The sequence below is a fragment of the Pipistrellus hanaki genome (assembly GCF_964339955.1).
Source record: "Pipistrellus hanaki genome assembly, chromosome: 1".
Taxonomy (NCBI): domain Eukaryota; kingdom Metazoa; phylum Chordata; class Mammalia; order Chiroptera; family Vespertilionidae; genus Pipistrellus; species Pipistrellus hanaki.
This window is the reverse complement of record NC_140503.1, coordinates 194346667-194418755: the sequence shown is the minus strand read 5'-3', so window position 1 is coordinate 194418755 and position 72089 is coordinate 194346667.

Genomic DNA, 72089 nt, shown 5'->3' with positions numbered 1-72089 from the left:
AAGCCTCTACTTCTGCATCTATGAAGTGGGCAGAGTATGATACCTAACCTAACATATTCAGAATAATGTGGAACACCTACAAATATTTTTAAATAGTTAATATTATTGTCATTATGAGAGTTGCAGACTTCTTACTTAGACTTTGAAATCCCCATATATCTTTGGTTTCTTTTTAAAATATATTTATATTGATTTCAAAAGGGAAGGGAAAGGGAGCCAGAGATAGAAACATCAGTAATGAGAGATAATCATCGATCCCCTCCCTCCTGCAGAGCCCACACTGGGGATAGATCCTGCAACCGGGGCATGTGCCCTGATCGGGATTGAACTGCGACCTTCTGGTTCATAGGTCAACACTAAACCACTGAGCCATCCCTGCCGAGCTCTCTTTGGTTTCGGATCTTTGATTTTATGAACTAACATTCTTTATCACAGCCCAGAAAATTTACTTAAGATTGCAAGTGTTGTACTCTTCCAAATTCTCAAAGAGGCAAACTAGGCAATAGGCAATGAGATGGGGGTTAGTAACTCAATCAGTCCTAGGTTTTACAATTATCTGGAGACAAATATTCCCTTAAAATTTCTTAAATCAATATGAGAATTTGTTGCCCTGTTTTCTTCTGTATACTAAAATTTCAACCTTTTTGAAAATGGTTCCCTCAGATAGTCTAGCAGTGGTTCATCCACATGTATATTTCTCTGCTTTTCTATAAGCAATGTTGAGCCTACTGAAAATAAGTACCATTTGTTTTTCTGAGTGTGCCTTCAGGGCAGTCTTTTCAGCATGAATCTCATATTCCAGTCTCCTGCTATTTTTAATCCATCTAGGATTAAGCAGAAGTTACCTTCTTACAATAAATGGACATGGCTATTGGGTGTTTGATCAAGGACCGTCCTCGGGCCTTGCAGTCTCTTTTATTTGTTGACATTTAATGTCACTTAACCTCTGGGAGTGGAGCACCAGCTTTCTTCTAGACCAAATTTCTCTCGTTTATAAAGGAAGCTTTTTTGAATGGAATGAAGCTACAAGGCTGGTTTTTATTTGTTTGGGCTCAAAATGTTTGAGTTTTTATATCACTTGCTTGCCCCAGGGACTCCACAGAATGGGGTGATTTTTATAGATCTAAAAGATAAATCAATTGATATGAGAATTTGTTGGTCTGTATTTGTTATTTGTATTATAATTTCTTTCCTCCTGGGACTTGTACCAACCCAGTTAATAAAAGGGAAGCCCTTGCAGTGTTTCAGTCATGCTTATACTATAGATAAATAAATACACATAACAACCTTACATCTGACTTATTTTAATATAACATGGGAGTGAACAGTGTTTGAAGACTAAACAGTGTTTGGAGCTAGTAATAAAGCCTGAATAGTCTTGTGTGTTCGTGTGTGTGTGCATGTGTGAGTTGTTATTAATGTTGTTTTAAAGTTTGTAATGGCAAACAGGTTTTCTCATTTTCTCATGTCTTTGTATTAATGAAGGAATCGGGAAGAATATATTTAAGGGGATATTATAGAATACGAAAAAGTGTAACAGAGGAGAAAGCATTAAGTATAATAAAAAAGGAATGATACTCTTCAAATAAGGAGTAGATGACTATAAAAATTCACTATACTATTTTCCCATCAAAAAAATAAAAAGAAAAATTTTACTTAAAAAATTCAGTTAAGTATAATATATAATACTGCTCTGTATTAATGCTTAAATATTTAATGTGAATAATTCAATACATTTTGTAATTTAAAATGGATATAGCATCTGGTAAAATTAAAAGGTTCTTTGATTTATAAATATGTAATACTAGAAGCCCAGCATGCAAAATTGTGTGGCCCTGCCCACCTGCACGTGCCTCACTGCGAACATAGTCCCACCCACCAGTACACACCTCACTGGGTACGCAACTTTCTGGTGACCCGTCTTTCATCATTACAGTATGACAACCACTGGATTTTTATTATATAGATTTAAAAATAAACATCAGATTTTATGAGATTAAGTTAAATAATATAGTGAACACACATAACACTGTCACTGGCACACAGTAGATACGAAATAATTAGAAAATAAATGTAGCAGGAATAAAAAATTGGCATATAAAAAAGAAAGTAATGTTCAATATGAATCAGGAGTCGAAAATGGTTTGGCTCAGTGGATAGAGCATCAGCCTGTGGACTGAAGGGTCCCAGGTTCGATTCCAGTCAATGGCAAGTACTTTGGTTGCAGGGACATCCCCAGTGGGGGATGTGCAAGAGGCAGCTGATCGATGATTCTCTCTCACCCATGTTTCTAACTCTCTATCCCTCTCTCTTCCTCTCTGTAAAAAATCAATAAAATATGTTTTAAAAAATATATGAATCAGGAAAGAAATTGTGATTCTGTTTTAGCATTTATAACACATATCATTTAATAGAAAGTATATACTTTTCTGGGACCAAGCTCCTTAATCGAAAAAAAGTTGACACAGTAGTAAGTTTGCCAAGTTATTGGTACATTTAATTTAGGGATTACTTTATGAATAGATGCATACCATTAACTAATTGCATCAAGTCATAATAACTTTGGTCTATCCAGGGGCTGACCAGTCTCTAGAAAGATAATCAGACCCTGCTTTCAAAAAGATGGGTGACGCTAATTGAGAATCAAACTTAAAAATGGACAATGACCAAAATAGAAAAAAATGGAACTCTGACCTGCAACCTTGCTGCAAACAGTTCTTTTTAAAAAAATTTATTTGGTTTTATGGGGAGAAGAAGGAATTAAGATATATGAAAATCAAGAAAACTATACTCTTTCTTTTTCATTTACTCTCTGCCCACAATCCCCTCTTTTTAAAAATATATTTTTATTAATTTCAGAGAGGAAGGGAGAGGGAGAGAGAGATAGAAACATCAATAATGAGAAATAATTATTGATCGGCTGCTTTCTGCATGTCCCACACTTGGGCTCCAGCCCACAATCTATGCATGTGCTCTAACCACCAGTAATCCAACCATGACCTTCAGGTCAACATTCAACTACTGAGCCCTGCTGGCTGGGCCCATAACTCCTTTAAAAGCAGAGTGATTCAAAGTTGGGCAGGATTTCCTGGGTGGGCATTAGTCTGTCCATAAAACCTTAAATGCGAATGCACAATTTTAAATATATTTTATTTATTTTTTTACAGAGAAGAAGGTAGAGGGATAGAGAGTTAGAAACATCAATGAGAGAGAAACATTGATCACCTGCCTCCTGCACACCCCCACTGTGAATGTGCCTACAACCAAGGTACATGTCCTCGCCCAGAATTGAACCTGGGGCCCTTCAGTCACAGGCCAATGCTCTATCCACTGAGCCAAACTGCCTTGGCTGAATACACAATTTTTAATCCATGCATGCAGGGGGCAGGCAGATTCTTAGCTTTTCAAAGATTACCCAAAAATTTTTGTGGCCAAAAGAGGGTTAGTAAAAAACATTATGTAATATTACTTTCACCTAACTTAAAAGAAACCTTATATCTGTTTTCCGTTATTGTTCTTGTAGTTTTAGCTACACGTGGAATATTGTCACTGATATTCATCCTGGTGTCTTTGCTGTGACCTCTCCAAATAAAGTTAATTATTCACTCTCTTTGGTTAACAGTTTATATAGACTTCTTTTTTTTTTTTTTACACTTCTATTCCTATTATTACACTGCTTTGAAATATAAACTTATCTTTTCAATTAAAATGTGAATAATGTAAACATATTCTAAAAACCTATCATTGTACATTTTTTAAAAGGTGAACCCTAAATTGGTGGTTGAAAGTTAAGTTGTAAATATGTGTTGTAAAGTATATTATTTATAATATATGTTTTATAATTATAAATACAATATTATGATACAATTGTATAGTATATAGGTTTTTGGCTATTATACTATTTGCTTGATGGCAAGTTGTCTGCATTTAATCTGATCCTATTTATTGAAGCTTATTAAGAATTGATCAAATTACCAGAGAGGTGATAGACACATCAATATGAGAAACAAGACTGAAGTATCTATGCATTTTCTTTATAGGTATGCCATCCTATATAATAAAAGCCTAATATTCTAAGTGTCCAGTTATCTATTCAACCAATCAAAGCATAATATGCTAATGATATGCTAAGGCTGCTCAACCACTCCTTATGATGTGCACTGACCACCCAGGGGCAGATGTTCTGACTAGTAGGTTAAATTGCTGCTGGGGTCCGATGAATTGGGACTGAGTGTGACTGCCAGACATGCCCTGGAGCCCTCCTGCGTTCTCTCCTCATCTGGCCAACCTCCCACATCTCTCCCCGGCCCCAATCATACACTAGTGGGGTCCCTAGGCCTGGCTTGTGTCCTCTCGCAATCTGGGAACACTTGGGGGATGTTGGAAAGCTGCTTTCGGCCCAATACCACAGGCTAGGATATGAGAACCCACTGGTACTTGAATTTGTGCACTGGGACTCTAGTTTAAAAGAAATGGATAAGGAAGGTGTCTATATACTCTTATGCTTCCTTTTTTGTCCATCAGTATACATTTGACAAAATAATTTCTTTGATGTGATGTATTCATATATCTAATTTCCAGCTTTCTAGCTGTTACTCCATTATTGTTCTTCTATTAAACACACACACACATACATATCAGGATGCAAATGAAAAAGTTTGAAGTTATTATTAAAATAAATCCATTTCTGATCTAACTTATATAGTTAACATTAAGTCACTAGAGAAATTTAGAAATTTAATTGTTAATGGTAACAAATTAATTACAACTCTTTAAAATTAATGGTGACACAACACAACACTATTTTTGGAAATTTCTATAGGGAGTACTTTCTGTTTAATACTGCCAGAAGGATAAGTATTATAAACACGAATTATAATTAGAGAAAAATGTCATTATCTCTAAAAAGGGTGAAAACATCTTTTTATATTCTTAAAGTGGTTTTATGGAATAAAAATTAATATATTAATATAATGTTTTTTAATGTTCCTGGTATCCATGAGAGATCAATAAATATTTATCCTATTATAATTAATTGTTATTAGGAACAATATCTTTTACTTTATAAAGTGCACTATTTCAACTGAGTGGGGTAGATGAGGAATGTTCATTTTTATCCTTGTTTTACTTATAAGGTAATGAAAGTTAGAAAAATATTATTTGCTGAAATTCTTTAGTGTAGAGACAGCATAGCACACTGATGAATTATAGGCTCATTCTACAGCTGGATTATCTGGGCATCCCAGCTTTGCCACTTTGGGCCTCTGGCTACTGTACTTAATCTCTTTATTCCTTCTGTTCCTTATTAAATGAGTTAATATAAATAAAGTATTTATGAGTGTTCCATGTGATAATTGGTCACTTATATGTAATTGTTAAATAAATAAAAAATAGTAGAAAAATTGGTAATTTCAGGCACTTTTATTAAGCAATCAAATTCACTTTTTGCCTGTTCCTATTTTTTAATTTTCTTTCTCCAAATTGTCAGAAAACATTCCGGCCTTATTTTAACAGCTAAAAGGATCTGCATTCTTTCACCTGAAACCACAGAGAACCTTTTTTTTGTTCCAAACTTAGAGGAGTATATTCAGCGAAGCACAAGTCAAAAACAGCTCAGCTTCTAAGAGAACCAATATAAACTTCCACATATTCCCAGGCAACTTGTCTGGTTTCTGAGTTTCCCTAAGAATCAAGGTGTTCTGTAATATATGCTCTCATTCCAGGGAACATACAACTGCCCCCTACCCCATATAGAATCAACTGGGTTCCACAAAAATGTTTCTTATATTCTGAAATCCTTCTTTGCATAGTGTCATTAAAATCCTCATCTGAATTTTTGAGTCCTGTTCTTTTCTTTTTTTCTGTTTATTAGTGTTTTAAGTTTTAAATTAAAATTGACACACAATGTAATATTAGTTTCAGGTATACAACCCATGATTGAACATTTATATAACTTACTAAGTGATCCCCTAATAAGTCTAGTATACATTTGACCCCATTTAGTTATCCTATCTAATAAAAAAGGAATATGCTAATTGACCCTCACACTATCACAAGGGTGGTGGCTTCCATAACCAATAAGGAGGGAATATGCTAATTGACTGCCAAACCCTTAAAGATGGCAGCACCCATAGCCATAAGATGGCGACACCCAGTTCCCTCAGCCCCATTGGAGCAGCAGGCACATTGCAAGCCTTGGAGACCACAGGCCTGCCTCCAGAGTCCCCCAGTCCCCTCAGCCTCCCAGCTGCCCAGGGCTGGCCCAAGGTGCAGGCAAGCCTCTGATGGTGGCTGCCAAGCCAACACCTGAGGCACAGGCAAGCCTCATATGTCAGCTGCTAAGCCACCAGGGCCACCTGAGGCTCAGGTAACCAGGGCTGGCTGAGGCTTGCACTGCCGGCAGGGGCAGCAGCAGAGTTGTGATGGGGCATCGCTTTCCCCTGATTGCTGGGTCACCTCCCTCCCCTGAGGGCTCCTGGACTGTGAGAAGGGGAAGGCAGGGCTAAGGGACTCCCCCTCCCATGCATTAATTTTTATGTACTGGCCTCTAGTTACAATATTATTGGCCACATTCCCAATGCTGTGTTTTATATCCCACCAACAAGCACACTTTTTTTTTAATCAAAATATGTTCTGACAAACTTGGACATTCAGAATAGAGTTGGGCCAGGAAGGAGGACATTGTGAACATATTTTTCGAGGATAAGAAGAAAGAAAAGTGATGAGGAAAGAATCAGAGTAGTGAGAACTTTACCACAGTAGGTCGTGGAATTTGATTATATTTTCCAACTCCATCAATTTCAATCATTTTGACTATTTTAAGAATAACAATAAATTCTTAAATGATTTTTATAGTTGTTTCAACAAAATCACATCTTAATTATCCAAGGAATAATCTGTATCCTGTAAATATTTATATTACCATAGTAATTAAATAAGAATATGATACTAATTAAGATCTATTTTTAATAAGAAGTACAGGATAAATCTGTCCTTTATTATTATTTTTTAATATATCTTCATTGTCAAAGTATTATAGATGTCCCCTTTTTCCCCTCTTTTCCCCCTCCAAACTACTCCTGACACCTCTCTGGGCCTTCAAGGCACTATTTTCTGTGACCATGGGTTATACATATCTATTAATATATATACCAGTGGCCCAATGCACAAATGAAGATTTGTGCAAGAATGGGCCTTTGTTCCCCTCGCTGCCAGCACCGGCTTCACTCTGGCTAGAGCAACCTTTCCACTTTGGCCTGGAGCCCCCTTTCTTCCTTCCTACGCTGCCCAGAGGCCTGGAGCCACTGGGGTGGTGCGGAACACCTACGTTGTCACCATGGCGACAATGCAGTGTCCCACCCTGTCCCTGATTGCTCCTCTTTCACCCGTGTATGCAAATTAACCCACCATCTTTGTTGGGTTAATTTGCATACTCACTCCTGATTGGCTAGTGGGCATCATGAAGGTACGGTCAATTAGCATGTTACTCTTTTATAGGTAGATAATAGAGAAATAAGCTAATTAATTGGGGTGCCATAACAGGTCGGCCTGACAGGAGGAGGTTGCCTGAGCAGCATTAGGGGCAGGGTGACAGGGGCCTGCACCCACCTGTGCTGGGGGAGGGCCTGATCAGCAGTGGCCGCAGCTGCTTCCATGGCTGGAGAGGGAGGCAGGGCAAGATTGGCAGTGGCCGCAGCTGCTATGGGGCCTGGGGAGCAAGGCAGGCCCGGACCAGTGACTCAAGAGTGGATGGCACCACTCGATTTCAAATCGCACTCTCGACTCCTGTATACATATAAGTTCTTTGGTTAATATCTTCCTGCCCACTCCCTTCCCTCTGAGATTTGTCAGTCTGTTGCATATGATTATAATACACTATTTCTAAGATTTAACTAAAAAAAAAAAAGAAAGAAATAAGAAATTTTGACTTCCCTATATAAACAAGTATTAATTCTTATGTTATGATGTTGCTATGAGATGAATTCAGTTTATCCCTGCACTGCAGAACTCCTTATACTATTCCAAGGACTTTCCAAGTGTTATAAAATAGTTTGTTATAGAAATTGTTAATTTACTTCCATTTTCTTAAGTGTTATAAAGTTATTCAGAACCATTAAGTAAAATAATGAAGGCAGGTAAATGTACTATTATGGCTCTAAAAGTGCTAATGTTGATATCTGTCCTTCACCAGAGTCAAATTGCATCATTTTTTAAAAATAGTCACAATTTGTATTGGGATTAGTGAAGTGAAACCCAATTTCGTGGATCAGATCCAGATTAGATCATCACATTATTTTTCCTTGTGTATCTATAGCAATTTTATTTGTACTAGTAAAGTATTATATCTTATATAGTTATTTTATTTGTGTTCTATTTTCTATGCACCTGGTAATCAAATTTAAGAAGACTCTGCTAACCTTTTGCTTACCTTAGTTTTCTTCTGTGTAGTCAGGGATTTATCTGGTCAAATTTGGGGGAGGTGGTTATATATTAATCATATTGTGCATATTTTTCTTATAGCCTCAAGTATTATGCACTAAAAGAGCAATTAAAAGGGCAAAGAAGTATTTTTTGGTGACCAAGGCAGTAATAAAACCTGCTCTCTGAGGAATATTTTTATCCAGCATGTACTTCTTAGCTATAGTGGACACAGGAAGGAATTTTATTAAATAAGAACTGATATTACAACTCAATTTAAATAATTCAAACTTTATAATTGGTTGTCAGTCATGTCATGCATTACACTAAAACTCCAAATCTGTCCATCGATCTATTTTTGTTATTTGCATAATGATAGCAAGAATGTACTCTGGACAGTGAATCTGGAGTCGTTACTGCCGTTCTGCTAAGAAATAGTGACCTTTTCTTGGGATTTCTGCCTCACAACTTCACCAGAGACAGGCTGTGATCACTTCGACCTCATCCCCTGCTGAGTCATATTGCTGCATAATGCATTGGAAGCAACAACGGAACAATCTGTGAGCTAAAGCTCAACTAACACTCATCACCTCCTTTTTCCCCTGGAACCACACTTGCCTCTGGGCCTAAAGGTTGAAAATTCTCATCTTACAAACTTACTTTGATTCATAATTTGTTTACTGCCAGAGTAGCAGAGCTTACGGTATCCTGCACCATTTGAAAATCATTTTGCTTTTCATAGAAGTGTTTATAAAACTTCAAACAAAAAATACAGAAAAAATGAAAGTATACCACTGACAGGGTTCCCTCTTCCGTTTGATTATGTGTAATACTCACTAGGAGACTCAAAAACGTCACTGTTAGAGGCAGAGACTAGAGCAAGGATTGCGCTTAAATCCTGCTACCAACTCTTTTAAAATGTGTTCTACTTTATTTGTTTTAGTACAGATAACTTGTAAGTTATCACTAACACTTTGATAAAATGATTATAATGAGTTCTGGAACTTTTAATAAAGAGGGAGACCACACCAGGGTTCTATGAGGGGAGTGAGATGAGTCAGTTCCCAATTTCTGTACCTTCTTTTGATGATCTGTTTCCTCCCTTAGGTATTACTGCCATCGTGGATTGTGGAAATAACCAGTTGGGTGTGTGTGGGGGCGGGGGGGATGGCTACAGAATAGAGCCATTTATTATTAACCTTAATATTTATTGACCTCATCACAACCTGAAATACGTATACATTTCCTCAAGTTTTGGTGGCATGTTGAAGCTGTTGGTGACACCAGAACCTAAACTGTATAAATAATTGCCTGAAAACCCTGTCCTTACTTCCTTCCACACACCACTTCCCATTTATCCTCTTGGTTTGTAATCAGAATTCTAAATTTTTTTCCAGAAATAGCCTCTCTCTTATTTATCCAGCTTGAAAAGTAAAAATAAATAAATAAATTATATATATATATATATATATATATATATATATATATATATATATAATTTTTAATGATGTTCACACTTGTCATTAATAATGCTTTCCTTATTGGTTTGTAAGCTCCTAAAGAAACTCTGTCTATCCTATTTGCATTGATTTTAGTATCTACCTGAGTGACTGGTACACGGTAGGTTATTAATATTAACCGAATGAAGGACAATGGGGGGAGGTAAGGGCAGAGGGCGGGGTAGGAACAGGGTGGAAGGGAGCTATGGAGGGAAAAAGGAGGAACAATTGTAATAAACTGAGCAATAAAGTTTATTAAATTAAAAAAATTAAAAAAATAATAAACTATGGTATATCTAAAAAAATTAACTGAATGAATGAATGGCTGTATAGAAAAAAAGGAATGCATGTTAATTATTTAATTCTACATCTTCCTCTTTCTAAGAATGTAAATTTAACTAAGTTTAAATAAATGGACTAACATTTGAGATGCAAATTAGTGGACCATGTTGAAATATCACAAAATAATATTATAGATCAGGTGTTGCTGACCATGTCCTGGAGTGAGCATGGGACTCTATTGTAACTTGCTAGAAGCCCACTAACCAGGTTCTTTATTTCCTTGTTTTCTAATTTCAGACACTTCTTGTTATTATGGTTATTTTACTTTTTCTAAGCTTATTGTTAAGTAACAGCAAATACTGTTGAATATTGACAGTTTTCAATCTACATTTTAAAATAAAAGTGACACCATGAACACATTTTTTTGCGATCTGACAGGTTGTAATTAAAATTAGTACCTACACACAGGGCTTTGTTGTTGTGGTGGTGGTTGTTTGGAGACCTTTTAGGAAGAAAATTTCCAGGCTGTATTGCTACATTTAAAAAAAAACAAAACAAAACAAAAAAAAAAACAAAAAACAACCTTTTCTTCTCTTTTCCCTCCTACTCCCATTTTCCAATTCTCTGATATCTTGACTTATTTGTTCTTCATTTTTTTCAGCAACTGTTTTTTTCTAAAGATTAAGTTTATGTATTTTCTTCTTGCAACATTTTTCAATTTTTATCTTCCAATAGATCCTCTTTATTGCCTACCTGCCTGACATACTGTTGACAGATTCTCACTCTTATTAAACCATCCATGTTCCTGAAGCCTCAGGAACCACAGCAATGGCCTCCTCCAAAAAAAAAAGTAGAAAATGAGATTTCAAACTTTTTCTTAAATATGACACAGAGAGAAAACTTTCTTTTCATTTGCAGTTCTCAGAATCATCTGGCGTTTCCCACAGATTTACAACAGAAAAGTACTCTGGAGCTTCCTCCAATGAGCTCCCCAGAGTGCCTCCTAGAAGCAGGCAAGAGCTTGGAAGGGGTGAGATCACTTCTCACATCTTTTCACTTCCCCCCTTTCCCCACTAGATTCATCATTCTTATCTAAGAAGAAGAGAATATTCGTATTTCCCAAGCTTTTACTCTACCGCAACGCCCTCATGGGAGTGATTTGTGACAATGTGGGCTCCAGAGTGCCTTTACATCTTCTAGCAAGTGCAATCAGCTCCCCACTGGAAGGCATAGCACATTCTGCTACATCAGAGGCTAGGCAGTTGGCATTATGCCATTTGCTTAACTCACTGGGCAACACAAGATAATTTATTTTATGTCATTTGTTATTCTTAGGTAATATGCTTCCACCATTTTGCCTTCATTTTAAAGACACTATTGTATTTAAATCTTGGATTCTTTACATTTGAACTTTATGAACTTTAGGCTGAATTTCTATTTCATTTAGGGACCAATTTCTAGTCTTGTGGTTTAATAAAAGTGATATGTCCATTGGCATTGTGTCAGTATAAAGGCATATACATATATGCACATTTAAGTATTATCAAATTTTTAAATCAGTATCACAGGTCAAGGGATGTACCAGGTTGAAGTTATGATTATACAATACCAGCAAATAACCTAAATCCCAAATTTATTTTTGGAAAAGTTACATCCTCAATGGCACATGTTTCTTTTAATGTTCTGTCATTTAATGGCGGTTGATTGTTTTTATAATTGTTACACATAGGATCATAGCATTTTCATATTCTATAATATACTACACTTATCATGTCCTTTCTTGATTCTAATTGATCTCTCTCTCTCTCTCTCTCTCTCTCACATACACATACACACACACACACACACACACACACACACACACACACACACACACATACGCTTACACAAAAATTTACTACCATCACTTCTTTGTCATTTATTTCGAGCTTGCATGTTTTACAATTTATCTGACATCAAAAACGTCTAGTGCTTAAAATCAATAGTAGAAGTTGATTTCATTGCCTCCTAACTTGATGACTATATTAAGGAATTTAATATATTTCATGCACTACAAAAATAAGGTGATATATGCAAGAGTCATATGATTTTTTTCAGTGACAAAATATTTAGTAAAGAAATAGGTCTGGAAAGATAAAAATATTTCCACAATTTTTAAAAAATATATTTTATTGATTTTTTTACAGAGAGGAAGAGAGAGGGATAGAGAGCTAGAAACATCAATGAGAGAAAAACATCCACCAGCTGCCTCCTGCACACCCCCTACTGGGGATGTGCCCGCAACCAATGCACATGCCAGTGACCAGAATAGAACCTGAGACCCTTCAGTCCCCAGACCAACACTCTATCTACTGAGCCAAACCGATTTTGGCAAAATATTCCCACAATTTTAAGTAACAGGCTGGTGTCTGATTTTAGACCAGACACTTGGGTTAACTCTGTTGCTAAAATTACATTTTCTGGTTCAGTAATTGTTAAGAGCTCCAAAGGAAGCTTTGTGTTGGTTGCTACAAATGTAAGTCTATACATGCAATGTGTATCACTAAAGAGTGAATAGGGAGCCTGGCTGGTGTGCCTCAGTGGTTGAGCGTTGGCTTAGGAACCAGTAGATCAGGGTTTGATTCTCAATCAGGGCACATGCCTGATTGTTGAGCTCCATCCCAGTATGGGGGCATGCAGGAGACAGCTGATCAATGATTCTCTCTTATTTGATCTCTCCCTCTCCTTCCTCTCTGAAATCAATAAAAATATATATATTTTTAAAAAGAGTGAATGGGGAGATGGTACAAACTTACAGAACTATGGTCATAGTTCTTACCATAATCAAACTTCTACTGGCTTGTCTAATACATGTATTTCAACATTTTCCTTTATGAACTAATATTAGCTCTGTAATATTTCTAAAATTGACTTGTGTTTTTAACTAAATGCTGAACTGACTCTTCCACTTTCAGTGATCTTTCTGCTTTCAGTAGAGGCAGTTTTATTTTAATTCAGACAGAAACTAGTCAGTGCTTTCTTTTTCCAACACAGAAATGTTACATGGCTAGTAATGTGTTTCTGCTGCAAAGGATTACTATCTATAGAGTCACAGAGGCACAATACTGGGGAAGGTCCCAATATGTACCTGTTCCTTCCTTCCCCTCCCCTTTTTTCCTCTTCCCTCTCCTCCCCTTCCCTCCCCTCTCCTCCACTTCCTTTCCTTCCCTCTCCTTCCTTTCCCTTCCCTTCCCTCTCCTTCCCTCCACTTTCCTTTCCTTTCCATTTCTTTGTACTTCCTCCTTTGTTTTCTTCTCCCTCTTTTCGTCTTCTTCCTTCTTCTCTCTCTCCTTCTCCTTTACTTTCTCTAAAGTCTTACACAGCAAATAGGGACTAGGAACACAGCAGGTTTCAAAAATGGATTTTGCCCTAAAATAGACTTTCCTGGGGATTTAAGTAAAAACTCTAAGATATAACCATGGAGGCAGTCAAGATCCAAAGGGGGAAAATATGTACAAAGGAAACTTATTCCAATGAAAGTGCCTGGAAGGAAGCATTTAAACACTGTTCTTTACCATTCAGAATCAAACACTTGCACTGAATTGGTTCCAGGTTTCTTATTATTGACTCCAGGTTTGCTTACTTCTTCTGTCTGCTCAATTTATGTTTTGGGCAGGATTATAGCAAAGAGAAGTTCCAAACCACCAAAGGACTGTCTTTCTGAGAGAGCAAGCATATCAGAAGACAACTTGCTGACTGTACTTGAGTGTTACACATTTACAATATATTCAGTGTCTTATCACCCTCACTTCTTACAGCAGTCTTTTGAAAAGATGAGTCAGTCTATTTTATTTGACCAATATCTCTAAGTAAATGTGAGTCTCGGAAGTGATTGATCTAACAGCAATAGTTCACTTGTGGTAACCCCAAGTATGGTAGCATTATACTTTGACAATAAGTGGAGCACCAATACTCACTAAACACAATGGGATCTGCTTTTGTTTCACTTTGCATGCTTAAGTCTCCCCTATTGTATTCGTCTTTATACTTTCCAATAGAAATATGAGGAGCTCCTTTGTATGCTGAAGTCCACATGGCAGACACATCTTCCAAACAAGGGTTTGTGCACTTCAGCAGCTTGGCAGGAAACAAGTTTTTCAATAGATATTATTCCTTAATTGTCTAGTTCATTAATGATTTTTATTACTTTCTGTACGTGTGCCAAATCCTTCATGGAACTCAATTATATTTCAAGAACAAAAAGCACAATCCATGAAAACAATGAAATCTTATAAGAGTCAAGCTTTTTTTTTTTTTCTAATGCCTTTTAGCCCTCCCACTGAGACACTTCAGAATATAGAACTATAATGTCTCCTGCTACATGCATCAGCACATGATGTAATGTAACATATAGAGTAATTGAGAGCAGGAGAAATGTGGTTGCTAGGTCCCAAAAAATGTTCTTCAAATGTAAAAAAAAAAAAAAATTGTATTTCATTCTCTGAAATTAACCCTTTATTTGTATATGAAATAAAGAATGGAGCTTTGTGAAATGATTTTTACTCCCTCTGGAGAGAACAGAGTTATTGGGTAATAGGTTATCCTTCAGCTAGCATCAGCACAACTATAAATCTACAATGTACAAAATCAACAGAATTCATTACTTGCCATTGAATATGAGGCGTGGAAATCTCTGTGGAGAAAAAAATATCAAACTATATGTGCCTGGTGTTACTCCATGCCTGTTTCCTGTGGCATTTTTCTCCTCATTTTATAAGCACTTTAGGTGCAGCAATTGTGTGTATTATTGGATTTTTCTTTCCAGGAATGGTATGGGATTGTAACAAATATTAAATAACAATAATCAGAAGAGCCCAGAATAATAATCTCACTTATATTTGAAAGCCCAGAAATCTAAAAAAAACAACATCACAAGCAATAGTTTTATTAGAAAACAATGTAGATTAACAAACATATTTAAATAATATATTTTTGTGAGTAGAATTAGCATGTTGCTTTGTTCTTTGTTCTCAGATAGTTCTTTCATTATATACAAAGAAAATATTTTCAAAATATAAAGTTTTTATATTCCAGTTTAAAAGCCATATTTACTTTATGAGATCACATAAATGATCCCTAACAGAAAGACTGTTTGATCTGTTTATAGTATTTGGATTTGCATGATAGCTGTGATTCAATTTAATATAGTGTTTAAAAAAAACACTATATTCAGTTTATCTAATTATTTCAGAATTCAGAATAAAGACAAGCTAACATGACAGTACTAATGAGACTACAGTCCATAAACCATGCTCAAATTATTATGGTTCAAAGAAAGTATTAGGATATTATATGAATGAAAATCTGTACACATCTGAGTGCTAATTATAAAATACACTAGAGGCCTGGTGCACAAATTTGTGGGGCCACAAGGGGAGTTAGGGGTGCTGGGATGCAATCGGGCCCTCCAGGCAGTTGGTGGGACACCCTTGCTGGCCCAGGATCCTTAACCATCCCATTGATATTTGTGCCAGTTGTTGAGAGCCACCTGGTGGCCACTTTCATATCCTTTCTTCCTAGTGAAGCGTGTGTGTGTGTGTGTGTGTGTGTGTGTGTGTGTGTGTGTGTGGCGGGGGGGGGGGGGGGGGGTGTGTGTCTAGGTGCCAAAGGCCAACTTCCAAGAGGCTGGTGGCACTGTAGGGATCATACTGGTAATACTGGTCTATCAGTGCCTGGCCCATTCTCTGGAGATTGGATATACAGGACTACTGAGGGAGGGAGTGGCTGCCACCAGGCTGGTGGGCACCAGAACGGGTGAGTCACCTGAGCAGCACTCCCGCTGTAGGAGTGCACTGGCCACCAGGTGGCAGTTCCTACAGTGAGCCTCTGCCCCTGGTTGTCAATGCTTGTCATAGTGACCAGTTGACCAGTCATTCCAGTTGTTCCAGTTGTTCAGTCGTAAGGGTTCCTTAGGCTTTTATATATAAATAAAATATTTTTACTTCAGTAAATCTTACCACTACATCTCATCCTCCTATGTGTGGGTTCCTGAAATGCTTTTCTCATGACTCTGTGGAGGAACCCTATTTCTACCAGCACGCAGCTGTACAACTCAGAAGTACTTCTCATTCACTGGGCAAATATTCCCTTTTATATCACTGAGTATTGTTATCATAACTGAGCAAAATCTCTTCCTGATCATTTTCTCATGTGTCAACCCAAGTTTGGTCTCCTTGAATCTCTTTTCTCTTGGAAAGTGTATCATTTTTTCCCTCATATTCATTTTTTTTTATCATTTACTAGACACTGTGATTATTATTTTGTGAAGACTAAATTCTATTTTTCTGTAGAGTGTTTTTTTTTTTAATTTACTTGCTAGTTTTAGCAGGCAATTAATATGGTTGGACTCACTCTAAGATAGCAGCTCAAATTTCAGGTATGTTTATTTATGTTTAACTCAGATGCATATAGTCTTCTTTAGTGCTTACATGGCAAAATCATCAGCCGGATTTGGGGCAGCATTTATGCAGAGTTTTAGGTTTCTGCTTTCTAGCTCTCTTCTCTTTGGAATTTCCCCTTAGTTGTGACCCTGACCTTTCATCCAGTTGCTCAAACAAAAAGACTGCAATCAGAATTTTATCTGGAAAACATGTCACCAATTGGCGCCAGCATCTTTCTTAATTTGCTTGATCTTTTTCCAATTTCCTGAGATCCCTTTCCTATGTGGAAAGATGTGTTTTCTTTTCTACTCATCATGTTGAGTCATTTCCCCATGAAAAATCTCAGATGCAGTCATGCTGGATTTTAATAAAAGTGTGTGGAACATCTATACTATACCACTGAGTAGAAACTATATTTTCTTTCCAGTCTTGTAAATTACAATCCACGAGAAAACAGTGAAGACATCCAACGTATTTATACATGAAGGAGTTACTTAAGAGAGCAAAGTTGGTTGGCATAACATGGAAGGTCTTTGATATTAAATTAGTGAGAAAAAAAATAATGCTGTTGCTGGAAAATAAAACTCTGCAATAACTTTACCTTAAGTCCCCTCATGAAAGAAAATAGCAGAACTCTGTGAGAAGACAGTATAAACAGTAAGTAAGAGTACCCTCTGAAAGTGTCCTGGCAGTGAGATAAGTTAGGAAGAGAAAACAATGGTAGGAGGGGCCTAAAAGAATGCCAAGTGTTAATTGAATCTGAATGGTGGCCATCATCTATGTTGAAAGAGCCAATTGACCATTGGCAGTCCTCATCATTTTTTTAAAATATGTTTTCATTGATTTTCAGAGAGAGAGGACAGGAGAGCAATAGAGAGATAGAAACAGTGATAAAAGAGAAACATCATGGATCAATTTCCTCCCGCATGGCCCCCACTGGGGATCAAGCCTGCAACCTGAGCATGTGTCTTGACTAGGAATAGAAACAGTGACCTCTTGGTTTCTGGGTTATCACTCAATCTCTGAGCCATACAGGCTGACACATAATTATATTTTTGTAAACTGATGAAAACATTTTGTATGAATCATATGAATTGCTGTTTCCCAATCATAGCATATTTACATTGCTCTTCTCTGGATCTGACAGGCCACTTGGTGTTACTACATGTCACTGGATAAAAGACATATACATCATTGAAAGTGCACATATCCACCTGGATTATTTCAGGCTGTGACTCTGTGGCAGGATACAAGAACTGTAATAAGGGCAGAGAAAAACAGTGTTACAGTATCGAATCTTTAATATCACTCTAAATTTGAGGTACTATAATTCTAACATTTAATTTGTCCATTAGTGGACAAGAGGGTCAATTTTGCTTTTTTATATCAGATTACAAAAAAAAAATTGGGAAGGGGTGTTGAATTAATTGATGGAAACATTTAAAAAAATATATATTATATTGATTTCAGAAAGGAAGGTAGAGGGAGAGAGAGAGATAGAAACGTTAAACATGAGAGAGAATCATTGATCCACTGCCTCCAGCACACCTCTCCCTCTCCCCACTGGGGATTGAGCCTGCAACCTGGGCATGTGCCCTGACAGAGAATCAAACCCTGACCTCCTGGTTCACAGGTCAACAGTCAACCATTGAGCCATGTCAGCTGGGCAATGATACAAACATTTTAATAGGAAATATTATACTGAGACATTCAGATGTATTTCCATCTGATTACAGAGTAGATTTTCAATGTTGAGCAGTTTAAGGGGTTTCTGTTGAACATTTCTTTATTTTCCATCCTAAGAAGTGTTTTGTGCCGTAACTGCTGACACCGGAGTCTATAGTCCACTCAGAACATAAAACCTAGTAATTCATCCTCAGACTTATTGTCACTATTGGAACACTGGCTCAATTACAAAGTTTTTTTCTCCCGGGACTAAAGCAATTTTCTCTGGCTCTGATAATGTCTTCCCCTCGAGAAGCTGCACTGGCTCAAAATGCACTGTTCCATGGTCTCAAGATGCCAAGGAGGAAATCCGATGCTCCCTCTCTCCCTATGGAAGGCTGAGGCTCACTGTTGAATGTAAATCATGTAAACTGTAATAATTGGAAACTGCAGGGGTCCAAGACAATTTGTTAAATCTGCATACCTTTGAAGCAGAAATGGCTGAATTGTGAAAGTCAGATCCCCAGAAAGGCTGGTCAAGTATATAATGTTGAAATTAAATTACAGGAATAAATAAAACGAGGCTAGAAAAAAAATAGCTGTTATAGAGAAACCTATATCTTTAAATAGCTAACAACTAAGACATTTCAAAGAAAAGAGGAATAATACAATATATTAAACCCTGTTTATAAAGCAACCACACACACACACACACACACACACACTATGCCATACCAACCAGGGCATCCTAATAGCTGCCAATTATAGAGTGGTCTCAGATTTATCTTTAAATATTAAATATTCTGTCTTTTACAGGTTACTTGAGTTCCATGTTCTACATTTTCATTATGCAATAAAAAATTAAATATAATTTATATATAAATGTTTTCATAAAAATCCTAGATAGATACATGGGAAGAATCCAAGAGGACTACAGAAGTTTAATTTGGAGAAATATGCTCCAGAGAACATTTGGACATAGGTGAATGAAGTTAGGGTTGAAGACTGGCCATAGGAAGCAGAGTATCTGAGAATTCCTACCAAAAGGAAGAGCTGAAGGAGGTATTTAGTTTTATGGAGTCCAGGCTACTCTGTAAGTGAGAAATAAATTTTGATTAAGGGAGAAAAAACAAAATAATCAGCAAACCCATTCAGAGAGAGAGGGAGAGAGAGAGAGAAGAGAGAGAGAGAGAGAAGACTTCAAGCTAGTGGACAGGCTACATGCCTTTGGATAGCTCTGGGGAATTCAAAGAGTAAAGAATCACCTGGAAGGTAAAGTCATAAACCATTGTCAGTGATGTAGGTTGGTTTTCCTGGCTTTTAATGCACTTGATATGCATTAAATATTCTGTCTTTCAGAGACTGCCAACTTCATTTGGATTTATGTTCCACTGAAAATAAAGGTGGATTTATTATTTAACAATCATAAACAACATCTTATGCAGTTTTGCTCTGCAGGATTTAAATTAGAGGGTGCAGTGGACATGACTAAACAATAGGAAGATATCTCTGGAATATCTCTAATTTTTTTTTCTAATTGTTTGCTTTGTGTGTGTTTTTAGATTCAACTATACTTCAATTTAAAAAAAAAGAAATTTATAATAGTCAATAGTTCAGTCTAGTGTTTATAATATAATAGATTTTTCTACCCTTAAAACTTCAATGGGGTTATAGTAAAATTATATTTACTAAAAGACTCACTGAAATAAAATAGCCATTAAGGAACCTTATATGGTAATTAATTCCCCATTCCAACATCACTACATATTTTCTCAAATCACATGTCAGTTGTAACTAAACAAAATATCAGTACAAACAATAGGCATCATTGGATTATAGAAAGATAGCATTTTGAAAAAGGGAACTTGCAAACCTATAGTATTGTTAAGAAGTTTATGGAGTATTCTTAAACATTGTGCACATCTGCTGATCTGATTGACATGTAGATGAAAGAACTATCACTGGTGACAAGGTAATGAATTTTAGAAATTATTTTCTTTCTTTTTTTATTCTTTTAGCTTAGTTGGTTTTTTTTCCTCCTAAGAGCTCCCAATAGGAAACTAATTCTGCTTGTTCTTTTTCAAACACCGTGTTGCTTGAGGCTTTTGACAAACTGTGTAATGAAGGGTTTAGCCCCAGTAATGAATGTCACGATCCTAACAATAAGATCCAACAAACAATTTGAAGTGATGTAGTGAACACTAGCTCTGCTGCCGAGCACACACGGAGTCTGACTGGTCTGAATAATTACTGGAGTTTGGCGGAGAGACAGTGTGCACAGCCCTCCACGATGGCACCTGCTGGGACTTTGCACTATTTTGAAAAATAATAGGTTCCTCCAACAGAATGGATGCTTTATAGTTCGGTAATTGAATGCAGGCATCAATGCACTTGCTTTCTTTGTGTGCTTAAGAACCTCTTTATTTGGGGCTTTTGTTTTGTCAGCTATGTTATAGTTTAACGAGTGCCTCTTAGTCTTAGTACTATTTTTTAAGTCCTTCAAAAAAATCAGTAGTAAATGATTTGGGAGATGCATGTGGAAAGGATAAATATGTATTTCTGATGTATCACAATCCTGTGTTTAATACTTATTTTTCTGTTATATGGTTATATGTTAAAAATATTAACTAATGGGGCAGAGGCATGTCTTTGCAATGTACTCATTATGGAAGAGTTTATAGTCCTATTTTTCTGTAGTTTAGATTATATACCAATTTTGCTTTTCATCCTGACCTCCCTGTCTCAACTAAGCATAGTCTAAACAAAGAACTAGAATAGTTGCAGTGGCATCAGACTTAGACTGCTGGAAGAAACCTATTTTTCTTGTTCTATTGAAGATCTAAGAAGGCATGAGAAAGTCATTCCCATTGCGACTTTTAATTCAAGCAAGAGGAGTGAGAGACAGAAACTTCATGATAGGACCCAAGGCACTGTCCCTGCTGGCTTATTATTGGACATCTGAATGAATTAGACCACTGTAATCTAGCAGAAATAGCACTAAACTTGAATTTCAGGAAAAGGTGTCATTCTGTGGTCCCCCAAGTGTGACTCATTTTTAATTACACTGCCTGATCAGAAACAAGAGGGCATAAGCTGGTGTGATTTACTACTCAGGTGGTGAGGACTCGGTCCGGTCTAGGGTTTTTGGAAAGTTTTAGGATAATGTCTCTAAATGCAGAAGTTTGCTGCCAAATGAGAGGTTGTGGAAATAGAGTATTTGGCCCACCATTTATGAGTCGAGGGACACAGGGAAACTCTGATGTGCTGAAGTACAGTTCATGTCCAATCCTTCCCTATAATTTTTGCCTTAGCAATTATCATTTCTGCCTTCCAAATTTTGAAACTTTGGGGGGTTCCTCTTCAATTCACCTGTTTTCTCATGGGAAAACGGAACTAGTTGTCAGAGTTGGGAGTGCCAGATAGCCAGAAATAATATTTCCCCCTGGATTGCGTATGAAACTGTTGCAATTCTCCTTTGAAGTACTGCCTTTGAAGCAATGCAAGTGAAAGTTGGCTGGAAATCTCTCTGCGGACCACGTGTGTGCATTTCCTGACAGTTGATCATCTATCTAAAACGCTGGCAAAGTAGACCTTGGTTTTTATTAACCACCATTAGTCTATTTCTAGACTCCCAAGAAAATGCTGGCCTCTGTGCATGCAGGCAAAACACTCTGGTGTTTCTTTGAACCAGAGCAATTACTTATTACCACATGGAAAACTTCTCTGAAACCAAGCAAGTTTACTAAAGCTCAATTGTATAGATTGATAAAATAGGGCATTAATGGATGCATTTGGAGAGCACTAAGCCTGGAATTTATAATTTTTGAGTGAAAACAAAATATGTTTTGAATCATTCATGTAAAAAACAAGTACTTACTTTGGGAGATTAAGAAAGGTTAGTGTGTATATGTATGAAAGAGAATCAAATTTTTTCATTCTTTCTAGGAAATTATTTTAAGAGCAAATCAAAGGATAGATTCTCAAATAAATATAGGAAGTGCTCATGAGTATGCAATAATGGCATTTGTATAATGGTTCCTAAATATAGAAAATTTATATATAAAAATATGTAAAATATATAGAAATACAAAGCCCACACACACACACACACACACACACACACACACACATTTAGAATAATACGTGGCAGATAGGAATTTATATATATAGAGAGAGGCCCGGTGCATGGGTTCATGCACCAGTGGGGTCCCTTGGCCTGGCCTGTGGGAATCAGGCCAAAACCAGCTCTCCAATATCCCCTGAAGGGTCCTGGATTGAGAGAGGGTACAGGTTAGGCTAAGTGACCCCAACAGTGCACCCTCAGTGCCAGGAAGGGACTATGGGAGGGCTCCAGGGAGTGCCTGGCCCATCTCACTCAGTCCCAGTTAGCCAGAACCCAGCAGCAAGCTAACCTACTGATCAGAGCATTTGGTCCCTAGTGGTCAGTATGCATCATAGTGACTGGTTAATGGTCAGACACTTAGCATATTAGGCTTTTATTATATAGGATTGCCAGTGTGTGTCATGTATACTGGCCTGTTGGATAGTCAGATGGATGGATGGTCAGTGACTTAGCCTTTTATATATTTATTAGAGGCCCGGTGCATGAAATTCATGCACGGGGGGTGGGGGGAGGGTTGTCCCTCAGCTTGGCCTGCACCCTCTCCAATCTGGGACATCCCTCTCATAATCCAGGACCATTGGTTCCTAACTACTCACCTACCTGCCTGCCTGATCACCCGTAACTACCTCTGCCTGCTGGCCTGATTGCCACCTAACTGCCCTCCCCTGTTGTCCTGATTACCACCAACTGCCCTGCCATGCTTACCTGATTGTCCCCTAACTGCCCCTCTGCCAACCTGATCACCCCCTAATTGGCCCCCTGATGGCCTGGCTGCACCCTAACCACCTCTGCCTCAGCCCCCACCACCATGGCTTTGTCCGGAAAGAAGTCAGACGTCTGGTTGACCTGGTCTAATCAGCATATTACTCTTTTATTTGTATAGATAATTTTGCCTTACCAATTGTTTGTGATTGTATATATATATTAGTGGCCTGGTAAATAAAACCATGCACATTGAAAGGACATTAATTAGAAGAAATATTTTAATATCACTATTCAACCTTTCTCTATAATAGAAGTGTCAACCAAATTCACAATGACAGATAAAAACACATGTGTGCAATTGGCATCAGTGAGAGTTTTATGTATACCATGCATGAGTGATTCAACTTAGCCTTTTATAGATATAGAATAAACTTTCTTAATTAGACCTGCTTTCTGATGTAGCTAAACTTTTTCCAGCTCAGTGAAGCATCCCAACTTCTCTTTTAGGCAATTGTTTGCAACACAGCAGTAAATATCAACATGAAGCAGATGACTGTTGTAGATCATGCAGGGAGAATAAAGGGTAAAATATTTAACTGTAGCAGTGTTTAACTATATTTTGCACAGTGAGAAAACCTGAAGACATTTTCAAGGTCCACTATTTTTTACTTCTTTTCAAGGGTCAAGTTTCTAAACATTCTAAATATCCGTTTTCCAGCTAATGCAAAGAAAATAGGATTCTACCAAGTTTCCTATCTACCTACTCCAGGACTTCTGTGATGATCAAATGATATGAGGCATGGGAAAATGCTTCACAATCATTTGGTTACAGTGTAAAATGTTTCCACCTGGCTATAAAGCAAGTCAGGTCCCTGGGCTGCAGAAACTCCAAGGAGGCTAGTTGCTAGTTAGAGGAAGCCAGGCATTGCTATGTGATGTCATTACCCAGATGAATACTTAGCATATTAGCCATATATATATATATATATATATATATATATATATATATGGTACATGGTAACTAATTAACTAGGCCCAGGTGAAATGGTTGGAAAGTAGCTGACCTGGTATTTAAGATTTTAACCATTATACCACAGGTCCTCTCAGAAGAGGTACCAAATTTCAGTATGGATATTAAAAAAATATTTTATATCATTAACTAGAAGCCCGGTGCATGGATTTATGCACCAGTGGGGTCCCTGGGCCTGGTCTGCACACTCTCACAATCTGGGACCCTGAAGGGGATGAAATACTTTATAAATAAAGACATAAAAATATTCTAAGCCAAATTAAAAAATAAATGTTTTATCTACCTGCACATATTTTAAAATTATATCTAGTTACTCAAATGGCAAAACAGTAGGAAGTTCTCCCACAAATATGTAAAAAGCACTAGTGTTTGCAATGCAATGGGACATTAGTACATTTTATAAATCTGCACATGACTTTTAGTTCTGGAGGATGCCGGTTAAGAGAGCTAGCTATCTTACTGGGTATTCAATTGTGTGTTTTGTAACGTTAAAAAAAATGCTGTCAGTTTAGTTTAACAGGCATATCAAAGGGGAGACTAATAGCGAATTCACAATAAATAGTCCTTCCCTCCACTATGAATTTCCCTCCACATACATACACTTGTGCTTCTGCATACATATCACCATCTTATGCAGCTCAGTTCATTTTAGATATGTAATCAACATCATTGAAACTAAAAATCTAGCCCTATACAAACTTAGAGCATATATCTTTGTGTTCAAAACTGCAATCTACAAAAGATTCCAACCTACATTTGAGAAACATTATTTTATTGGTAATTCATGGGTCTGTTTCATCATCATTAGTAGTGCTTAATTTTCTAATGTGTGATCATGAACATTATTTGTGGGAATAGCTATGCCTTATTTACATAGCCTAGGAAACTTTGATACATGAATACAATCCCTACTACAAAGTCTAATGAGGTTTTCTAGATAAAAAATGGATTTTTGAATAAGTATTAAATAGGAATGAGTGAATAAATATCACATTGTAGATAATTTAGGACCTTGTGGAAAATACAGAATACTAATCAGATAAAAATAAATGGAAAGAGCCCAGGCTGATGTTGCTCAGTGGTTATAATGTCAACCCTTGCACCAAAGGGTCTCCCATTTGATTCCCTGTCAAGGACACATACTTGGGTTGCAGGTTTGATCCCCAGCCCTGAGACCACAGGCAAGAGACAACCAGTCAATATACCTCTCTCACATCTCACTCTTTCACCTCTCTCTCTCTCTCTCTCTCTCTCTCTCTCTCTCTCTCTCTCTCTCTCTCTCTCCTTCTCCCTTTCTCTCTCTCTCCTTCTCCCTTTCTCTCTCTCCTTCTCCCTTTCCCCGCTCCCTTCCACTTTCAAAAGCAATGGAAAAATATGCTCATGTGAGAATTAACTAAATAAATTGGAAGAGGCAACATTTGTTCATTTCTTTCTTTCTAGTTCTGCTAGTTCTGTAAATTATATCTATCAATATAAAATAAAATGTACCAACATGTAACTTTATTTTTGTATAGTGAATTTAATATTTGTTTAGGATGCTATGTTAGTTCATTTAGGCTTCTATATAACAAAATAGCATTACTAGGGGGCTTATAAACAACAGACATTTACTTCTCACAGTTTGGAGACTGGAGTTTTGACATCAGGGTATCAGCACAGTTGGTTTCTGGTGAAGACCCTCTGGCAAGTTACCAACTGGTTCTTGTACCCTCACTTGGCTGACGGGGTTATCGTGTTCTACAGGGTATCTTATAAGGTAACTAATCGTATTCATGAGCACGTCACCTTCAAGTTATTAAGGCTGAATTGGACTTTGAGTCTTGTCTACTTTACTGTGGCCTCTACCTTTATTAAGTGGCTCAGTGATTTTGAGAATATTGTATATAGCTCTATACCTGAAGCAATGCACAACCTATTGACTTCAACACAGCTACCCTAATCTAGAGCAATGCATCTGTGCTTAGATCCTAAAAGTCCTATGTTCGAGTAGAAAAAGTTAAAATCAAATACAAAAGAATATGTAGCACAATTGGTAGAATCCATTTCCTAGTAGATCATAGTAAGTAGCAGCACACCATCAAATCTGCTAGGCAACTACAAAAAGTTATACATTTAAAATTTATATATGTGCCCTAACCAGTGTGTGACAGCCTGTGCATCTAAAGGTTGCAGGTTTGATTCTGGATTGGGGGCTCCACCCACAGTAGGAGACATGCAGGAGGCAGCCAATAAGACATTTATCTCTCACATCAATTGCTCTCTCTCTCTCTCTCTCTCTCTCTCTCTCTCTCTCTCTCTCTCTCTCTCTCTCCCTCTTCCTTTCTCACTCTTAAAATCAATACAAAATCTTTTAAAATTATATATGTAAAAATGTTAGAAAGCCACAGAAACTGAGAGGATAGGTGGAATTGGCTATTTTTCCTTCCTTGGATATTTGTTGACTACTTGTATAGCACAATGGACTGTAGACTGGGGTGAAAATGTAAAGCACAATCTTTCACTAATCCTGCAGGGCTCAAGAGATAGATAAAGATCCTCCCTCAGGACCTTTGTCAGATTTTGAACTTAGTTGAGGTAAGACACAAAGGGGCTTGGCTCAAGTTCTCTGAGAAACAAAACTTTCAGAGCAGAGGATGCAGATATCTGCCAGGATCTCAATCAAATGTCTGAACAAAACAAGCCCTAGAAAGCATAGCATTTGAAAGGCAGTAAAATCTCTGTTTTACTGTGCTCAGGAATAAATTTCTCCTTTAAGATAATTGCAACTTCTCTATATGGCATACAAACATTATAAGGTATGGAAACATGTATTAAAAGATAAACGATAATTAAATGAAAATAAAAGATATTGAAGTAGGTATACCAATAATGCAAATGTTGGAATTAGGAGAAAAATACTTTAAAATAACACCATACAAATGTAAGAAAATAAAGAGGTAATAATAAATGAATGCTGCAAATGTAATTTCAATATATAATGTAATTTGTTAATAAAAAAATAAAAGACACATTATAAAACAGAAAAACTATAATTTTAAAAATTAAGGATTCTTTTGATAGGGATAATAACAGATTAGAGGTAATGAAAAACATAATTTTGAACTCAAAGACAGGCAAGTTGAAATTACCTATCTGGAAGAACAGAGAGAAACATAATGAAAGAACGCGTCAGAGAATGGGCCATCTGGGATAAAGTCACGTTGCCTAGAATATTTGAAAATGGAGGTGTAGGGGAAGATGAGAAAGGTAGTCTGAGATGAAGGATGACATTTGGAGGCTTCCTAGGATGGCACTTCAGTACACTGCCTGTGAGAGAGAGAAGAGAAGTAGAATGAGCAAATGGGAAGCTTAAATTGGGATTCAGTTATAGCATAGGCCTCATCTAATTCCAGGAGGAGCATGGCTCTTTATAATTGTCCAGATTGAAAAAAAATGATTGTCCAGATTGAATTGTCCAGATTGAGAAAAGCCAGACTCATTGAACAGCCATTGTGTACAGGCTGCACTTCCTTGACAAAGAGGGATCCCTTTGGCTGCTGAAGGTTCCCACAAGATTAATCTGTAAGCTGTCTACCAGCATCCAAACACCCCTAGCATTCAAACACCCAAGCATCTGGGAGAATGAGAGTAAAGATGGATTTGAGCATCCCTGCAGAGGATGGACTATGGTCTACTTTTTGTAAGATAAACTTTCAATATTTATTTGCTACTATGGCTAGGAACAGAAGAGGACACTTCCAATGTCTTTCTTACTATGATACCTTTTACACCCCAGGCCAAAGAATTAATGCAAATTTTCTGCCAACTAACAAATATATCCATACAAATATAAATTCAAAGATGAAGAAAATCATCACTGTATTGTCCATTGATCAAATGGAGCCACTGTATTTTAGATTTTTGACTAGGAATCCATTCATTATCTTTCCTGTACAGTGGAAGATACAATCTTCTCTGCCATCACCTACCAGTCAGTCTAACCAGCAAGTCACAATGACATCTCAATACCCTGAGATCAATAATATCATGGCATTGTTCTTTCCCCTGCATTTTTATACATGAATTAATGGCCATTGATTCATTTGGAGGACTGAGAAATCATTCTGGAATATACTGTGTATTCTTGGGAAATTCAAGGTCCATTACCTTAGAGACTTTTCAACTTAGAGACCAGTTCAACTATATTTCGTTGTTCCCAAGTGGAAAAACCAAAGTGCTAATAAGTGGGAAACATCATTTTAGAATTACTGTTACCAAATTACTGTTTTCAGCTAGCGAATACCTGCTTTTATTTTTTTTTTTAATAAGAGTCTTCCTCTGCCAACTTACAAAAGAAAATGGCTAAGTGCTTCCATACAATATTGAAACTGTCTTCCAATATCTTCTAAAGGTTAGCACAATACTGAAAACCTTTTTCATATTTACTGTGAGATTCTTAATCATAATGGTATTAAATTATAAGCCCCATGAGAACAGGGGTTGACTGTATCATATTTATTTCTGTTTTCAAGTACCTGGCATAGTGCCTGGCAAGGAAATTTTCAACAAATATTTACTGAGTGAATAAAGGGATACACGAATGAATGAATAAAGATAGCAAAATATCTGACTTAAATCACAGATTATTAAAATGTTAATTTTACTTCCATTATATGCTTTAAATTGAAGAAAACTTGTCTCCTGAAATTAATGAAAAGTATATTATAGTAATAAGTAGCAAAGCACACTTAAAATTGTTATGCCTGGTCTTTGAATAGTTTATAAAAGAAAAAAATACTAAAATTAAAGATGAAAATATTATGTTTATTAAAATAGGGAAAGAAAAATAATCCAGTTCATATTGTCATAAGAGGAGAATTGTGTAATGGCCTGTGAGGCATAAGGACCCTGGTTAAAAGAATGTTGTTGTTTTTTCAAAAAGAAAATACCCCTCGACAGCTCTTTTGTGTAAATATTATGGCTGATCTCAAAGGAAACGTATGGAAGGAAAATGTGAAGTACCTGCAGCTTATAGGACAATGGGCTACAGAATCTTAACAGTGTATGTTAGCAAGGAATCTCATTGGAGACCAGTTTTGGTTATTTCCTATCATCTATAAATCGTTACCTCAATGCTCACCTTTTCTGCAGAGGACCATCCTGGCTATTGCAGTGCATTAGATGCCATTCTTTACAGTTCAAATTCAAATTTTTTCAATATGTTAAGGTAATTTCAGAGAAAGAACCAGTCAATTCTATTGTAGATGAATATGTAGCTAAGCTTAAAATCAAATTTCCAAAACCAAATGGGTATAGAAAAATGGCTTCTGAACTGCGAGAGGGTACAGGGTGGGTTGAGAGACCCCCTCCCCCAAGTGCATGGATTTCATGCACTGGGCCTCTACTGATTGTATCTAAAAGATTAACTTTATCTTAAATTGCTGCTACAATAAAAGCCTAACATAGCAGGCAATCAAGGCTGTCTGGTTCCTTTGTCAGGCAGTCCCTTAGCCCTCTCTTTCACAGCAAATGTGTTGCAGCAATCCATTCATCCGTCTATCAGGGTCTGCAGGTCAGTCCTGGCCGGGAGTGCAGGAGGCAGCCAATCAATGATTCTTTCTCATCATTGGTATTTCTATATCTCTTTCCTTCTTCATTCCTCTCTGAAATCAATAAAAATATATTTTTAAAAAGCATTTATTGTCATGGGTACACTAAGTCATATCTCTAAATATAAGGGTGTTCAAGAATACCTGGATGCAGTACTAATATTTTCCCAAGATGATTTATTAAAGTTTGATGTAAAGATATGTTATGGTAAACAAGGTACAGATACCATAACTTCCTTGGCATAACATTCAGGTAGGATGTATGAGGCTCAAGGAAAGGAACATTGTAGAATGGGATTGAGTGTTATTTATCCTTAAACCCACTCTGAGAATGCATTCCATTTATTGCAGCTTTCTACAACAGGACAGCCCAGGGGACATCATCTTCAGTAGAGGACAAAGAAATATACTAGCCATGGGGACATGATGGAAGAAGGTGGTGCTCACTGGCAACTTTAAGAATTTGGAGTTATTTGCCCATGTAGACTAGAGTTAATGGTAGAAGTTTGGTACATGGAATTGAACACTGGCATTCTGGAATGACAAAAGCCCAATAACATCACATATAAATCAGAGGCAAGACCTGAACAAAGATCATGGTGCCTTGGTCCACAAGAATGTACAGTGTTAATTAATAGATTTAATACCCTTGAGGAAAGATAGGTAGATGACCAAATATGGTAAATATCAGCTGGGTTACTATTGATCAAATATGATATTAAATATTTCAGAAATCTGATGATAGCCTCTGCACTGAAAAGTGACACTCCTCTAGTTCCATTTCCAAGCCTGGAAAGACCGTTCTCATCCAGAATTCTTTCTGTGCAGTTGGAAAAGGGAAAAGGAGGCTTGAATTGATTCTAGCGTGGAGTGCAGAAGGCTGGTGTTTGGAGTTGAAGACTGATTATAGATATAAGCAAAAAAGAAATAGCTTGCTGAATAGAATAATGATGGAGATATAGAGCTCGATTTTCATGTAGCATTCTGGTCTTCACATGATTCTGAGAGCTTAATATATGGATTTATTGGTTTGTCCGAGTGCAGTATCCTCCTTAGCACAGTAGGAAGCCATTCTTTTTCTTCTTGTACTTTCCCCTTAACTTTATTAAGTTTGAGGTATAAGAGGTACTAGTCTACATTCACATATTCACAATCTATGCCAGGGTAAGCTTTTAGTTAGAATACTAAATTTACCAATCTTACAAATTACAAAATGGTTTGTTGAAATGTCAAATTAAACAAGTAAGTTGGTGATATTTTAGAAAAGTTTAATATATGCATCAGGCATTTGGCGAGTTGATGGTCACTCTGAATACAACCAAATCTCAGTTTCTTAGAGGCCTTTGCATTTAAATGTAAAATATATATTAAAAAAAACTTAGTCTCTTCCAGGTGGAATCACCCATTTGAAACAATATTTTTAAAATCAGAAATAGGAGGACATGCCTTGACCATTTTGATGAGAGTGGTACAGGGTGATTGGATTAAAATAGGCATCATTGACAAAGCTCTTAGTAAAGAAATCATGTACTAAGGCATTTGCATTATCTGGTCCAAAGGTGTTGACATTGCTTCTAAGTAGAAGTGTAAATTAATTATCTTTTCTGGCTTCTAGACTTTTTTTTAAGTCTAATTATGTAGATTTCATTGCAGATCTGTGAACTATTTCATATACTAATACTTCACTTAATTTATGTCTAAACAAGATAGCATAAGTTGTTGTTTTCTATTGGGTTGATGAAATAGTTCGGCCAGGTTTAAATAACAGTGTGGAGGAACCTTTCAAAATAGAAGGTTTCAGTGAATGTGTCAGGTTCGATGATTGCTTATTGACCAAACTTTTTAAGCAATTGACCAAACGGTGGAGACTTCCAGATGAAGCTGGGGCTACAACCAAGGGATCAAGGCAGCTGCACATGGTTTCGAGACAGGGACTGAGGCAGCAGCCCATGGCTTTGAAGGCATACTCTTGCACAAGTTTCGTGCACTGAGCCTCTAGTGATTCAATACCTTCAAATAGCCACATACAAATTAATGATCCTTAAATTTATTCAGAATTTTAGGTCATTTGTCATTTTGATTTCCTTGTATTGGTTTATAAATAAAATGTAAAATTATCCTTTTTAACTGTGTAAAGGAATGCCTTAGTGACACACATAAGGAAGAATAGATACCAAACTACAGCATTAGCCAGGGAAACATGTGTAAAGTTGCTTGATCAGTGTCAGGAATTTTACATGTTCTGAAATACAAAGAAAAGGGGATCCTTAAACAAAAATGCCGGCCTCGTATCTTCTGAGCATTGAGACGATGTCAATGCCAACCATTTACTTGTAAAGGTCTTATAAGCGACCATTTTTGAGGCATGATCTAAATTCAGATAGCAAAACATGTCATCTTCAATCCATCAGATTATCTTATGGTGATTTTTAGGTTCTGATGAAATAAAAGTGTAAGGCTCCACCACCAGAACGGAGATTAAGTATGGGCATATGCCTTCCTAATCTCCCTTTTATTGGAAACTCTCAAAATTATTTTGTGAAAGCTATCCATCACTGCACAAGCAGGTGTGGTAAGAGAGAAAAAGAAAGACACATGTGATCCAAGCACCTCTGATAAAAAGAAAGTCTTTATAGAGGTATACTTAATATGTAAAGGGGGCATTCGAGATGCAAACCAACATGTGTGTATAGGCAGGAAATGTATTTTGATTGATGTGGTGTTTCTCTCCATACCCCGCCTCCCAGCAGGAGGAGCTGATGCTGCCGCTGAAACAATGGAATCACACCTCATTAACTCTACAATTTCAACCCCCCTAATCTGTATCCTCTGCACCTGGTTCATTGTCTCCATTTACTCAACCAATTTCCACAGGCTAGAGTTACAGCCTTAACTGGCTGCTGGCCAAAAATTAAACAAAGGGAAGAATGAGGGACCCCCTCTGTACACATGCCTCCCCAACACAACACCAGATAGGGGAAGAAAAAAAAAAGTTTGAATCATGATAGCCTTAAAAACACAGACAAAATGCACGGCATTATTGCTTACAATATCTTAACTTTACAAAGTTCCTTTAATTCTCATTTCCAAGAGTTACCTTTTGAATCCTGTGGTGGCTTTTAACTTGCAAGGGATTTAATTGATCGCATAAATTCTGCATTGCAGGTTTAGTGAATAAGTAGGCCTGGGCTTTCCTATAGTCAGCATTATTGCTGGAGTGTTTTGGTATCTGTTAGAAAGTTTTACACATATTTTTATATGAGAGAGGTGCATCTGTGGAAATTTTTGTGTGGAGTGTTAGGAATTATGGTACATATGCAAACTTGTTTATAAAATATGCAAATCGCTTGTAGTTATTAATACTAACACCTGTCTACACCGGGTGGTGTGTTACCCATAGAGAGAAAATGTGTGTATTTGCTGTAATGTAGAGATGTGCTAACTTGAATTTTTCAACAATTCATTTTTTTTTTACCCTTCTGCAAGTTTTAGTTTCGGCTTCCAATTTGAGAGAATAAAAACAGAATGTACTGTGGTTTTATGAATAGATTTCTAAGAAAACAGGGTTTGATAAATGTAGAAAAGTAATCGGGAACAAAACAAATTTTGGTGTGCAGAAGGTAATTTGGATTTTCAATGCTTCTCATTCAACTAATTATTACAGTCATTTTTTTTCTCTCCAGGCTTCTTCTACCTTATAGAGCAATTTTCTTATAGTTTATGCAGTAGTAATCCACACCATAGATAAAGAATAAATGAGTTAAATAATAGAGGTGATTGGAAGATGAAAAACTAAATATTTCTACATAAGAAGTTTAGAAAAATTCACTTTCCAGAAGACAATTCCAGCTCTTAAAATATAGGCCTGTATGTATTATTTTGTTTTCAGAAAAGGAAGAGAGAGGGAGAGATAAATAGAAGCATCGGTGATGAGAGATAATCATTGATCAGCAGCCTCCTGCACGCCCCCTAGTGGGGATTAAGCCCACAACCCAGGGATGTGCCTAACCAGGAATCAAACCCAAGAACCTTCAATCCTTGGGATAAATGCACTAACCACTGAGAAAAACCCACCAGGGTTGGAAACCATTTTAGTTTAGACCACAATGAGAATTCATTAGGCTGCATGCATAATTTGGAGTGTTTTCTTTTTAAATCTTCATTAATAGTCATCAGGGTAAAAATCATTGTATATAAATCAAGCCAAAAAAAATCAGTAGAAACAGGCATTCTGATGATGTGCAATGGGCAGTGTTTTTAAGCTTCTGCAGGGGGATAGTTGTGTGCAATGTGTTTATGACTATTGATCCCAGGCCATTAGCTGCTCAAATTCTTTGCTTTAAGTACCTGCTATGGAGAGAAAGTAAGGCTTGACAGGGCTTCTTCCTGCTCTAGTAAGACAGAAACAGGGCCCGAGACACAAAAATCAGCCAAAAGGTTACTCACTTACTAATTGTTGTTGTTTTTTTTTAATTTTCCTTCTCCTCGCTAACCTTTGGTCAACCACAGTATTTTGATACCTATTACATTTCCAGAATTCATTTATTCTATAAACAAAGGTTTATAAAATACTTGACTGCATTCCCCCATTCTCCCAAACCAATTTATTCTCTCTTTTAATGAGTTGGTTTTCTTACCATATATAATTGATGTAAAATCTGTGGTTGGGTTATACCACAGTTTATCAGTTCATCTGCTGAAGGACATCTTAGTTGTTTCATGGTTTTGGCAATTATGAATAAGACTGCTGTAAGCATCTGTGTGGAGGTTTGGGGGCAGTTATAAATTTTCAAATCCTTTGGGTAAATACCAAGAAGCATAAATGCTGTATCGTATAGTAAGAGGATGTTTAGTTATGTAAGAAGTTGCCAAACTGTCTTTCAAAGTGGCTGGACCATTTTATATCCCCATCAGCAAGGGCTGAAAGTTCCTATCGCTTCTACATCCTCACCAGCATTTGATGTTGTCAGTGTCCTGGATTTGGGCTATGGTATTCTAATAGTAGTATCTCATCATTTTGTTACTTTAAATTCTAAGACTGTTTAGTCATTTGTTTATTTAAAAATGTTAAATATATTTTTTATTGATTTCGGATAGGAAAGGAGAGGGAGAAAGAGATAGAGACATCAAAGATGAGAGGGAATCATTGATGAGAGGGAATCATTGATCAGCCGGTTCCCACACACTGGGGACTGAGCCACAACCCAGGTGTGTGCTCTGATAGAGAATTGAACCACGATCTCCTGGTTCATGCTCAACCACTGAGCCACACTGGCAGGCTACTTATTTAATTTTTTTATAATATGTTTTATACCTCAGTTAGAGTAAAGAACATTATGGTAAGAAAAACTCATTCAGTTTTTGTTGGTGTGACTCTTAACCAAGGGAAACATTGCAAATTCCTAAATTAATCAGTTAATGTACTTGAGCAATTATTTTACAAATATTCATACCAGCATGAACTCAGAAGCACATATGCTACATTTATGTAAATACTAGAGGCCTAGTGCGCAAAATTCATGCACTCTGGGAGGTCCCTCAGCCCAGCCTGCACCCTCTCATAGTCTGAAAGCCCTAGGGGAGAGACTCCCACCACCACCACTGCACTTGCCAGCCATGAGCCTGGCTTCTGGCTGAGCAGCGCTTCCCCTGTGAAAGCACACTGCCACCAGGGGGCAGTTCCTGCATTGAGCATCTTTTACTATTTGTTGTAAAGACTCCTTTCATTGTTTCTTTGTATTGTTTTCTCTTTCCCCTGATGGTCAGTGAGTGTCATAGCAACCAGTTGTTTTACTGTTTGGTCGATTTGCATATTAGCCTTTTATTATATAGAGTATGCAAAATGTTATTCATTATTTCAATTGCATTTCCTTGTATGATATGATGTAAAGTGTTTTATATATATATCTGTCCTCTGTATATGTACTTTGTTTGGGTATCTCTTAAGGTTTTTAGGCCATTTTTTAGTTGGCTTGTATGTTCTCTTATTTTTGAAATGTAGGAGTTCTTTGTATTTTGGGTTGACAGTCCTTTATCCATTGTCTTTTACAATGTTTTCTTACAGTTGTGGCCTGTCTTTAACATTGTGTTTAATGGAGCAGAGGATTTAATTTTAGTGAAGTTCAGCTTATCAATTCTTTCTTTCATGGATCTTGCCATTGATGTTGTATCTAAAAAGTCATCTCCAAACCCAAAGTAATGTACACTTTCTTCTCAATTATCTTCCAGGAATTTTGTGGTTTGGCAGTTTACAGTTTAGTCTGTGTTCCATTTGAGCTAACTTTTGTGAAGGCTTTAAGGACTGTGTCTAGATTCATTTTCTTTTATTTTTTTTCAGGTGGATTTTATTTGTTCCAATACTATTTGTTGTAAAGACTCCTTTCATTGTTTCTTTGTATTGTTTTCTCTTCTTTGTCAAAGGTCATTGACTACTGTTGTGTGGATTTCTTTCCAGGCACTATATTCTGTCCCACTGGCCTATTTTTGTGTTCTCCATCTAATATCCCACTGTTTTGATTATTGTAGCTTTACAGTATGTCTTGAAGTTGGGAGTGGCAGCTCTCAGGTTTCATTACTTTTAACCACTTTTTAAATTTTATTGGGAGGCAGTATGGTAGTAAATTAAGCAGGAGGATATTTGGTTTAAAGAAAGATCTGGTCTCAGTTTAGCATTAAACTTCAGCTTTTCCCCTTAGTAGCCCTATGATCTGGGCCCTAGGTAAATTACCTAGCTTTTTTAAATTTCAGCTTCAACCACTGTGGAGAACAGTATGGAGCTTCCTCAAAAAACTGAAAATGGAACTCCCATTTGACCCAGTAATCCCACTCCTAGGAATATATCCCAAGAAGCTAGAAACATCAATCAGAAAGGATATATGCACCCCTATGTTCATAGCAGCACAATTTACAATAGCTAGGATTTGGAAACAGCCTAGGTGCCCATCAGCAGATGATTGGATCCAAAAACTATGGTACGTTTACCCAATGGAATAATATGCTGCCATAAAAAAGAAAAAATTCTCATCGTTTGCAGTAACCTGGATGGAATTGGAGAACATCATGCTGAGTGAAACAAGCCAGTCGATGAAAGAGAGACACCACATGACCTCACTTATTTATGGATGATAAAGAACACTATAAACTGAAGAACCAAAAGATAGATATAGAGACAGTAAAGCAACAAGCAGACTGTCAAATTACAGCGGGGAGGTTGGGGAGATCTGGGGGAGATAAGAGATCAACTGAAGGACTTGTATACATGCATATAAGTACAACCAATGGACACAAAACTCTGGGGAGGGAGGGTAGGTACGGAGTGGGGGGGGGGCAAGGGTATATGTACAAAAATAATAATTTAATTAAAAAATATTTTTAAAATAATTTAAAAATTAAAATAAATAAATAAATAAATTTCAGCTTCCTCTCCTTAAAGTGGAAATGATTGAATATTCTAAACCATTGTATTGTGAAATTAGATAAAATGATTGCTATGCAGTGTTTTCCAGATTGTGTGTTCAAATCAAGGTGAGCTAGATCATTATTCTTGAAGGCAGCAATTTCATTGTTATCATTAGCATAGATGAAGCATATTTTGTATGCCATTCTGGACTCCAATTCCAGTTCTGGAGTTTGCTACATTTATGGATCTTGAGAGTATTTTGAACATGGAATCTAAACACACCTAACAAGGCACCTGCCACAAGTATGCTCCCTCTCAAAATATTAGAGAATTGGATAAAAATCAATCTCTCTGATATGCAATTTCCCTTTCGGTAAAAATCATGATAATAAGGGCTGCCTTTCATTGTTCTTCCCAAAATGAAATCAGAGAGTGCTTTTGTCTGAAAAAATTACATCATTATTATTATGTTATGTGAGAAATATCTTGCCTACCAACCTTGAGGTTTATTGTTTGTTATATTTCAAGCTGTATATTTTATAAAATGTGTTTTGTTTATGTGCTGTTTTTGCTTTATATGACAGTGACCTCAGAAGTCCAAAGTACAATTTAGAGAGAGAGAGAGAGAGAGAGAGAGAGAGAGAGAGAGAGAGAGAGAGAGAAGTACAGAATCTCTATTTGAAACACTGGCAAGTCAGGGGTTCCTCTTATTGGAGTCATTACCCCCTTCAAAGTACCCTTGAAGTGTCTGCAGAAAACAACTGGAAAACCAATGATCTAATCCAATCTTCTCATTTTCAACACAGGAAGGCTGAAAAGTGAATTTATCTCATCAAAGCTGTAGAATGAGTTAAAGACATAACAGGAATAAACCCCACAATCCTAGACCTCTGGTTAATGCTTTTCCTAAGCATAAGGCATGAACATGACACTGGACTTGACAGTGACATTGTGCTGTGTAATTTGTATTGCAAGTTCCTGGGAGGCAAGGACAATGGCATTTATTGTACTTTAACCAGTGCATGGGGCAGTTAATACATAACTTGCTGCTCCATTCATTTCTTTCGTGGTTAAATTATTGACTAATAGTCATTTGGTTTTATTTTGTAAAATAAAATTTTAATACATATGTTGAGTTATTATTAGAATACTCTGCAAAGTAAGTGAAAATGAAAAGTTTCATAGATCAGTGCCCTAACTGGTTTGGCTCAGTGGATAAAGCATCAGTCTGTGGACTGAAGGGTCCCAGGTTTGACTCCAAAGACATGTGCCTTGGTTGCAGGCACATCACCAATGGGAGGCGTGGAAAAGGCAGCTGATTGATGTTTCTCTCTCATCGATATTTCTAACTGTCCTTCTCCCTTCCTCTCTGTGAAAAATCAATAAAATATATTTTTAAAAAATAAAAAAGTTTCATAGGTCAGCATTCTAAATGGCCATACTACTAAGTAAAAATTAAGAAATGCATGTTCCCAACTCTCATAGTGCACATGAATATGATTGTCATTTTAAAAAAGCAGTACTTTCAATAAATTTAAACAACATTTCCCAAGACTTTACAATAGTAATATGTTTACATTAAAAACGTTCTTTGGCATTGAACTCAAGTGACAAAGCATTTGTCAACCATTCAGGGCAAATGATAATACCATTCTATTATATATATATATATATATATATATATATATATATATATATATATATATATATAATTAAAAACTATTTTCAATATTAAATGACTTAATAATCATCCTTAAAGGTGATCAAATAATGTTTGCTATTTACGTATTTTTGGTCTATAAAAATGGAATGGAATTAATGATGTTTTTTTATTTTTTTAAAATATATTTTATCGATTTTTCACAGAGAGGAAGAGAGAGGGCTAGATAGCTAGAAAAACAGATAATAAAGAATCATCGACCAGCTGCCTCCTGCACACTCCCTACCGGAGATGTGCCTGCAACCAATGTGCATGCCCTTGACCGGAATCCAACCTGGGACCTTTCAGTCCACAGACCGATGCTCTATCTACTGTGCCAAACCGGTTTCGGCTAATGATGTATTTTTAAATGTATCGGGTAATACAAATAATTGGATATAAACATACTAGTATGAGAACTATTGGATATGTTTTACCAAAGCATCACCAAAATAGCTTGATGAGTTATTGCTTATTCTAGAGTAAGGGAAATTACCATCTCCATAAATTCTTAGCAAGGGCAAATTCAAAATATTTATGAGATTTTGGAATTTTCTTTAAAATGACACTTTAATAAATTTGCTTTAATATGACACTTTAATAAAGCCGTCATTATGTTATGATCCTAAGGATCATAATGTAAAAGGTTATGACTGGTGGATATGATTAGGTGAGGCAAGGGAGTCAAAGTTTTGGGTCTAAACTGTTCTTTGGTATGTTCTATTGAAGAATTTATGGGCCTTTCAAGTAGATCCTAAAATCCTAATATATAAAAACCCTGGGTCCATCATGACCAGCTGGATCAACTGGAAGTCAGTCCTACAGTCAGCTGATTGTTATAGCTGCAGGCATGGTCACTCAGCACTGACTGTTGAGCAGGCTGCAAATCAGGCCCAGAGAGAGGCCTGAAGAGAGAAGCAGGGTCTGATGCAGAGCCTGTGTGGCAGCTGTTGATCAGCACTCTTTCTCTCCAAGCTGAGCCAGCAATTGCACCTCCATTTATCTCCAGTCCTCCACTGGGGCTGCTGATCAGTCCTTCCTTTCTGGTTAGTCCCCATTGATAGTCTCAGAGATGCTGACTGGCATAGACAGTGACCAATTAACCAAATCTGGGTCAACTGTAAGGAGCCAATGGTTGACTAGGAGGCTGACTGGCATAGAAACTCACCAATCAGAACCAAATTGGCCAGCAGAAGAGGGCAGTTGGGGGCGAGATCAGGCCAGCAAGGGTCAGGCCTAAACCAGCAGTCAGACATCCCCTAAAGCAGGGGTCCTCAAACTTTTTAAAGTGGGGGCCAGATCACGGTCCCTCAGAGAGCTGGAGGGCCGGACTATATGAACTACTAATTCCTACTGTAACACCTCGGCTGCGCTCACTGCCCAAAAAACCTGGCGGGCAGGATCAGACTCCCCTGGGGGCTGCATGTGGCCCGCGGGCCATAGTTTGAAGACCCCTGCCCTAAAGGGTCCTCAATTGAAGAGGGTTCAGGCTGGGCTGAGGGAACACCCCCACCACCACCACCACCTGTGCATAAATTTTATGTACCAGTAAATAATAAAGTTTTTATTTAGTAAATAATAAAGTTATTTCCCACTTTTTTTTTCCCCTGGGCAAAAGTCTGCAGAAGAAGGAACATCATGATGATGAAGAGAATAAATAGTAAAGTAACATTAATGAGGAGATTAAACTGTGCAGATTTAGGTGTTTTGGCTTTCAAAGGATTCACATGTAAGAGAGTTAAGAGTGAAAACATGAAAAGTGAAATTGCATAATTTGACAAACTTCAAATATATAAGGGTTTTTATTTTTCTGCACCAATCAGCACATCGTTTTGTTTTGTTTTTTTGTTTTTGTTTTTGTTTTCCGCAAAAGTTTTCCAAGGTCTGTTGAAAGCTTCCACTGAATTGCTTGAAAAGTTGTGGAACCTCAAGATTACTTCTTCAATGGCATTCTTGCGGACTCAAAGAGTTAATGACATTTTCACAGACAATTTACACCTGTTCCTTCAAGTACCCCAGGGTGCCTTTGCCTCCAGCTGAAGATACCAGATAAAGAGTCCACAGAGAAATCTGCCCTTAATCTCAGTAGCTGCTCCATTGCCTGCGCATGTTCCATATCTAATCTTTCTCCTATTTAATTCATCCTTTCATTCATTCAACAACTCCTGGGTTCCTAGTATGGACAAGACCATATAAGCAGCACTGGGGACTAAGACAGGAAAGAGGGAAAAACAGTCCATAAACTTCCTTTCTATTTACTGGGAAAGGAAGACAAAGAACAATTAACAAGATGTGATGTAAACTAAAAAAGACACAGGCTGGGTCCAAAAGAGCATATAGTAGGAAAAGCAAATCCAGTGTGATCAGGCATGGTTTAAGAAAGAGTTTTTGAGGAAGTGAAGTTTAACTATGGAATATCATGATGTGTACCATATAGTCAGGTAAAATGGCAGTGGGAGAGAAAAGGCAGAGAGAATACCAGCTATATAAAAATTCATATTTATTAAGTTAACAGTATTTATTTCAATATATTGTAAAACATGCCTGCTATCACACAGTGGGAGAGAATAATACCAGTTGTGAAAGCTCTAAGACAGGAAAGAGAATAGTACAGTCATGGAGCTTGAAAATATGTGTGGAGATTGAGTTAAGAAGCAAAATAGGAGGAAAAGCTGGAGATGGAGTTGCAGAAATAGACAAGGTTAGATGATGTAGGGCCCTTTTCTAACCCGTGCCAAGAAATTCACTTTTCTTAAAGATAATGGGGAGCCATAGAAAAATTTTAAGCATAGGTAGAGTTGCATACACTCTCTAAAAAAAAGAAGAAGAAGAAGAAGAAAAGCCTTCCTAGGTACAGGGGTACAGGCAGCAATTCTAAAACTGCCTTACATGTATACTGGGGATGGACATTAAATAAATGGAGAGTGGATGGTAGAAGTCAGGTTTCTCATTGTAAAAGAAGGAAATTCAAATAAACAAGAAATGAAGGACAGAATGAACGTTGTGGCACTGAATTAAAGCTTGGGACATCAATATGAACTCATGATTAATTACATAGATAGATAGATAGATAGATAGATAGATAGATAGCTATAAAAACGATGGCAGATGTCTGTGTATTCACAGGTGAGTGAACTCATATTCTCTGGTTCTGTCTATTGGCCTAACAACAAGGATACCCCAGTAGAAAGGTGCACAGTCAACACCCAGATCTTGGTTTCTGAATGATCTTCGCTGATACATAATCTTTGGGTAATGGCTGATTTCAGGGTTGAGGCAGAGACAATTCAAGATAAGCCTGGAGCCATCTTGTAATAATATTAACACTTTTTTAAATGAGGCCATATCAAAGGGACATAAGAACCCTCAATATCCAAAAATTGGACAATTTGAGCAACAAAATAGATGGAATATCTATATATATATAAAAGCCTAAGTGACTGAACCTCTTGTCGACTGGTGGCTATGACACACACTGATACCCATGGGGCAGATACTCAATGCAGGAGCTATCTCCTAGTGGTCAGTCCATACCTATAGCCAACCTCCCACAGCTGTCCAACTTCCCACAGTCACTCCTCCGCATCCCCAGACTGCCAGCCCTAATGAGGACTGGGCAAGACTGCCCCAATCAGTCCCAATCGCTGAGAAGTTCATGCACCAGGCCTCTAGTTGGATTATAATTTTGCATAAAATAATGCTACTGATATAAATAAATTACAAAGTAAACAAATAAATGTGGAAGAGAATAATTTTCTTTCAGAGGGAGTATAGATTTGTAGATACTCCCTTTAAGAATTGGGGTTGATATCCCTAATATAGTCCACACCCTGAGGGTTCACTAGCTTTCAAAATAGTGACTAGCTTTCAAAATACAAAATTAGAAAATGAAAAATTGGTTAACTTACAGTGGAGAAACCTGGCAAATAGTACCTTGAATGAGTGATGAAGATTAACATCATTAGTATCATCATGTAGCTACCATTTACCTTCCCATATGAGGTGATGACTAGGGCATTTCAACTCTGTGGTATTCTTTTCAAAATCCCATAAGATGAATCAAATGAGAAAATTAAAATAGTCATTAAAAAACTCAGTTCATGAATGTTCTAGGGGATAACTGGATAACACTATTTAAGACCATCAAGGACACAAAAACTAAGGAAAAACTGATAAACCATTTCAGACTAGAGGGGACTGGAGAAATATGAGGACTAAGTGAAATGTAAAACCCTGGTGCTATAGACAGTATATTTGGTTCCTTCAATAGGTGGACATCTATAATACTTTCAACAATAAAAAATAAATAAAAATAAATAATATATGTTCCAGACCTGCATTGCTCAGTGGTTGAGCCTCAACCTATGAACCAAGAGATCACTGTTTGATTCTCAGTCAGAGCACATGCTTGAGTTACAGGAGGTAGCCATTCGATGATTCTCTCCCATCATTGATGTTTCTTTTTTTCTTTTTCTTTTTTTTAAATATATCTTATTGATTTTTTTTACAGAGAGGAAGGGAGAGAGATAGAGAGCTAGAATCATTGATGAGGGAGAAACATTGATCAGCTGCCTCCTGCACACCCCCCACCGGGGATGTGCCCGCAACCAAAGTACATGCCCTTGACCGGAATCGAACCTGGGACCTTTCAGTCCACAGACCGACACTCTACCACTGAGCCAAACCGGTTTCGGCCCATCATTGATGTTTCTATCTCTTTCTCTCTGAAATCAATATATAATAATAATAATAATAATAATAGTAATAACAATTATAAGTTATAATCAGTCACCAATGTGATAGCATTTGGAGTACAATGAATGGAATTAACCCTTATAAAAGAGACTTCAGAGAACTCCCTTAACCCTTCTGCCATGTGAAGACAAAATCAGAAGACAGCCATCTATGAATCGGACAACAAACCCTCATCAAAAAATCTGCTGGCACTTTGATCTTGGACATCCAGCATCCAAAACTGTGAGAAATAAATGTTGTCTAGGCTGCTCTACCCAGAATAATATTTTTATTATTGCAGCCCAAATGGATTAATAAACATGTTTTATATCAAGAAACAGTAAAAGATCATCAATGGGAAAAGTGGTGAAATCCCTAGGAAGTCTGGAGTTTAGGTAAGAGTAATATAGTCAAGACAGTCTCTTCATTTTGACAAATGCACCAAAGTAATGTAAGATGTTAGCAATGGGGGAAAAGTGAGTATGTTTTACAGAAAATATTTGTATTTTCTTTTAAACTTTATGCAAAACTAAAATTGTTTCAAAATGAAAAGTTTAAATACAAATAAATAAAAGACAGCTTCATGCCTATCAAGGCCTGTAGGACACTACAGCTCAACAGGGTCACATCTTCCCTTCACTCAATGTTCACAGAGTGGTTTCCAAACACTGCAAGTTAATTATATTTGAACGGAGACTGGCTCTGAAAATGGTACTTGGATTTTTTTTTTTCTCTAGTGGGACAGAAAACACTTCAAAAACTGATTTGTGTTGGCTTTTTAAAAAATGTGTTTAGAATAACTGCCACAAAAATAATTATTTCAAAAAAAAAATCAATGAAAGCAAGCATGTTTTCAAAGAAGTGTTAAGGACAGAGAGAATATTATATTTGACAAGCCAGCATTAAACATCTTACTTTTTTGTAAATCTTTACAGATGTCAGCAATAACATTATTGTAGAGTACAAAAAAAAATTAGTTTTAACATGAAAAACACTCAACATTATTTATTCTTTGGTGACTTTTAAGATGCAGTTATATGGGGGATGTTTTTAACAACCACAGGGCCATTATACACAGCATAACTATGTGCAACTGTCTTCTAATGCATTTCTCTTTCTTCCGCCAAGACCTACATGACACTGCTCTTGTGGCTCGGTAATGAGCCAGCCAAGAGCTTGTTTCTATTCACAGAAAGGTGTTTCCAGAAGTCACTCCTGATTGATCAGAGGCAGGAGAGACAGAATACACAACCAAGGTTTTTGCATCCCTTTATACAGCTCTGAGCCAGAGGTGCCCACAAATCCATTTCACTTAAGAATTCTGCATTGTTTTAGACTCATTATAATCAAAACTTACCCCAGGAACTGGTGTGACTTTCTAATTTCCCAAAACTTTTGCAGAGCAATAAATTATCTAAGCCTTAAGAACTGTGGTCTCTGACCCTTGCATTTATTTTAGTCCATTTGTTTAACTTTAGTTACCGCTTAATGATTCTGATTTCGAGTTATTTTTTTTCATATATTCGCCTTCCCTATTAGCACACTTGTTTTCCTGGTGACCTCATGCCTAGAGAGGTCTTTGGCAAGCCCTCAAACAGCGTGTCTGATTCTTGATCTTCTGAGTCTATGTTCTAATAAACCTCTGTGTCTTTCTCCCACAATCCCCAGGGAGATCCTTCCTCTCCAAGAGACTGGTGGGGGTCAGGACAGTGGCACATTCCTTAACTTTGACTTCTTGGTAAAATAAAACACTGCATGTAAAAAAAGAGAAGCAATTAAGCCAAAATGTAATTGTCAAGGAAAAATAAGCATATGTATCTACATTTATTGTATTCTAATGTTATTATTCTCTACTTAGCACGTACTTGTCTTTCCTCGGTTTGTTTTGGAGATGTATTCCAGGAGGTTTTCATTAGACCTTTCCCAATGCTGCTCTGGTATCTTTTACCTGTTTATTGCCAGATCTCATGTATTACTGCTATGCATTTTGAAGCCTTATACTGCTATTTTATTTTGTCTTGATTTAGTTTGCCTCTTCAACAAAAGATAGAGCCTTGCAGATCTACGATGTCCCAACTAATTGCCTAAAATAGTTCAATGAATATTGGAGGGAAAAAAGAAAATTTAATTGCTTGAAATTCAGCAAGCTAATAATACATTTGTTGTCCTTGACTTCTTGGTGTATGACTACTTCATATCAGAAGTTTGATGGTGTGACTGGCCTTTTATATTTGATATGTTTTTAATTATTTATTTTATAAAGTGTACAAATGTAGTGTTAAATCAGATATTAAATTATTAATTGTTAAAATATTTAATGAAATTTTTAATTGATGAATAGGCCATTCACTTATGACATAGGTAGAAATAATTGTTTAATTTTTTTCATATTTAAACTTTGCCAGTACAGAACAAGTTTTAATGCAAGTCTCCTAATAATTTCTCAATTTTTATTTCTCAAAGACCTACACAAAATTGGACATAACAATTGCTATGGGCAGGACAGTTGTTAGCATTAATATCCTATATCAATCTTCGAAACAGTGCAGTCAGGGATTTTTGTAAAAAAAAAATGTTTATAAAAGACAGTAAAAACAACAACAAAGATAAAAGCACAACTCTTTTTGCAATATACTAGTGATAAAGGAATGAAAGTTGATCAAAGTTGATCACAGTAGAATTTTTACTTTCACAGTTAAATTTCCAGAAGGCTTTTTATTTATTTGTTTATTTGTTTGCTTGTTTATTTCTTAAGAAAGGAATAGAAATGGAAGGATACAGATGACTGGAAAACAAACAAACAAAATCACTAACCAGAATCTAATAACCCCTGCAGGGTGTCAATTTAATGCTGTTCTATGGGAGCATAAAGTTACAAGTGGGATTATTTGACAAGAGCTGGAGTTAGAAATAAAAAAAAGTCTTATGTTTTTAAAAGAATTATGCAAGTATAGAAAGTTCAATCAAATCTCTCAGTCTCTCACTGTCTCTCTTCTTCTCTCTCATTTAAAGCACTAAGAAAAGCTTATAATTTCAACGAGACATTGATTTGGCTATCTAAGTAGTAAACTATCAAAGCTTATATTTTACTCTTGTCACAGTAATAAATTTTTCAGTTAATTTGTGACTCAGGGAAGTCTGTGTTCAACTTTAATATAAAGTTGAATAGAAATCACTGAGAGATGTTTTCTAGTTTTCAGGAATAAAAATCTAATACATTTTCATTTCATTATAAATTTTAATAAATATATCTATTTTCTAGGAAACGATGTCTATCCAACAATGTAAAATTATTCTATCACTTTATACAGCTCAAACCCCATTGCTATTTGAAATTATAAGAAAACTGAACATATTTTATTATTTTCCACTGTTGAATCTACCATATCCATCACACCAGACCTTTAATCTTACATTATCCTAATTTGGAGCATCCTACTTAATAAATACAAAATATGCAAATTGACCGTCACTCTGTGACAAAGATGGCAGCGCCCACAGCCAATAAGGAGGGGGTATGCAAATTGACATGACAAGGTGAGAGGCAAAAGGCTGCTCTGGCTAGAGTGAAGGTGGAAAGGCAGCTCCAGGCAGGAGCAAAGGCAGAAAGGCGGTTCCAGCCAGAGTGAAGACAGTGCCGAATCCAGGAGAAGGAATTCATGCCTATTCTTGCATGAATCTTTCTGCCTCTAGTATCTAATATGAAATGTATCATTTGGGGGTATTTTGAGAATTGATAAAATTGTATTGTATTAGATGTTTTTTTCTCTCCATAAAAGCATTTGCATTTATTCCTATTAACATGTAAGCAAAATAAATACATAGAAAAGCAAGATTACATCAGCCTATTTTACAATGAATTAATCTTAATAAGTAAACATTGCTTATATCAGACAGATTAATTTTCATTCAGAAAATTTACAGTTTGTCACCTACATATTTTCCTTCCCATTGATTTTGTATAGCCTCCTTTTCACAGGAAGGTATTTTCAATATGATTTCATTACTCTAATTCATTAACCTGACAGAAACACTTCAGATTAAAGAATTTTTCAATCTATATGCTTCAGTCCACTGAAAACTGCTTTGGCGGGTTTAACTTGCTGTTTTATCTGAGAACAATTATGATATCAAAGAAACCCTATATAGAGATGCATTTTAGGAAGACATGTACATAAATTTCTAATTGGAGACTGAGAACTATGAGGATAAGTCACAGTGACATTTAACAACTAAACATAGAAGACTCTTGTGAATACCATGATTCGATATTGACAATGGCTTGTTTTTAAAGCTCAAAGCACCTTTATGTAAAATCCTTGAATATTTTATACAATTATTTTAACTGTGTTTCTTATAAATATTCCCTGTGGAATAAACCCAGCACATAGTTGGGGGTATACATAAGTATATATTTTTGTTCATCATTTCATTTTGTTGGATTGTAATTAAACTTACTTTCATATATAAAGCATTAAATTTTTCATATATAAAGGACTTTTGCTACATTTTGTTTTATAATTAGTTATTTTCCTTACTAGGTCTTTTTCCAGGCTAATGACTGATGCCCTATGCTGACCAGGAGGTTTCTGTGTTGAGTCCTGGCTCTCCTTAGTCCTAATTTAAGGTACAATTCAGTATCTAGTGCCTAATATTGTCTTAGTCAATTGAAATTCACCATGATCTCCACATATTTCTCCAGATAGAGATACTGCTTTGCTTCCTAATCAATAAGAAATTGCAACCTCTTTTCCAATGATGGTAGCCTTGACCTCTAGGTCAACTGCTTAGACCATGATGAAAAGTGTTCACTGTATCTTCTGGATTCTCTCTGGCTCTCTTACATTGAGCTGCCTGCAACCTAAAACAAGAAGGAGTTTCCCATATATTATGCATGTTGTTTTGTGTCGCCTCTGTTTGGGCTCATGTCTCAACTTTTCTTAGTTAATATCATATCAGATCCTTTTCCTTACCCACTTCTCACTAATCACTAACTTAAATTTGTATAAAATAATCCTGCTTCCCCCAGACAGTATATATAAATCCACTTTTTGTAGTCTATGTCATATCGTTACAATTATGCGTACTCACCTAACACAAAACCAATACAATATCACTGGTAGTTGTCGTTGTCAATCTCTGTGATTATAAAATAACTAAATGGGAATCAGTATCTCTCACTCTGCTTCTTAAACTATGCTTCACCACTCTTAAAATTCTTATTAATCATTTATTGCAGTGCTCTAAACTCACTTTTAAGTGGTTAGAAAGAGGCCAGAATGTGACCTCATGTAGATTTCAGAAGTTCATGTCAATTAGAGAAGCAGGGCCCTCTACACAAGCGATTGTGATCTGCTAGTCAGTAGAACCTCCAGAGAATGTGAGCATGTGGTATGTGGGCTCCATGTTGACAAAAATTCTCGCTGTTCAAGAGAAGTCAGATATCGCCAAAACTGGTTTGGCTCAGGGGATAGAGTGTCAGCCTGTGGATTGAAGAGTCCCAGATTCTATTCCAGTCAAGGGCATGTACCTTGGTTGTGGGCACATACCCAATAGGGGGTGTGCAGGAGGCAGCTGATTGATGTTTCTAGCTCTCCCATCCAAGTACTAACCAAGCCCGACCCTGCTTAGCTTCCGAGATCAGACGAGATCGGGCACGTTCAGGGTGCTATGGTTGTAGACTGATGTTTCTAGCTCTCTATCCCTTTCCTTTCCTCTCTGTAAAAAAAAAAAAAATCAATAAAATATATTTTTTTAAAAAGAGAGAGAAGTCAGATATCTAAATTCCATACCATACACATCCCACCCTTTAAAAAAACAAACATTGTTTAATAATTTGTTTTATATTTTGAAAAGTGCTAAGCCAAGCAAATTTTGATTATGGCCACAATCTATACCTTAGCCTGGCAGTGTGCAGCACCTGGCTTATAGTAAGGAAGGCTCTACTGTAAATAGATGATTTTCATTGACACAGTTCATTTTAACCCCCTTCCCAGAGAGATTTCTTAAGTTACATCCACTTGCTCTAGCCACTTATCACACTGAGCAGTACATGTACTTAATATACATTTATTAAATATTTTAACACACATATTTATCAAGACCCAAATGTTTAAATATTAAAGAAAAACACTGGTCTTATGAAATCTGAACCACAAAATATCCTCCACCATGTCCTCAGCTACTCATTGGACAGTGGTGACTATTTTATAAGTTAGATGCTATTGGGTCCCTATTAAGTTCAGGTCTTAATTTAGTCCCAACAATGAGCAACACTTTGAGAGCAACAGGTATCAAATATTAGAGAAAATAAAGCTACTTCAGAGAAGTAGATAACAGAGCTAACAGAAGACAGGTTTTTTTTTTCTTCTTACATAAGAGACTATGTTAGCTTAGATATAACCTAACTGAATAAACCAGAAAAGTTGGCAGTGAAGAAAAGGATTAAAAAAGCAAACTTCAGATGATTTTTACAAATTTGGTCATTTACACACTGAGCTCTCAGGGAGTTCCCTGAACATTCATTTACAAATTGGCACATTGCAAAACCATCTCTCAACCCTATTTTCCCACCAGCTTTTTCTATAATTCTCTGTTCCGTATGGCTTCTCAAAATAATTGCCTATATTTTCCGTCTCCAATTTTATTTCTCCATTTCTTTCTTAAACCATTCCATTCAAGCTTTCAGCCCTAACCATTTCACAGAGACATTATTGCCCAATTCACAAATAATAGCCACCTAGCTAAAACAGCAGTCTATTATTTTCTCACTTTATTTGACCTACCACTTGTGTTTGATATAAGCTAATCCCTCTTTCTTATTAGGTTTACTTTTTTATTTGTCTTCCAGGACAGCAGTGTTGTGTTTATTACCCGTTCTTACTGTTATTTGTCAATTTCCTTTGCTCTTTACTCCACTTTCCAAAGTCTGTTAATATTGGAGTGTCTCGGGACTCATTTAGAGCAGTGGTCGGCAAACTGCGGCTCACCAGCCACATGCGGCTCTTTGGCCCCTTGAGCGTGGCTCTTCCACAAATACCAAGTGTGGGAGCGTAGGTACAGTGTGATGGAAACTTAGTGGCCCATGCATAGAAGTTGGTTTTCGGCTCTCAAAAGAAATTTCAATCGTTGTACTGTTAATATTTGGCTCTGTTGACTAATGAGTTTGCCGACCACTGATTTAGAGGAACTATTTTCTTCACTACATCTCTCACTTTATTGATATAATGTAGCCTGGTGGTTTTTTAATAATATTCATATGTAGGCAATAACTTTTAGATGCATACCTACATCCAACACCTCTTTATGCAATTCCAGATTCATGTGTGAAATGTCTACCCCAAATCTCCATTTGGATGTCTAAGATTCTCAAACATCCAAAACCAAGAGTTTTCCTTTCAAAGTCACTACATTTCTAGCTTTTCCATCTCATGCGGCAGCATCCCCATCCTTCAAGTTGGCCCCTCAAAACCTTGCTTTTTCTTTGACTTCTCCCTTTTTTGTATGAGCTCCAGAAATCCCATTAGTAAATGCAATTGCTCCTCTCTAATGGCTGCAAAAATGCAATCACTTCTTTTTACCCAGCAGCTATGACTTGGTTTGGAGCACACCATCGCTTACTTACACTAGGATTATCCTGATAAAGCCATCATTATCCCTTACTTGGACCACTCCAATGGTCTTCCAACTTGTGTCCTTGTTCCCAGACTGGTCACTTATAATTACTCTTAACAAAACTGACCGAGTAATGCTTTTTAAACACGTATTGGGCCACCTCACCTGTGTATGCAACGCCTTCCAATGCCATGGCATGCAATGCCTAGGAAAAACCAAAGTTCCTACAGTAACCCACATGGCACTCCACAAATGCCTGCTTGTCTGACTTGATGTCTACTACTCTCCTCTTTGCTTGATTTCAGGTACACTATCATCATTGCTGTTCCTTCGGCATGCCAGGCCTGCTACCAATGAAGTGTCTTTCCACTGACTTTTTCATCTGGAATGCCTTCACCTATAGTTATCATATTGGCTAATTTCCTTTTATACTTCAGGAGCTTACTTAATAGACAACTTCTAAACTAGCCTGCCCTGACCACCCTGATTATAATTGCAATCATTGCTACAGCCTCGCATCCCCTGGTCGCCCTACTCGTTCATTTCTTTCCATTCTACTCATCAATTTCTATATGTTATTTAATTGATTTATGTTCGGTCCCCTTTTCCCTCTGATTGTATATAAATTCCATGAGAAAGAGAGATTTCTATATTTTTTCTTCATTGTAAAACATTTAAATCCCAAGGACACTTCCCTAAATAGACTTGCTAATTTGGATCTAAGTCTATGCAGGGTTGGCAAATATTTTTTTTAAATATTTTTTAAAATACTTTCCTGTCATATTGATATCCTGAAGATCTTTTAACTTTAAGAAGCAAGACCATAGAACATAATAATCTTGAACATATCATATAGTATCTACTAAAACCAGTAAAATTGTTGCAGTGGAATTAGCAGAAGTCTCAAAATGATATTAGATTCCTTACAATTAATAACTGTGAACATTTAGGAATGCATGTGTGATATTTAAATGTTTCACATGTCTCTCATATGATTACAGTCAAGGTAGACAAGTCCCTTTGTAAGATAAGACAGTGTTTGGAAACTTTGAATTTTTAGAGTCCTTATTCCAATTTCGAAATAAATACAGAATTAGGAAAATTTCATTTTAGTATAATTTATACTATGCATACTTTAAACATTATTCATCACTTAACTAATTCTCTGTGCTAGACACTATAAGAAATTCATTAAAATAGGGTTAATATTTTAGTAGTTTAAAATATTTAAAAGCAGGCAAACATTAATCTACTTATTGTGAACTAGTAATAAAATTATTATAGTTATAAAATTATATCTATGTAATTATAGGGTTTTAAATGCTAACTTGGGGCATGGTAAGTCACTTAGACACATAGATAAGATGGGGTGTCAGTCAATTCAGGCTGCTGTAACATAATGCCATAGACTGAGTGGCTTAAACAAAAAACATTTATTTCTCACAATTCTGGAGGACTGTGTTCAGGGCCAATACAAAACATGTATAGCCCAGCCAGTGTTGCTCAGTGGTTGAGCATCAACCTGTGAACCAGGAGGTTAAGGTTGGATTCCAATTCAGGGCACATGCCTGGGTTGCAGGCTCATACACAGAAAGCAGACAATTAATGATTATCACTGATCATTGATGTTTCTATCTCTCTTTCCCTCTCTTTTCATTTCTGAAATCAACAATAATAATTTAAATACATATATAAAACATCCCTGGCCAGTGTTGCTCAGTAGTCAGAGTATCAGCTGGTGCCTCCAGGATCTCAGGTTTGATTTCTGGTTAAGGGCATATACCTAGGTTGCAGGTTTGTTCCCTGTCCCCGGTTGGGTAGTGTCTGGGAGGCAACCAATTTAAGGGTCTCTTTCTTTTTAAAAAAAATATATTTTATTGATATTTCACAGAGAGGAGGAAGGGAGAGAGATAGAGAGCTAGAAACATTGATGAGAGAGAAACATCGACCAGCCGCCTCTTGCACACCCGCTACCGGGAATGTGCCCGCAACCAATGTACATGCCCTTGACCGGAATCGAACCTGGGACCTTTCAGTCTGCAGACCGACGCTCTACCACTGAGCCAAACCGGCTTCGGCTTAAGGGTCTCTTTCACATCAATGTTTCTCTCTCTATTCTCTCTTTCTCTCCCCACTCTTCTCTCTATAAATAGTAGAGAGAAAAAAAACCCTTCACTCCTTGGGTGAGGAGATATATCGTATATTATATATATATATATATATATATATATATATATATATATATATATATATACATACACATACAATATATATATCCAAATATGTATCTACTATATATATATATACAATATATATACAATAATAATTAATAAATTATTATTAGATAATTTATTAATTATCTAATAAAGAGGGAATCTGCCAATTAACCCTCATGCCATTGCAAAGATGGCAGCACCCACAGCCAATAAGGAGGGAATATGCTAATTGACTGCTATGCTTGTGACTGGCTGGCACACTATGGCATACTCGGCCCAGTGGTGCCTTAGGCGCTGCGCCAACTCAGCCAGGTTCATTGACCGTGAGTAGGGATGGTGAAGAATTAGAAAAAACAGGCAAAGAAAAAAGCTAGGCTCTCTCATGGAGAGAGACAGCACTACGGACTACAAGCCATGTCTTTATTTTATAGCCAGATACCAGGAGGCAAAGTACGGGTGTGGTCAAGATGTTTACAACATTCTCATGGGTTTCAATCCTACTCAATTACATGCACCTGAACTCTAACAAGGCCATATCATTCAGGCACGTGGGACCAGGTGTTCAGACCAGGACCATAGATTCAAGCTTACAACTATAGCTGTTGGCTATAATTGTGCTGGGAGGGCTCTGCTCTCCAAGGTGGGACTTGCATGTGGCTATGAGAGGACTGTGCTCTCTGATGAGTCTGAAGCTTGAACTGGTCCAATTACTGTAGCTGCTCTCCACACATGCCCTCAAAGATGGCAGTGCCCATAGCCACAAGATGGTGGTGCCCAGTCCCCTCAGGTAATCAGACCAGCTGAGGCTTGCACTGCCAGCAGTGGAAGCAGCAGAGGTGTGATGAGGCATTGTTTTCCCCTGATGGCTCATGGAATATAAGAGAGGGCAGACTGGGCTGAGGGACCCCTGGTGAATTTTCATGCAGTAGGCCTTTAGTAATGTAATAAAAAGATACTAAATAAACAAATATAAAATGTCAGTAAATCTATTTTCTTTATTATTCAGAGTCCATTTGAAGTGAGCCTCTCTAAGATAATATAAGACACACTACTCAGAACTTTCCACATTCATCTCACCTGTTAGAGGTTACTTATCTTTCTGGAGGTTACTTATCTTTCTCTGGGAAATTTTTACTTCCACTAACAATCTTATTTGTGGTTAAGGAACAATTTTTGTCTTTATATTGTTACAATCAACCATTGTGTATTTACAACAACACAATTTGTGTGACCTAATCCAAGCTTATCCAGACCTGTATAAACCTATGTTATAATATATAAATCCTCTTCTGTTAGATTAAAATATTTAAGATTAACATATCTGCTTTGATCCAATGATATAACCAAAATTACTTAAAGAATTGAGAAGATAGCATGCACTTGTGTGTTTTTCATAAATAATATTTTTCAGTGAGAGTTTTGATGAGATATAAAGGACATTTTGAGGTTACAGCTTAGGGTACTTATACTTTAGTAGAGGCCCGGTGCACGAAATTCATGCATGGGGGCTGAGGGGGGGGGTCCCTCAGCCTGGCCTGCACCCTCTCACAATCCGGGACCCCTTGGGGGATGTCTGACTGCCAGTTCAGGCCCCATCCCATGGATTTTAGGCCTGACCCCATGGGACTTGGCCTAAACCGGCAGTAGGACATCCCTCTCACAATCTGGGATTGCTGGCTCCTAACCAAATAATAAACAATAATTCAAAGCCAGTTTATAATGAATTTTCAATTTGATAAATTTTCTGGAATATGGTTTTTGGTATTCTATTATATTTCACTATTTCTGGAAACATAGCATTAAGAAAGATATTTTTATCACTGAAATATATGAAAAAATTAATTAATATATATCAATAATGGAACATTAACATCAAATCAGTAAATTAGTATTTAAAATTAAGTTCTACTACCAACAGCCCATGACTTTGTAGTGGGCCATTGTTTTGAGACGTTTCAAGATACAACAGATGGAAGACCTTCCTTTGTCTATGGAAGGTCCCTGGTTAGCTAGCATATTTTAAAATTTACTACTCACTTTGATATTTTGGTCTTTTTCTCAATACCATTTCAGATTTACTCTTCTCTTTATTACTTTCTATTTCTTCTTTCTTCTTCTCTGAGTATGTATGTGTGTGTTCATTTCTTTACTAGTCAAAGTGTTTTGTGTCCTGTGAGAACTCCATTATCAATCTTAACTAAATCCCTAATCAATATACCAAATTGAAATTTTAGTAATTCAAAATTACTAAAAATCATTAACAATTCCATGGTATGAAAATAAATAAATTTCCAAAAATTTTAATAGAAAAATATAGAATAAATTCTGGGAAAGTTGACTACTTATTAATTAAATATGCCCCATTTTGTTTAATTTCCTATCTAACCTGTTTATACCTTTCAATTCTTCATTTCAAATTTAGAGGTTTACAATTGTTCATTTCTGTTTTATAACAGCTATTTGATAGGTGAGTCACCATGTGCATACAATTGAAAACAACTCCTGGCACTTGGTAAACATTTGCTTTTTTTTAAATCTCCTTATCAATTGGGAGCTTTTTATACTTTTTATGAAACATATTAATGCATTAAGACATTTCTTAAATATAGTCTCTGTGCACAGCAGTGGCTTAAGAGCCAGGGATTCAATAAAGCACACAACTAGAAATCTAACTAAAAACTAAAATAGAAGATTATGTGGGATATAATATTTTGTGACACATAATATAAAATCCACTTAAGGATAATTAGGTCCACGTTGCCTAGGAATTTACTTTAGAGATTTTCTCAAATCAACAATAATATCACAGGAGAAACTACAGGTTTTTTTATGAAAAATATTCATGGGAAATGGTTTAAATCTACACTGAGTGGCCAAATTATTATGATCTCTGAACACATAATAATATGGCCACTCAGTGTGTGTGTGTGTGTGTGTGTGTGTGTGTGTGTGTGTATATATATATATATATATATATATATATATATATATATATATATATGAGGCCCAGTGCATGAATTTGTGCATGGGTGGGGTCCGGCCAGCCTGGCCAGGAGTAGGGGCATGGGTGGATGGCCAGCCTGCCTGTTGGTCGAACTCCTGGTCTAGGGGACAATTTGCATATTAGCCTTTTATTATATAGAATATACACTGAGTGGCCAGATTATTATGCATTCAGAGATCACAACTCTGTGTATGTTTAATAGTCTGCACTATCAAGCAGGTCATGTTTCTTCATCAGATTTCTTTTCCTTACCCTAAAGAACTTCCAAATGCCTCTGTTTCTATCAATCCTGGGATCAATAAGGCAGATAGAGAACCACAGATTTGAGTGCTCAAACCAATTTTTTTAAAATATGATCTTACTGATTTTTAGAGAGAGAGGAAGGGAGTAGGATAGAGAGATAAAAATACCAATGAGAAGAATCATCCATAGGCTGTCTCCTACATGCCCCCTACTGGGAATGGAGCTGGAAACCTCAAATGCCCTAACCAGGTATTGAACATGCAACCTCTTGGCTCCTGGGTGGACACTGCACTGCTGAGCCACACTGGCCAAGCTAAACCAAAGTTTTAGATCAAGATTTGTGTTTCGTTTCTCCTGTCTTACACAATATATACTACCATTGCATCGTGCTACCTAAGTAATCAGGAAGCAGGTTTCCACCTGTGTAAATGCCTTCTTTCCCTTAGCTGTATCTTTCAGATATTATTATATCTATTTTTCCATTGAGGATTTATGTCTCTTATTCCACCGTGCACTGATTGGAGAATAAATCCCTGCTATCTATTTCTCTCCATGTCTTTGTTATGTGTCTATATTTCAGACCAAATGTGACTGTCATATTTTTAGGGGTTTTACCACAAAAGCTACAGTCAATCCAATCAGACAAACCAACATAATTCATTTCCCAGTCTGCTCAAAATATATGTGCTGAGGAATGTTTTTGAAAACAACAATAGTTAACATGTTTCTTTAATTTTAAAGACAACTTTTTCTTGCTGAAATATATAGAGAAAAAGGAGAGCAAAACTAAGACGGCTGATATTACCACTTATTTTCTTAATCCTCAATCTGGCATAACACAGAAAAAAAATTTGTTAAAATAAAGGAGTTGTTAGACTATATCTAATAAAGATTGCCAGTGTAGGGCTAGGCATTGAATAGTTAAATTATACTCATTCTGTGATTTCTTCTGTATGGTATTTATCTGCACAGTTTCAATTCCTAACACAGCATCTGACAGAAAGTTGTTTTAAAATAGTGTCTTAAATTAATTCAATCAAGTAAAATACTAATTACTGTTAAGACACTTAGATCATACATTGAAATATAACCAACATGCTTTTTATTTTCATCTAAATCATTTTTAGATAAAGCAAGCAATACACAGTAAATATTAAGGGGATCATTTCATTTTGACAGCAATATGATCAATGGGAAAGCAGTCATGTTACCTTGGCACAGTTATGTTGGGCCCTGTTTTGCACTTCATATAATTAAGATACAGGATTGTACAGGAAATGCAGAAGGAATCCATGAATGCCCCAGCCACTTAAAAAAATCACCTCAAAGAGGAGTGTTTGGCACACAGAAGCTAAAAAACTAATTAACTTTGGGTATGTTATATGGAATGATTGCATGTTTGAGCATTCATATAATAGTCCAAAAAGTGACTCTTTTAAGAAAAGCATTTACAGATAGGTATCAATCATGATTATTTGCTGACTTGAATGTGAAATGTCTCCCCAGGGGGGGAAATGTAGAAGATATAAAAGTAGCTTTTAGTAGTAACACATTTAGAAAATTCAACTGAAATTTTTAGATGGTCATGATGATGGATCATTATTTTAATTGAGTTGTAGGCACTTCAGATATGCCTAACCAACTCACATGCTCCCAGTTTTTTTCTGAATCCCATCAGTACTGGTTGTTCTTTACCCAATAGGATGGTCCTGAGGTTGACATCCTATCTGGAAATTGGTCTGGAACTATGCCTCAGCCAGATTTTTTAGTTTTCTAGATAAAAAACAATGTCTTCAATTATATGTTCAGGAGAATTGACCAAGACAAATGTTTAGACACCCCTAAAGCTAGAGAAAAAGCTAACATGTCAACCCTTTTATTCAAATGCTGAACAGTAACTTAGGTTATATAAACAGGGTTTAATTTAGTAAATGGAAAACAAAATGCTTTTTTTTATTTACTATATACTTATTGAAGATAGAAATTCATAATTTGTATTTTCTATGTTAGTATTATAAAACATATCAATTTAATGTAGATATAATGATCAGACCATGATTATTCAAATGATCTGGAATTCATGTTGGTGGAAAGTGGTTGGTGGTGGAAAGTCTCTTAAATGAATGGACAGTTTTGAAATTTATTTCAATTCACCTCACTCCTGAGAAAGAGAGGAGCATCAGTTCCTTGTGCAGAGTAACTTTAGCTCCTTTTCTCAGTTTAATTTTCTAATTATATTTTAATGGTTTTTGATAAGTACCTTAATTGTCGACTTTTATATCTCCTTTTTTGAATTTTAACCAGATTAAAAAATACTAATTCAAACTTCCAACATTTTTAGATTGTAGAAATTAATGTAATAACCATTTTTTCTATGCCTTTCTATATCAGGAGATATTTAATAAGTAGTAAGAAATTTAGAGTCCTTGTTTAAAAGAACATTGTAATGACGCAGCAAAAATAAATGTTTATATTTGCATGTTTTCCCAATTCATTTTTTATTAATACATGGCTATTTCTGAACATATTTTTGTATGCATATTTTATTTTTATATAATTTGTGAAAATGTATCTTTAAATCCCCAAACTCTAAAATATCAACTTATATTTATACTATTTAAATATTTAATTGCCTGCTATTTTAATTTATCTTTACTAATTTAATGTAATATAAAATTTTAAAGCATAACAAAAATACTAATGGTTATATTGTAAATGTTTAATTAGATTCTTGGTAACTGGTTTTAGTTTAACATAAAAGAATGTTATTTTTATGCAGTCTAAGCATTATGAGTGTTTTTTTTTAATAAAAATCATTTTGTGTGTATATTTAACAAATGTTTACTGAGTGAAATTTTATGAAAGATAATTTATCATTTATTATAAGTGATATAAGAATGAGTAAATTTTAATACCTGTTAGTGTGGTTGTTTCAATAATCCTACAACACAAATAAAAAATTTAAATAATGGTTTAAAAGCTACAAAACTCTATCAGAATTCAAAGAAAGAAAACTTTCATGTTGAAGGAAGTTGGCATTTGAGTCAGGTTTTAAAGGCAAGTGAAAATTCAGCACAATGAAAGGGCTGAGAGAGGGTATTAAAATATGGAGGAGGGAAACCACATGGTGTGTTCCAGGAATGATGAGCAAGTCAGATTGGCTGCATCATTTAACATATATTGAAAAACAGTGTGAGAAAAGAATGGAATATATAGCTCATGGAGAACTTCGAATAATCAGATCAAGTTTTAAATCATTATTGGCCATGATAGATAGTTGTCAAGAGTTTCTGAGTAGGGAAATTTGAGAAAAAGTTCTTTGGCTTAGGATTATTAATTGAAAAATATATGTGTAATGACTTGGAGGATGGAGAAGTAATTAAAAGAGCTAACCAAAGGCCTATGAGATAGACAAATGGGAAGTCTAACTTAATTAATGGCCTGGGAAACAGAAGCACTAAGGACTTAAATGAAAATAGAACTTGGAAATGAAGACCTGCTCTCCACAAAATATTTGTGTTCACTCTCCATAGCTTAAAGTTTTGTTAATAAACAGTATCCAGTTAGAGATTACAACCAGAAATCCATAAGTAAAAACAGAATGTGCAATTGTTAGACAGGTGAGTAAACAAATGTAACTTCTCCAAAATGTATCCCTATCTACTAACTAAAGAAAGAGAGAAAGACACACACACACAGAGAGAGAGAGAGAGAGAGAGAGAGAGAGAGAGAGAGAGAGAGAGAGAGAGAGAGAGAGAGAGAGAGAGAGAGAGAAGGGGGGGAGGAAGAGGGAAGGGAGAGCACAAAAAACAAAAACTTGAAGTCATAGAGATGGTGGAAGTCTCCTAAATTACCAAATGCAAGAGTACACCCTGAAAATCTAAAAAAGGGATGAAGTGTTATGTTACTGAGCCTCTAAGGTTTGTGATTTTAGCAATTACAACTAGCCTTATGCCATCTATTATAGATGTGATCACATACAAAAACCTAGATAAGTTTCATTATTTTAGTGTTCAAGCAAAAGAAGACACACATTGCATTTCATTATCCAATTACAGGAACCAGGGCTCCTTGGAGAATTGATTGATACTAGGCCTAGGGTAGAATAAATGCAAAATGAACTTGAAGCATCTTATAGCATCAGAAACACACACACACACACACACACACACACACACACAGCGGGTATATAAAAGGAACACAAAAAGCAACTAAAATATTTCCCAGTAAACTAATGATTTGAGCAACAAAACAAGTAAATGATTAGATTATAACTCAAAAGTAAAATATAAATAAATATCCATGAGCTCATATTAATATAAATAAATGGTGGTTTAAATAAATAAATGGGAGGAAAGAGACAACTCTCATACAGAAGACTTAAAAAAAAAGTGTATGTAGATAACTCTACTTTCAAAGAAGTAGAGCATAATTCTTCACTTCTTAAATGTGGATGTGCCTGGTAACTTACTTCCAAAAAGTACAGCATAGAAAGAAAGAAAAAAGGTGTAACTTTATGGCAGACAAACCTACCAAATCTTATCTCTGCTAGGTGATTAAGATTAATACCAATAGCTATAAGCCAGTTTTATAATATGTACCCTTGAAATGATGTGATAAATGAAAAATTATTTCAGTAGTCTTTTTCCTAAAATCCCATAACCCCATGCTAATCATGTGCAAACATCAGACAAATGTTAATTGAAGACTATTTTTACAAAATGCTTGGTCAGTACTTCTCAAATTGTCAAGCTCATCAAAAACAAGAAACACTTGAGACTCTATCATATGATGAGTCATGACAACTAAATGTAATGTTGCATTTGGATAGAATCTTGGAACAGAATAAGGATATTAGGTAAAAGCTAACTAAATAAGACCTATAATTTATTCATATTTCTTAATAATATATCACAATGAACTCACTGGTTTTGACAATTATACACTAATACAATAAGATGTTAATAATAGGGGGACTAGTGGAGTATAATAACTCTCTGTATTATCTTCACAAATTTCCTGTGAATAAAAAAACTTTTGTAAAATAAAAAGTTTACTAAAGTTGTAATAATTTTGGAGAAAACCCCCAGAGGGCAGTCATAGATCACCAACAACACTTGACAAGATAATTTATCCCAGAAAGTAGAATTAAGCATCTAATCAATATATTTACCCCATCATCCCATCATTGGGATAAAGATATTTTTTAAGACAGTCTCTATTGACACTTTATGTCTTTTGCATATTTGTGAGTGAGATAGTAACATCTCTTTTGTTCCAGACTGTATTTTCAAGGCTGTTTGTATAGCAAACTTTCTATATATAAAACTTTTCTTTAGCAAACATGCTTGAAAGATAGAATTAAGAGCAAATTCACTTACTGCTCATTGCGAAAGATTCAGATTCTTTAGCTTACGCTTCCTCTGTTGTAACATAACTCCTTGTTTATGCAGGTGATATCTAGGATATCCATGTTTCCCGTGAGAACTGGGACTCAGAGAAAGTGTTAATAACCTGACTATTGCTATTGCTGTGCATATTAAACTGACCTAGAAATTTTGTATATGAAACCAGCAACCACAAAACTGACCAACTTAAAGTTGGATTGCAAGTAGGGTAACATCTCAGATACTTCACAGTTCTAAACAAGGGGCCTCACAATGTGTGGTTTTGGAGAATTGATTGACACTAGGCCTAGGGAGAATAGATTCAATCATTGCTGTGAAACAGTGTTCCATATGTTCTAGTGTTAAGTTCTAGTATTAATCATTGTGCTTAAATACAATCATATCTAATTTAATCATTAAATGCATTGTGAATGGTAGTTACTATATCCCTTTGAAAGATGAGAATACCTGGGCTTATAGTCCAACTAGAGGCCTGGTGCACAAAATTTGTGCCCTCAGCGGGTAACAGAGACTCGCCTGTTCCCTCTCACATTCCGGGACCCCTCGGGGGATGTCCGACTGATAGCTTAAGCCTGCTCCCTCCAGGGAGCAAACCTCAGCCAGCAGTTGAACATCCTTAGTGCTGCCGCAGAGGCAGGAGAGACTCCCGCCACTGTTGCTGCATTGGCCAGCCATGATCCCGGCTTCTGGCTGAGTGGTGCTCCTCCTGTGGGAGCACACTGACCACCAGAGGGTAGCTCCTGCATTGAGCAGCTGCCCCTTGGTCAGTGCATGTGTCCTTGAGCCGTTCAATTGATTTGCATATTATCCTTTTATTATATAGGATATGTAGAAGAGACAGAACTAGAAACCAATCTAATTTTCTTCAACTCCAAAATCATGCCTTTCCTTTACAGCATACTGATCACATCACTTTCATTAAATGCTTTGCTCAGCAAAAGCTCTTATAAAGAGCTAGCATACAGATTCTATTTGAAACTTATTCTCCCTATTGGCATTCATATTAGATGAATTGGTTATTACTCTTTCCACTGCTTTACACTATTGCCAATAATTATGTGTTTTGTATAGAAACAATTTATTCAATATGAGGGGTTTCAGATTCTGATATCTGTGTCCAAAAAATAACCTCTAACTCAGTTTATAAAATATGATGGATTTTTTTAAAGGGGGAGAGATCCACTGAGGAAAACACTTTTCTTAATATGTTTTGGATTTAGTCTCTTAGTGATTCCCAGGAATCTTAGAGAGTAGGTTTTGTTTCACCATAGAATCTGCTCTCAAATGTAACTTCTTAAGATGTATTGCCATTATTCTACTTATCTCACCAGTATACAGGAATGCACTGAATGAAAACCCTGTTTTGTTTTCTTTTATCAGTCATTGGAACACTCTTTGTCCAGGTTATTTTACCAACTGCATTTCTATTTTCCAGTGCCATAGAAATCCTGCTATGATTGGTGGGGTAATAAATCACAAAACTGTATATATATATATATATTCTCTGATTTTCCCCTTAAGTTCTAAGAAATGAGGATTCTGCTATTTTACTAGCTATGCTTATTAGATACCATTGAAGAAGAAAAATGTTAAATATGTTGTGAACTTTCTTATCAATCTTTCAGATAAACATTGTGAATTCTCTTTGCTGTGTGCCTATTGCAACCAATACTCGCCCTAATAAAATTTTAGTTACATTTAATTGCATTTTATTGTTTTCTTGCATGGTAGTGAACAAACCTGAAAAGAGGCTCTCTCATATATATATCACTGACCAGAAATTTTAAATGATACCCGATTAATATGTTTAGTGAATTTAATTATGAGAAGGTCTTAATTATGAGAAGGTCTCAGGTATAGATTTCTCATCTGAAATATATGGCAAATTAAATTCACATATTAGTTTTGAGAAAAAGTTAGAAACAAGCACATCACAAAGGACAATCTGAGGAACTATCATCTTTTGTCCAAAACAGCACATTTATTGGGCTTCAAAGGAGTGCAAAATATTCAGTTCATCTTTTCTCAGTCCCTTCAGGGGGGAAATAAACCTTATTCTATTAAATTATAAAATGAATTCTCAAAATGCTTACCTGGTATTAAAGAGAGGCAAATGCATGTAAATAGTTTTTACTCATTGACAGTTCTAATATCCCATTAAATGTTTATTTAAAAACTTTATACAAGTACATAAATTAGACTAGTATCATCTACATGTTTTAAGCTTAATTGTCTAGAACAGTTTTATATATCACAAAGTGGAATTAGAAAACCCAATAAAACTGACTATATTTGAAAGTTAATAAGAGAGTAGATCTTAAAAGTTCTTCTAATAATACAACAACAAAAAACACTTTTCAGCCAAAACCGGTTTGGATCAATGGATAGAGCGTTGGCCTGCGGACTCAAGGGTCCAGGGTTTGATTCCGGTTAAGGGCATGTACCTTGGTTGTGGGCACATCCCCATTGGGGGGTGTGCAGGAGCCAGCTGATCAATGTTCCTTTCTCATTGATGTTTCTAACTTTCTATCCCTCTCCCTTCCTCTCTGTAAAAAGTCAATCAAATATATAGTTTTAAAAAATAAATAATTAATTTAAAAAACATTTTTCAGCTATTATACAATGGATGTTAACTAAATTTATTTTGGTAATAATTTCTCTATATATCTATATGAGATCATTCTGGTGTACACCTGAAACTAATACAATGCATATGACATTTATATCTCAATTTTTAAAAAGAAATAAATCATACTAGATTGTTTACTATAGCATATGCAATACCAAAGCAGTAATTTGAGTAATTTCAATAATTACTCTGGAAAAGTCTGTGGTAATCATATAGAACCTGACTGAGAAACAGGTGTTATTAAAGAACAGCTCATTTTAAACAGCAGGAAGAGAAAGGAACATTGTTATCTTTTTTCTCTCTCTTTAAAAGGAATCTTAAAAGACTAATTCAGGTCTTTTTTTTAAAGCCTTCCCTAAGTTAAGCTTTATTTGTTCATAATTATATCATCCCAGACATGAAATGCAGTGACAATAGATATTACATCAAAACATTTTACTCCTAATCCAGACCTCCACAAGAAGAATTGTAAGGAAGGAAATAAGCTTTGACAACTTTGTCAAGTCAAAATTGTAGGTAATTATTTTAAAGTAAGTCTTCTTTTTTACTTTAAAACCGAAGAAAAGTAGCCATAATTGTTCTGCAATGGAAAGGTAAAAATAGTATAGTGCATAATTCCAGAAGTTAACAATTCCATGCTCTGTGTGGTGCAGGAAGGACCCAGCCACGTTTCTGTGAAAAATGTGAAGTGCAGTGGGCTAAGTGCAATTCAGATTTTCCTGTGAAACATTCCAATAATGAACAATAAGTTACACGTTGTGTCATTTAGTATCCTGTCACAAACATTAAAATTTAATGAAATGCTGTGCACATATGGCATAACTAGTATATCTGGGGACTTGCACAGTTCTTGACCTTGTGAAAGTAAAATTATTTGAGGTGGGAAAACACCACCAATATCATCACAGCACCACAGGACAACATGGTTTTCACAAAATTCCTAATTAGAGACAATTCTATAGAGAAAAATGTCTCTTTTTAAAAACAAGGTTGTGTCCTTTCTATGCTACATACTCACAAGAAAAAATATTTGAGGTTCTTTAAAAGATATTCAAAAAAATCTCCTTGAATGCTTTCAGGCAATTTTAAAACAGGCAAAAATAGTTTGTTAATAAGTCTTGAGGGAAAATAACATATAAGCCTGGAAAAAGTAAGTACTAGAAATAATAATAAGTTGTGCTTTTTTCACTTGAAAGCAGAATAAAATTGCCCTTAATCCAGAAAACCAGCCTTACAATTGTATAAGCCTTCATACTTTTATAAATAAAGTAATAAAACAATTCAGACTGAATTAAATTTACCTTTGGATATGCTTATTAATGGATTCAAAGTGATCCATAGAGTTATCGCTTCCAGCCAAAATGTATCAGACACATCAGCATTTTTTTGTAGGGCATAGGAATGAAATATCTGCATGCCTATGCTAAAATATACAAGCTATAAAAATAATACACACTAAACTAGAGTTAAAATGACATGGATGGAATTTCTGAATTTGCATAAGAAAAGGCAATAAATCGATTGGATTTGGTACCAATAATAGCTAATATTTTTTGGACTTACTAGATACCAGACTCTGTTGTTAATGTTTTTTGTTTTGTTTTTTAATATCAACACATTTCATCCTCATAAGAAACCTATGGGTTAGTGTTCTTTTTATGAACCCCAGTTTACTTATGAAGAAGCTGAAGCATAGAGGTTCAATTGCCCAAACTTACATAGCTAAAGCGGGGAGAGCTGGATTCACACACAACCTCGTGGCTCTGCAGTCTCTGATCCTTCCAGTGTATTAAAAAGTGTCCTGTACGCTATGTATGTAGTGAAGCAATGTAAATCGTTCATGAACTCTTCTTTACCAGTGACTGATTAGACTCAGGTGAGTGTGTGCCTAATATTATATCCCAGTGCCACATAAAATAATTTTTATTTATCTGATACTTCTCTCTAATCTTAAAATGGGAAAATACACATGCTTACCAAAAACCAACAAAAAATAACTAAATAAAGCATGATTTCATTCGTAAAAGTATTGAGTTCATATTACATGATATACATAATTCATAATTTCAGTTCAATATTAATCATTGGTTATTATTATGGGAACAAATAATATATATAGAAGATACTGTCTATACCTGAGATCTCAATTATAAGATACATGGCTTTATATTTCAAAATACAGTACATAAAAATGTTGGCCTAGAGGATTTTTGATTAAAATGCTATCAATCTTTTATGGAAATGGTATGATAGACACAACATCAATAAAGCAAACTCTATTCCATTTCTATTTTGGAGTGGTAATCAATTAAGCCATTTTCTGTCTTAGTGCTGCAGTTATTCGGGGATTTTTGTTTGCTCTAATGCTGACTGGGTTTTGGATGCATTGTGAGGTAATTGACCAAGTGACATTCTTAAAAAATTGTACAGCTAACTCGTTCAGTGCAAGTTCTAACTAGAAATTTCACAAAACAGTAAGTAATGCCATCTAACATTAATTAAAACATTTTTATATGTCTTGTATGATCATTATTTAATAGTTTTAGCAGTTTATTTCACAGTGAAAGGGATACTTAGATAGATAATGTTGGAAAGTATTTGAGTGTAGGTGTAAGCACAATGGTAGCTAACTCACAATTGAAATTGTGTAACATCTTTCCATTTTTCTCTCAGTTATATTTAGCTCCTACAAAAGTCACTTCTGAGAAGGTATTTGTGCAGTACAGTTATTATTCAAAACCCAAATGAACTGACATATCAAAATTTTTTATATTTTTTCCTCTAAGGTTAATGAATATTTACAAAGTTAATCAAGAATTGATATAATAATTCATAAAAAATATGGCATGCATTTATTTTTTGTTTAGAATAATCAAGATTTTTGCTAATATTCTTCAAATTTAAAAATAACCACTGAAATATTTATTTCTCACAGTAGAACATGAGATACTTGGAAATGAACAGTTGAAGGAAATTTCCCGGCTCTATGCCCATTATCAACCCCCATTAGGGAAAAGAAACAATCTTCTTTAATACAGAATGAGTGGACTCTTCTACTTGTATGTTTACTCAATAAGCATATTTGCAGCAGTTATTCTGAATTAGGCACTACAATAGACAACAGATACATGAAAGTGACTTAGGCGTGGCCCCTCTCCTTGGGGAACAACTTACCCAGTAGGTACACAGATGAGAAGAATACACATCTTAAAACTGTGAAAATCAATATAATGGTTCAAAGACATAGAACAAAACAAAACCAAAAAAAGAAAGAAAGAAAGAAAGAAAGAAAGAAAGAAAGAAAGGAAGGAAGGAAGGAAGGAAGGAAGGAAGGAAGGAAGGAAGGAAGGAAGGAAGGAAGGAAGGAAGGAAGGAAGAGAAAGAAAGAAAAAGAAAGAAAGAAAGAAAGAAAGAAAGAAAGAAAGAAAGAAAGAAAGAAAGAAAGAAAGAAAGAAAGAACTAATGAATTATTTGGTGTTTCAGGGAGATCTTGAAATTACTTATAATTTAAGTCAAAAATTGTCTTAAAAAGTATTTTATTTGTTAAAGGTTTAAAAGTTTTAACAATGTCAAAAGTTTCAGCCACTTTATCTTTATATTATTTTTATTTCAAAGCCTGACTGTTTTCATAGAGTTAGAATACCTTATAATTCTTTTGACAAAATACTATTATCAATGATATCAGTAATTAAGAGCTATTCCTCTACATTTTAAATAAATAATATTAATTATTGATGCTGTATTTCCTAATGTAGTATGCTTTTTAGAACACAAGTGTTGTGTTCATGTTAACTGACAGAAAGATAAAGCTCAAGATAAAGAAGGACCCAGCAGTGAAAACCAGATTTTCTGTGAAGAATGAAAAGCAGGGCTCTAATCTAACTTTATTTAAAAAAAAAAAAAAAAAAAAAAAAAAGCTATAAATTTGCCGAAACCGGTTTGGCTCAGCGGTAGAGCGTCAGTATGCGGACTGAAAGGTCCCAGGTTCGATTCCGATCAAGGGCATGTACATTCGTTGCGGGCACATCCCCGGTAGGGGTTGTGCAAGAGGCTGGTCGATGTTTCTCTCTCATCGTCCTTTCTAGCTCTCTATCTCTCTCCCTTCCTCTTTGTAAAAAATCAATAAAATATATTTAAAAATAAAATAAAATAAAAAAGCTATAAATTTTAGTGTGTGTGTATTTATTTTAATATATTTTATTGACTTTTTACAGAGAAGAACATCGATGAGAGAGAAACATTGATTCAGCTGCCTCTTGCATACTCCCTCCTGGGGATGTGCCCACAACCCAGGTACATGCCCTTGACTGGAATCAAACCTGGGACCTTTGAGTCCACAGGCCGGCACTCTATCCACTGAGCCAAACCGAATAAGGCAGTGTGTGTGTTTTTAAGGTTGTATAAAGGGTTTACTGTTTTTGTGTCCCATGTCTCATTCTTCTTTTTCTTTTATTATTGATTTTAGGATACAATATTCATGCATGCATAAGATATAACTCAGTGAAACAATATGATCTTTAATCATACCTCATGGCTAACTTTTATGTGCATTTCCATACATGCAATTTTTTATACATATAGTGGGAGGTAAAATAAATGCTCATTAAAAAAAGATCTCTCGCTCTCTACCCTCAGCTACTTGGGGACTCAACAGGAAGACTTTATCAGGAAGAACTGGTTGGCATTTTGATCTTGGGTATCCCAGCTTTCAGAACTGTGAAAAATAAATGTCTAATGTTTAAGCCAAACAGGCTATGTTATTTGTTTAGCAGCTCAAACATACTAACACACACACACACACACACAAAAATTCTATATATTTGCAGTTAGAGTGGGATTTCATGCTGCTGTTTTCTTATCTGCTCCTTTACTTAATAGAATAACATGGATGCTTCTCCAAGTTATTAAATTTGGGAATTTACCATGACTTTCAAAAGCGCCATGTAACTCCATTCTATGGATAGACGTAGTTCATTCACTATATTTGAACAAAATACATATAGTTTTTTTAAATTGTTAACTCATGATTTTTACATATTTTCTCAAAATATTTTTACCTAGTTAATAAAATTGAACATTTTAAATACATCTGCAGTTCTTACATTATAATGTGAACATAGATTTTTGCATACGGCTTATTCATCTAAATAGATTATAAACATTAACTTGTGATCACTTATTTTATTCATTATTTTAGACATTTCTAAAGCACTTAGCACATTGGCTATGTAGATACTCAGCAAATATTTCTTAGGTATTATAGTAATAAAGAATTTATAGTACAAGACTAGTTACCATTAATCAGGTAATTTTGTTTTTATATGGTTTTATTAATAATTTTATTAAATTTTATTCCTCTTTATCTTTTTGTATTTATATTTATGAATTATATGACTTTATGATTTTAAACTATTAACTTCACTTTTCTTAAAAATTAAAAATAATTATAAAGTTAAAGGATTATGAAAATTAAATTTTGAGACTCTTTTTCCTAGATTTTTCAAAATAAAAATTGCTTCAAAAACCAGACCATACACATTCCAAACAATAATCTTGAGCCTATATTATAGTATTTCAAATGAATTTGTTGTGAAATAAGTATTGGTGTATAGTTTTTAGAGAACTCTTTTTTCTAAAATATATTTTATTGATTTTTGCAGAGAAGAAAGGAGAGGGATAGTGAATTAGAAACATTGATGAAAGAGAAACATTGATCAGGTGCCTCCTGTACACTACCCACTGGGGATGTGCTCGCAACCAAAGTACATGCCCTTGAACAGGATCAAACCCGGGACCCTTCAGTCCACTGGCCTACCCTCTATGCACTGAGCCAAGAGACTAGGGTAGAGAAATCTTTTAATTAAAAAAAAATATTTAAGAAGTCATTCTAAAATTAAACTGAATCAATCATGCTTTAATTCTTAATATCACTTAAAAGAATAACAATTCAGAGAATGGTAGGTAAAAGCTAGTGATCTTCTGTTGTCAAGTAAAGGCATTGACATTAGATTTAAAGAACTTTTCTGATGGGAAAAATCTCATTAAACTCTCAGGCCCATAAACCTTTGTCTGTGGTACTCGTAGTAAGCAAAACCTTTCTCATCCTGTTACATTGTACTTGTTACTGATCATGTGTGAATTTTAAATTATGCTTACATGCTAACAGGTCCATGGTGCACCTGATCACCAGTGCACAATTTAAATTATTAATATTTTTACTCTTTCTAAATCCAATGTGTATTGGATGATCTGAATGGCAAGTCAGCCATGCCTGGTTCCTTTACTCTATATGTATGGTCTTTGTGTCCAATCAAATTTCAGAAAGTGGGGAAATATCCAGTCCTTATATCATGCCTGTTTTCTTCCTACAATTTTTTTTGAAAACTGACTGCAAGGAGTCAATATGATGAAATCATATGTGACCATCCTCAGCAACACATTTCTATATATTGTATTATTTCTCAAATCTTCCCTAACTTCAATTTTATTAACCAAAATATTTTGTTTTATGATCTGTTTACCTATTTCAGGGCACACTCACTCTAAAAGTTCTGGCATTATAAAATAATAGAAGCTAGAAACTTTTTAAAAGTTTATTACAATGTGACTTAATTGTAATTCAAATGTAATTTTTCATACATAAGCCTAAAGCAATGTAAATTAACAATACCTTGATAGTTTTTAGATAATAGCTTCTTGTTTCTTCTGCAGTCCTACACAGTTGTCACATGAATTTATTACAATAAATTTAGGGAAATATTTTATATTCTTATTTCCCAACAAATTTTAGGAACTATGTTATTTATACTAGTAAACTGATATTATATAAGAAGGTAGGCTAGGCTCTCCAAGGTATGTCAATTTAAGTAGGCAAATTTGTAACTGAAAGGGGACCTAGATTAATAATAGCAATAATGATGACAATAATAATAGAGATCACACTTACATGGCAGCTAACATGTGCCAGGCACCATTCTTGGAGCTTTATATGCATTAATTTACATAACTATGTTAACACAGAGAATGTTATAGATTGTGATGATATTCAAACTATGCAATGATCATGGCTGAAGTGTCAGTGTATACAGACAGGTAGGTAACTCTTTGCTTAATATGATACTGATCAGTACTAAGAAGAATCTCTGTTAACCTGGAATTTAGAATATCCTATATAATAAAGATGTGATATGCAAATTGACTGTCAGACCCTCACAAGATGGCTGCCTATGACCAGGCCAGGAGGGGATTTAGTGAGGGAAGACCAAGCAACTGAAGAAGCAAGCTGCATGGGGCAACCAGGCTGGTGAGGGGGCACAGGTTGGGTGTGACCAAGCCAGCAGGGGTGGCAATTGGGGGTGACCAGGCTGACTGCGGGGGGGGCAATTGGGGTGACCAGTCTGGCAGGGAGGAGGTA